Raw genomic sequence first — 72,089 nt, forward strand, 5'->3', positions numbered from 1 at the left:
TTAATCCTTAGCTAAGGTCGACCCGAATTTCTCAAAAAAGAAAGGAAAAGACAAGGTTGTCGACGAATAGCTCGGAGATTTCGGTTTGTGTAACAGCCCAATTTTAACCGTAATCGGAATAGTGGTTTCGAGACCACAAATTTGAATCCGAAAAATATTTTAATATTTTTTCTGTGTTTGTGATATTTGAATTTGATTGTGTGAAAATTTCGTAAATTTATTTGGCCGTTTTTGTGTTTAATTTGATAAAAGTACTAAATTTCATAAAATGTAAAAGTTGATAGTTAAAGTGTAAAGCACCTATTTGGTAATGGCTTTTTAACTTGAAGTCCTTAAAGGGCAATAAACCCATTTAAAATATAGTGGACGGCAAGATGGCTAAAAAGCCATGTATTATATGTTTTAAATATTATTTTACAAATGTTAAAATAGTAAAAGAATAATAATGTATATTATATCATAAATATTATAAAATAAAGTCATTTTCTTCACCTTTTTCCACTGAAAACAAGAGAAAGAAACTTTGTTCTTCAAGCTTTAGCATTCGGCCATCTTAGGGATTTCAATTCAAGGTTAGTTTGATTTTAGTTTTTGATAATTTTTACGTTTTTGTGATCGTTGCTTTGAATACTTCAAAACCCATGTATTAATTTTGTGAATTGATGATGATTTTGTGTTTTGCCATTGATGAGTGCTTGAGCTTTTTGATAGTTGTTGATGAAAAATGAAAGATATGTTAAAGATTAATATGTTTTGTATTGGAGTTTTTGGTGATTTTGAGTAATTAGGGCTAAATTACAAAAATAAATTTTTGAAGGACTAAAATGTGAAATAAATGAAATGTATGGACTTATATGGGTACTAGGAAGATTCAGCCCTTAGGGAGTGTGGCCAAATTTTGTGTATTTTGTGTTTTGTGCAATAAGGACTAAATTGTGAAAATGTGAAATATTAGGGGTAAAAATGTAATTTGCCCATTTATGTGTTCTTAGACTAAATTGAATGAAAATATGTTTAAATGAGATTTATTTGAATATGTTTAGATCAAGAAACCAAGAAATCAAATTTAGATCGGGGGAAATCGAAAGTAGTTGAGTAGCCGATCTATTAGTCGACGACATCCGAGATAAGTTATTAAGCACATATATAATTGTATCGTTTTAAAATCAGCTTAGTATCTGAGTAATTATGCTGAATTGAATGGTATATATATATATATATATATATATATATATATATATATATATATATGCATGTAGTGATAAAATTATTGAAATAAGATGTATTGAGTTGTTGACTTTCGACACTAAGTGTGCGAATTTAATTGTAAAGCACTAAGTGTGCTAGTTAATTGTAAAGCACTAAGTGTGTGAGTTTAATGGTAAAGCACTAAGTGTGTGAGTTTGATTATTAAGCACTAAGTGTGCGAACTTATTAAATATTTTCAAATAACTATTAGTATTGAGTATTTGTCTTATTGAGAAATCATGATTATTAAAATGAGTAAATACTTGGAATTCTTGAGTAATAACCATTATGGTTGTATTTTAAGGTTAAGTTTTGTAGGTATTAAACCTATGTGGTGATTATATTTGGAATCATATATATATATATATATATGATTCTTTATATTACATGATGAGGAAATGCATAATGTATTTGGTCTTGTGATTAAATTTGAAGAAATGTTTATGGTCGTGTAATTATATTGATTTTAGTTAAATCATAATAATAAGTGAATAATTATCTTATGATATGGTAGGCTAAAGGTAAGATGATTTAGTAGTATGAATTGGTTGAATATTATTTGAGATGTCGGTTTAAATAGTAGAGTTTATTTGCTTATAACTTACTAAGCTAAATTAGCTTACAATGTGTTGGATAATTGTTTTGATGTATAGATTTTGGTGATCGCTACGTGTTCGGGGATCGTCAGCTAAGCTCGTCACACTATCGATATTTTCTTTTGGTATTTTGCTAATTTGTTCTCAAATATATGGCACGTATAGTATAGTTAAAATATTGATTTTAGAACCAATGTGTATATGTATTTAAAAGCCATGCGAAAATGGCTTATCTCTTTTGGTTTGAATTCGGTATTAATGCATATGCTTTAACGGTCTAAAATTGGTATTCTAAAATTGGTATATGCATGCTGCCCAATTTTGGTGAATAAATGTTGTCCAATTTTGTATATACATGCTGTCAAATTTTGTGTATAAGTGCTGTCCAAATTGGTATATGTATGCTGCCCAATTTTGGTGAATAAATGTTGTCCAATTTTGTGTATACATGCTGTCAAATTTTGTGTATAAGTGTTGTCCAAATTGGTATATGTATGCTGCCCAATTTTGGTGAATAAATGCTGTCCAATTTTGTATATACATGCTGTCAAATTTTGTGTATAAGTGCTGTCCAAATCGGTATATATATGCTGCCTAATTTTGGTGAATAAATGTTGTCCAATTTTGTATATACATGCTGTCAAATTTTGTGTATAAGTGCTATCCAAATTGGTATATATATACTGCCCAATTTTGGTGAATAAATGCTGTCCAGTTTTGTATATATATATATATGCTTCTCAATTTCTGATGTATAAGAGCTGGCCAAACAGGGTAGATTACCTATGTTTGTAATATGTAGTATAGTTAATAAATTGAAATGAAATAAATGCTTGGATAAATGTTTGATTTATGATATTAAATTTTGATTAGGTAAATGATAATGATATGGATGAATTGTTGAAACATGGTTAGTATTAGACCTGTCCATGGGCCGGGTCGGGCCCGGAAAAATTTTTCGGCCCGCCTCCTAGGCCCGGGCCCGGCCCGACCCAAAATATGAGCCTGAAATTTTACCCAGTTCCGCCCGAAAATATCATAAGCCCGAAACCTGCCTGCCCATTTTTAATAAACATTAAAAATTATTTTAAAAATAAAAATAAAAAATATTTTAAAAGTATTTTAAAATTAAAAATAAAAATAAAAATATATATTTATTATATTTGGTAGGTAGTTGCCCGGCCAAAAAGTGGCTTGAGGCTCGACCCATTTTTAAACGGCCTCGTTTTTTGCCCAAGCCCATATTTTGGCCTATATTTTACCCGAACCCTCCTATATTTGGGCGGACGTGGTGGGCGCAGCCGCCTACCTATGGACAGTCTAGTTAGTATATGAAACTTGATTAAAGATGCATGTTTGATTTTAATTGGTTATGTGATAATATATATATGGAATGAAAATTTCGTGGTTGAGTTAAAAATAATAATTTCTGAGTCGGGTTTTGATCGATAATGCCTCGTAACTCTAATCCGGCGACGGACACGGGTTAGGGTGTTACAGTTTGTGTTTCTATAATTCAAATTACTTCAATTATTGCATTTATGAACTGCTTTGCATGGTAAGATTACAAGGTGAGTTAGTATTGATTAAACGAGATGAGTTGATAAATTAAGATTGATTATTTGTGATTAGGACTAAACCAAATGGTTTTGAAAATATTATGTATTGTTATAAATGTAAAATTGATTATGTAATGGAAATCAATTATGTTGGTACTGGTATGAAATTATGGTGGATTAAGGAAATAATGGAATTAAATTATGAAATTGATGAATAAGTGAAATTGAGAAATTGTACCCTATTAATTGTCCGAGCAGAGTCGGATATAGATGGCATGTCATAGGATAGGAAGAGTTCAGGGTTACTCCGACTACGTGTCAATGAGACACTGGGTGCTAAATCACTTTGGTTATACTGATGAGTGCAGGGCACAACTTATTCTTCGAATTTGTTTGATAAGGCATTAAGTGCCAGACTGGGATGATTGGTTGGATCCGTGTATCTGTTCAAGTGCAAGTCATGTTAATTGGGAGTTATAATGTGAAATGATATATTGAAACCTAAATTGGGTTAAAAGATGTTTGATAGAATCATCAGATTTGTATAATCTAGATTTGGTATGGAAATGTGGTATGAATTGGGTTTTATTCTCATGTTAATGGAATGAATATAGTTGGATCATTAAACTTGATAAAATGGTTATATGTACTTAGATCTTGCATATGGTTGATCAATAAATCATGCATTTATATTACTTATTTTGTGTTATAATGCTTGGATTATAGAAACACCATTGAGTTCATACTCAGTGTTTGGTTTGTTTTCTGTGCGTAGGTTAAGTTTGATCGTGATTACCCTATTGATATTAGCATCCAACTGAAATCCCAAACTCAACAACATTGGTGAAGTTTCTTGTTGTTTTGTTGGCGTGTACCTAAAAGAGTTTTTTATATTCTTACTAAGTAAATGTTAAGTCTTGAAGTGTGAGACACTTGATATGATAAGTATATGTGTGTATGTATGTATTTATATACTTTATACTTGAATCATATAATCTAGTGCATAAGTATGATATATATATAGTGTTGGCATGTAATTAGAGATGGAAAAACTCATGAATGATGGTATAATGATAGTATAATGAAGGATGATTAGGTAGATTATATAACACCCCGCAGACGGACCTGGAAGTTTTGGCCTCTCAAGTGAAGGGTCGCCAGGTTCGCCAAGGTTTAGGTGAACTAGGGGTTTACCAAAAGAGAGTATTAGTAAGGGGGTTCGTCGGTAGCAATGTATGCTTGAAGTTGTGGTAAGGGGTTAGCCAGATCCATTACCAAGATGGGTTCGCCAATTTCTCTACAAGGTAGGTTCGCTAATGTGTTGGCAATCTAGTGTTCACCATTCTTACAGGGAATAGGAGTTCACCAGTTAAGTCGAACTAGGGTTCGCCAATCAAAGATATAGTCAGACTCAAATTAGGAAATAAAGATTCAGGAAATCTAGGAATACTTTACGTACAAGTAACAACTTTCTTAAATCAAGTAAGGTATCCAAATATTATTAGAAGTCTTAGGTCTAGAAATTCGACCCTTAATTCTGTGAATTATTCACTGAATGTTCTGCCGTTAAAGTCTCTGTTCTAAGTTTTGATCGTAGCTATCAGGGTAATTCTCTATCTTATTTGGTGTAATTGTCCAGGTTTGCATTGCATGAACTCTGTATTTTTTTTGTTTAAATAAAATGTGTGTAAGTTGTTTGTTGCGAACTAGCCAGACCGTCTATGTAACACCTCTAACCCATATTCGTCACCGAATTAGGGTTACAAGATATTACTATAAGAAACATAATTCAATACAGTCATAAAAATAAATTTAACATTTATATATAATTCGTTTGAATACAAGTGTAAAACAACTATTTCCAAATCAAAATATATGCATTGTATTCGAAATAAATATATGAATTTAAATATATATATATATTTAAACACACTTAAAATAAGACCGATCATGCAATCTGCAATCTCCAGAATGCCATTTACCACAATGCTTGCACTCTGATCTATTTTGTCGAACATTGCCAACACTAGCAACTGATGTAGCTCGTGAACTCACAGGAGGTCGATCTCAATCCCGTCTAGAAAACCCTACAGTAGCTTTAGATCGGCTGTGATCTTCTCTTAATTTCTTTAAAGTTAACTGAAATGATTTGTTGAATGTTCTTTTACAAGAATCTCTAGCTTCAAAGTCAGCCTTCCTCTTTTTCCCGAGCTCTTCGGCTTTGCAAGCTCGTTCAACAAGTACCACGAACTCTTTTATCTCAAGTATACCAACTAACAGTTTAACGTCTTCATTCAGCCCGTCTTCAAATCTCTTACACATAACAGCTTCAATTGACACACACTCTCGGGCATATCTGCTAAGTCGTACAAATTCCCGCTCATATTCTGTAACAGTCATACGACCCTGTTTAAGTTCAAGAAATTCTTTACGTTTCTGATCTATGAATCTCTGACTGATTTATTTCTTGCAAAACTCCTTTTGAAAGAATTCTTAGGTGACACGATCTTTTGGTACTACAGACACTAGAGTATTCCACCAATGATAAGCAGAGTCACGTAACAAGGATATAGCACATTTCAAACATTCTTCGGGTGTATATGACAGTTCTTCAAATACACGGATAGTGTTATCAAGAAAAAATTCAGCCCGTTCAGCATCATCATTAACTGTGGCCCTAAACTCTTCAGCCCCGTATTTTTTAATTTTATTAACTGGGGGCCTGTTTAACCTCATCGGAACAATCATCGGAGGTATCACAGGTATTGGAAACGGATTATTCTGAGATGGGGGTTGTTGCATAGCCGGATTGGTTCGAATATATTGTGTAAACCAATCATTCATCATTTGATAGAAGGCTTGTTTAGCCTCCCCCTCTTGGCTACTCGAGGTAGGTTGGGAATCAATTGGCACTGCTCCTTGCACGAGAGCAAGTGCTATACTTTCAAAATCATCAGCTACAGCTCGATCGGGATCCATTACTATACGAAAACATATTTTTAGATGTCAGAAGTCATCACACTATCGAAATATAAAGTATGGCATGTATAGCTAGACTCACATGCGCTACGTTAGTCCTAGAACCGACTAAACCGTAGCTCTGGTACCAATAAAATGTAACACCTCTAACCCATATCCGTCACCGAATTCGGGTTACGAGATATTACTATAAGAAACACAACTCAATACTGTCATAAAAATAAATTTAACATTTATATATAATTCGTTTGAATACAAGTTCAAAACAACTATTTCCAAATCAAAATATATGCATTTTATCCGAAATAAATATATGAGTTTAAATATATATATATATATATATAAGTAAATAATTAAAATTTTACTTAAACCATTTAAAATAAAACTTAGTACTTCAATCTAGTTTAACCATAAGGAAATAAGTCATATTCATATGGCTAATAATTATATTTACAATACATCAAGTACGACTTTCAAAATATCATCTAGCTTATACATGCCATAAGTTAAAGTTTAAACATTACAAAGACAAAGACAAGAGATAGAGTGATGATCTTTTCTCCCCGAGTCAGAACTTGATTTTTTTATTATCTATAAAACAGATAAACAAAAAAAAAAAACAAAGTAAGCTTACAAAGCTTAGTAAGTCAATATCTCAACTAAATACATGTAAAAGAATCGTAATTTCTTTAAATAATTATATGTATTTATTTGAATCTCATATACTCATAAACATGTAAACATATACAAATAAAACCTTTATACTCCAACTAAATTCCTTAACATTTGTATATATATATATATATATATATATATATATATATATTTATTTATATACTATTCATAATATAACTAAATTCCATGGTATATATATAAGTATATACCTACATGTAATCGAACTTTAAAGTTTAATTTATTCATACTTCTAATTTTATTCAACCAATATACTAAAGATTATAATTCATTTAAATATAATACATGTACATACTTAGATACTGATTTAACAATATTGAATAGCTATTGAACTTACATTGGACAGTGAAAAATTGAAAACGGACAATTAATCGACAACTTTAGCTTTTCCCCGATCCAACTCCGATTTCTTCGATTCTTGATCTAAATATATTCAAAATGAGCTAGTTTAAATATAATTACATTCAATTTAGTCCAAAAACACATAAATGGGCAATTTACCATTTTTCCCCTGACATTTACACTTTTTGCAATTTAGTCCCTATTGCATAAAACACAAAATACACAAAATTTTCCCACACCACACAATGGCCGGATATTCATAGTACTCATACAAGTCCAAAATTTTCATTTATTTCATATTTTAGTCCCCAAAAAATTAATTTCACAATTTAGCCCGAATTACTCAAATTCACCAAAAATTCAAAGACAAAACATATTAATCTTTCACCTACCTTTCATATTTCATCATCAACTAACAAAAAGCTCAAGTATTCATCAATGGTAAATCTTAAAATCACCATCAAATTCTAAAATTAAAACATGGGCTACATAGAACACGAAGCAACGATCACAAAAACATAAAAATCATCAAAAACCGAGACCAAAATATACCTCAATCAAGCTAAGCAATTGTCGAAACCCTAAAGGCCATGGTTGAGTTCTTCATAGCTTAAATTTCAGCTTGGAGAAGATGAATGAAATAAAATTTTAACGTAATTTTAATTATAAGGCTTAATTTGTTAATTGACCAAATTAACCTTATTATTATTAATTTATAAAACATATATGCTAAGGTTAGAAATGTAATATGCCGCCCACTATCTAGTTTATAAGCTAATTGCTTCTTAACATCTTCAAGTTTAAAAGACAACATCATTTGAATGCTTTTAAAATTAACCCCTAACTTTTTATTTTATGTGATTAAGCCGTTTTTATCAAATTGAGCACTCAAACGATCAAATTTTCTTACGAAATTTTCAGACATAGTAATTCACATATTTTAAATGCCAAAAATAATTTCAAAATTTTTTTTGACTCGGATTTGTGGTCCCAAAATTACTTTGTCCAATTAGGGTTAAAATCGGGCTGTCATAGTCTACCAACAAGGATAAAGGAAAAGATAAAATTGTTTAAGTTTCTCTATTTTCGGTGAGTGGTCTGGAATTACCTAGGGTATGTTAACTGCCATGTTGTTCAATTTATATTGATATGTTTCTTTTAAGAATTATGTTTTCAAAACAAGTTTCAAAGGCAAGTTCTCTAAAAAGATATGTTTTAAAGCTACGAACCTTTGTTTTTAAATACGGTTTGGAAATATGATTTTTAAAGTATAGTTTCGTGCAAGCTCTTATGAGAGCTAATGTTTCAAAGAATGTTTTCAGAAATGGTTTTATAAGATGTGTATCAGTAGGGTGTTCATTCGGTTAACTGACCCGAAATAACATTAACCGAATTAACCGACCTTTCAAAATTTTTAACCGTTAACCTAATGTAAATTTTTCAAAAAGATTAACGAATCAAAATTTTTTGTTAATTCATCGATTAACCAATTAACCGAAAATTATATATTTTTTATTTTTGGTTAAAAATTAACTGAATTAACCGAATTACCCGAATTAACTGAATTAACCGGATTACCCGAATTAACCGAATTACCCGAATTAACTGAATTAACCGAATTGAATCACTACATAATTAAATTATTTTTAGACTTTTAGATTTTAGTTTTAGTTTTAGAATTTTATTTTTATTTATTAAATTATTTGTAATTTTTATGATTGGGTTGGGTTGGGTAATTGGGTTGGGTTGAATACTTGGGTTTGGATTGGGTTTAGGTGAATAGTGGGCCTATTTATATATTATAATTTTATTTATTAATTTTTTTCAGTTAAACCGAAAAAATTCAGTTAACCGACCGGTTTCAAACCGAATTAAACGTTAACTGAAAAATTAAAAAATAATTAACCGACCTTCGACCGAAAAAATTTGGTTAACCGACCGATTAACCAAATTTGGTCGGTTAACCGAATTTTTTCAGTTTTACCCGAATTTTGCACACCCCTATGTATCAGCGAAGCTCCCCCGTGAGCTTAGTGATAAGCTATGTATCAGCGAAGCTCCCTTGTGAACTTAGTAAGAAGCTGTGTATGAACAAAGCTCCCCTGTGAGCTTAGTGATAAGTTGTGTATCAGTGAAACTCCCTATGCAAGCTTAAGTGATTGTTCTCCCCAGTGAGCCCAGCTCTATGCGAGCTAGTGTGATATGTCTCAAAGTGTGTACTCCACTGCGAGTTCAGTTGGATTATATCCAACGTGAAAAAATGATGAGCCAGTCTTGCAACTTAAGGTAGATTCTGCTTGTAAATGTGAATCGGTCTTGCGAGCTAAGGCAGACCTTGTTAAAAGAAATGGTTTTTTCTGAAAAGTACGAGTTGGCTTCGTGATTTTAGAGCAAACCCAAACTTGTTCTTTTTAAAGGTTTTTTATAAATGAAATAGGCATCGCGATTTTAAGGCGAGCCTTGTCAAATATGATTTAAGAAAAGGCTAATGAGTTTTCAAAACTGGTTTCCAAAGTTATGTTTTTTGACAGAATGTGTGAACTAGGTCTCGCAACCTCACCCGCGAACCTAGCACGCGAAACATTTTTAAGACTAAAGTTTCTTTTAAAAACTCTGTTTCTCAATATATCCTAATGTTTCTGATTGTTCACTAAGTTCACAACAAACTCACCCACTCCTCTCTTACTTCTTCTCAGGTAAGCAGGTCGTAGATTAGCATTAGTGAGGTAGATGAAGTGGCGAGGTACACTCTTGAGTAGATGTTGGTGAACCTGGGTTAAAGGCAATGGGATTACTATTATAGGAATTACTGCAATATTTCTGATTTCGTGATTATGATTGTCGAAACCATTTTTTGAAAATAAAAAATATTAGTTATCGACTTATTAAAAAGAAAATGAGAGTCGCCACCGATTTTTTATTAAGGTGTAACCGGTTCACATTGAAAATAATTTTAGGTCTGCGAATTTTGGGAAAAACAGGTTCAGGAGTCGGTTACGCACGAGGAAGGGTTAGCACCCTCGTAACGCCCAAAATTGGTTCCGAATCGATTGTTTAATGTCTTAATGTCGAAATTTTAAAAAAATTTTAAAAAACAATCCTTTTATTTTGAATAAAATGAATTGGAAGATAAATAAATTGTTACACTCAGTAAGTTAGAACGCAACATTTCAAATCCTCAAAATTAAGCTTATCCTTTGATTTTTAAAACCCATGCATTTTGAGAAGGATATCCGATTATTCGGGTCAAATGAGAAAATCAAAACCCAATAAGTTAGGGCTCAATTTCACAAAATTCCTAAATATCGAAGATTGCATTTATTTTCATTTGTTAGAAAAATCCTCGTCTTGAGAAAACAACATGTCATATCCAATGCTTTAGGACACAACGTGTCGAATTCCCGAGAATGAGCTTTTTACCTATGATTTAATTGAAAGGGACATTCTCAATTACTTAGATTCGTCGAGAAAAATTGGAACACAATACGTTAGGGCTCAATTCTTTCAAAGATTCCAAATACCGAACTTTGCGTTATCTTGAAAGTTTTTGAATAAATTGGTTTTGATACTTAAACCATATTAAACACCACTTTTTGAACGAATAAAGTGCGATGGAATAACAATGCACGACGCGAGGCGATAATTCATAAACCATAATATATGTTAATAAATACTAATAATAAATGAATACCAATAAACAAATACCATACGCATAAAGACAATAATTACGCATAAAGACAATAATTTCACATCACATGTAAATATCAACATTAACATTTAAAAGCTAATGAATTGGAAATCAATAATATACATATATATACATATATGAAAGTATACATATAAGGAAAGACAAATACACCTATGTGAGTTTGAAATAAATCAATAAATAGAGTTGAGAAAAAACTTTATAAAATAATTAGTGTCTAAATAAATTTTAAAGAAAATCAACATACATAAAAATACATATATCAGTTTAATATGAATATTACATATGAAATGAAATATTTAATATGAACAACATATATACATATACTAAGAGTAATTCAATATAAAATATATATATATGAAGTAGAATTATGAAATATTATTGTATAAATCTTTAAAATTATATATATATATATATATATATATATCCACATGGGTTTTAAAAAATAAAATCGTAAAATGTATATAAATTATACTAGGCTAACATAAAAATGTATGGAATAAAATATTCGTAAAATCAAGTAATAATATATAAAACATAGAATAATACTACATAATGAAATCAAAGAATGCATATAACGAGGTTTGGTAATTTGATGAATAAAAGAGAATATATATACTAATACTAATAGTAATAAAATAATTAATAAATTAATAAAAAATGTAAAAAAGGAATTAAATTGAAATTAATCCTAAATTAACAGGAAAATAATAGAATTAAAATAAAGTGGAGGACTATACTGCAATGCGCGAATTATATGGGGGGTTGAGTGGGAAATATCCCCTCCTTTCCAAAACGCAGTGTTTCATGCGAGACTAATTTGAAACAAATTAAAAATTCATGCGGGAAATTTATAAAGAAACAAAAATGAAATTAAAAGATGGAGTAAAACTGAGGGATCGAAGGCGCAAATAGACCATCAGACCCAAAACGCGCGGATCCTTCCCTCGGGTCGAGTCACCGCGCGGGTCACAGGCCTTTAAACGGCGTCGTTTCACATCACGCATTTAAGCTAAATTTCTGTTAAAAAACATTTGTATCAGAAAAAATAAAAAAATAAAAGGAAAAGACTTAAACTCTCTGCTAGGGTTTTAACCCCAGCGTTTGCGATGCTCGGAGGCTCCGTCGGTCCTCGCCTCACCGTCCTCGCTCGAACTCCGATCACAACGAAGCGAACGAGGACTTAATCGGCGCCAAGAAGGTAAATCCCTCCCTTTCCCTCTCTTTGTTTATTACTATTAAAAATAATATATATGAAATAGAGATAAAACTGAAGGAAAAAGAACTCAAAAAAATAAATCACCTTTAGAAAACTGATTTTCTATTTCTTTGCAAAAATTTTTTCTCCATACAATATTTGTGCGTGTCCCTCAATACAAAAGGCTCTCTCTTTTTATTATAGCCGAAATCAATCCGAAAATGAAAAATCCCCCCTGAATCCCTTTTTTACATTTTTTATTTTCTCTTATTTTTCTGATTTGCTGTCGATTTGTTGTTTGCTACAGGTATGGTCGTATGAGGGGGGCGAAGGCATCGCATATGGAAGCAGAGGCTGACGTGGAGCGGCTCGGAGGCTGAACCTGCTGGCTGCGGCGCTGAAAGTCTCAGAAACCCTAGGGTTTCTGTTTGTTCTAGTTTGGGCCAAGGGTATTTAGTTGGTTTGGGCTTGTAAGGCAATTGGGCTGGGGTGTATTTGATCTGTCTGATTTTTAATTATATATATTTTATTTGGGTTTTAATATTTGTATCGGGCCGGGCAAATTGGGCCTATTACAGCTGCCTCTCTTTGCTCATTGTCGTGTAACGGGAATGAAGCAAAGACTAAAAAGTGCCAATTTTGCCCGGTCATGCTAGACCTTGGTGTTCTTCTTCTTTGAGTTGACTCATTCCATCCTACTGCATCTTCAGAGGTATAGGAATTGGTGCTTCGATCCACTCCATTGTAATATCAGGGAGATAGGATTTGTAACTCGTAACTTTTGAAAAGTAAGATTCGCCATCGTGGCTTTAATCTTTTCAACTGTAATGTCGGGGAAGCATGATTCACTGTTGTGGCTTTAATCTACTTCGCAACACTGCCTGGGAATGTAAGATTCACTGCTGTAGCTTTAATCTTTTTAACCGCAATGTTAGGGAGGCCAGATTCACCGTTGTGGCTTAAATCTGTTCCACTGCACTGCCTGGGAGGTAAGATTCGCTGCTGTAGCTTTAATCTTTTTAACTGCAATGTTAGGGAGGCAAGATTCACTGTTGTGGCTTTAATCTGTTCCACTGCACTGCCTGTGAGGTAAGATCTGTAATTCTTCGGTCTATTCCACCGTGATCTCAGGGAGATAAAACCTAATGCGATCTACTCTACTGTAACTTCAGAGAGATAAGATCCTCTATTTTAATCCGCTCCACTGTAATCTCAAGGAGATAGGATTACTAGCTTCAATCTGCTTCGCTGTAATCTTAGGGAGATAAAATTTCTGGTTTTAATCTGATGCGATCTACTCTACTGTAACCTCAGAGAGATAAGATCATTTATTTTAATCCGCTCCACTGTAATCTCAGGGAGATAGGATTACTAGCTTCCACCTGCTCCGCTGTAATCTCAGGGAGATAAAATTTCTGGCTTCAATCTGATGCGATCTACTCTACTATAACTTCAGAGAGATAAGATCCTTTATTTTAATCCGCTCCACTGTAATCTCAGGGAGATAGGATTACTAGCTTCAATCTGCTCCGCTGTAATCTCAATGAGATAAGTTTCTGGCTTTAATCTTCTCCACTGTAACATTAGGGAGATAAGATTTGCTTCTCAGTCTGCCCCACTGTGACTTCAGGGGGATAAGACTTGTTTTCTTAGTCTGCTCCGCTGCAACTTCAGGGAGATAAGACCCGATGCGATCTGCTCCACTACTGCTTAAGGAGATAAGATCTATTGTTTTAATCTGCTCCACTGTAACTTCAGGGAGATAAGATTGATTTCTTCTGTCTGCTCCACTACTGCTTAGGGAGATAAGACTTGTAATTTCCAACCTATTCCACTGCTGGTTAGGGACATAGGACTTGTGGCTTAAACCTATTTCCCTACTCCTGGGGATAAGATTTGTCGTCTTCGATCTGCTCCGCTACTGCTTAGGAAGACAAGATCTGTAATTTCCAACCTATTCCACTGCTTGCCAGGGATATAGGACTTGTAATCTTCGATCTGCTTCACTGTCGACATAGGAGGGCAAGATCTGCTATCTTTAACCAACTCCACCGCAACCGATGGAGGCAAGGCTTTGTTTTCGATCTGCTTCGCTGTTAACGCATGAATGCAAGATATGATATCTTTAACCAGCTCCACTACAACCGATGGAGGCAAGGCTTTGTTTTCGATCTTCACTGATCTGTTCTCTGGGGGAACATGACCTGTATAATGAACCTAATTATGCCTAATGATTAGGATGGCATGATCAAAATGAATCAAATGCTCCTAACTAGACATGTGTGAATGGTGTTTGCATGAATGCAAAATTTTATTTTTTTGAGAATGATCCCGCTTAGGTTGTCATTACTCAAAGTTTATTAAGGCTTTATCACTAAAGTGCTATAACACCCTCCTTCTCGACTGGCGTTTTCTGAAGAAACATTTAGTCAGGTTGCCCCCACTGTAAACCTCAAAGTTTAATCCATTGGGGCACAAAATTTGTACCATCATTCTCCCACTATAATCCAATGGTAGGAATATGGCTTTTCCTCAATCCTTCTCTTTACATCGTTCTGGCTCCTTACACCATTCCCAGGGTGTCGTACTCATGTGCAAATAAAGGTTCTCTTCTCTAAGGTAACCTCTTCCTATTGCCTGATAATCATTGCTTGCTTGTTTATGTAAGCTTTGTCATTAACCCGGCATCTTGTCATTTTGTTCAATCAATGCATTTGACAATAAAAGTGCGAAGAGAAAGTCCAAATTTAGACTCTTCCTTCTCAAATTTCCACCCTTTAAATTTGGTGTGCTCTAAACAATAGTCCTGTTTCAGGCTCCTATATTATTTAGAAACTTTTCAGAGTAATATGCAAAACTTCCTTTGTGAAAGTTTTATTAGTCCATTAATCATTATTCCAATGCAACATGTTTGCAAAAAAGGGTCATAACAATGGATAAGAATAAAGTTGGTTCTGAGCATAGCTCGAAAGAACAAATTATCGAAAATAGTAAAGAAGGATGACAAAGAAATTACTTGGGAATGTATATCTTGGAAAAGAAAAAAAGTATTTCAAGAAAAACAAATAATATGAGAATTGGGTGCCCCCGATATCGCAGCTTGACCTTCTCTGTACAAACTTTCTAAAGACCATTTTGAGTTGGACATGTGTTTAGGAGATCTACAGTGCTTTGTCAATGCCCCAAGATAATAAAAAATAAAAAATAATTTTAGTTAAGCTGTCGAAACCATTTTTTGAAAATAAAAAATTTTAGTTATCGACTTATTAAAAAAGAAAATGGGAGTCGCCACCGATCTTTTATTAAGGTGTGACCGGTTCACCTTGAAAATAATTTTAGGTTTGCGAATTTTGGGAAAAACAGGTTTGGGAGTCGATTATGCATGAGGAAGGGTTAACACCCTCGTAACGGCCAAAATTGGTTCCGAATCGATTGTTTAATGTCTTAATGTCGAAATTTTGAAAAGATTTTAAAATACGATCCTTTTATTTTGAATAAAATGAATTGGAAGATAAATAAATTGTTACACTCAGTAAGTTAGAATGCAACATTTCAAATCCTCAAAATTAAGCTTATCCTTTGATTTTTAAAACCCATGCATTTTGAGAAGGATATCCGATTATTCGGGTCAAATGAGAAAATCAAAACCCAATAAGTTAGGGCTCAATTTCACAAAATTCCTAAATATCGAAGATTGCCTTTATTTTCATTTGTTAGAAAAATCCTCGTCTCGAGAAAACAACATGTCATATCCAATGCGTTAGGACACAACGTGTCGAATTCCCGAGAATGAGCTTTTTACCTATGATTTAATTGAAAGGGACATTCTCAATTATTTAGATTCGTCGAGAAAAATTGGAACCCAATACGTTAGGGCTCAATTCTTTCAAAGATTCCAAATACCGAACTTTGCGTTATCTTGAAAGTTTTTGAATAAATTGGTTTTGATACTTAAACCATATTAAACACCACTTTTTGAACGAATAAAGTGCGATGGAATAACAATGCACGACGCAGGCGATAATTCGTAAACCATAATATATGTTAATAAATACTAATAATAAATGAATACCAATAAACAAATACCATGCGCATAAAGACAATAATTTCACATCACATGTAAATATCAACATTAACATTTAAAAGCTAATGAATTAGAAATCAATAATATACATATATATATTCATATATGAAAGTATACATATAAAGAAAGATAAATACACCTATGTGAAAGTTTGAAATAAATCAATAAATAGTGTTGAGAAAAAACTTCATAAAATAATTAGTGTCTAAATAAATTTTAAAGAAAATCAACATACATAAAAATACATATATCAGTTTAATATGAATAATACATATGAAATGAAATATTTAATATGAACAACATATATACATATACTAAGAGTAATTCAATATAAAAATATATATGAAGTAGAATTATGAAATATTATTGTATAAATCTTTAAAATTAAATATATATATATATATATATATATATACATGGGTTTTTAAAAATAAAATCGTAAAATGTATATAAATTATACTAGGCTAGCATAAAAATGTATGGAATAAAATATTCGTAAAATCAAGTAATAATATATAAAACATAGAATAATACTACATAATGAAATCAAAGAATGCATATAACGAGGTTTGGTAATTTGATGAATAAAAGAGAATATATATACTAATAATAATAGTAATAAAATAATTAATAAATTAATAAAAAATGTAAAAAAAGGAATTAAATTGAAATTAATCCTAAATTAACAGGAAAATAATAGAATTAAAATAAAGTGGAGGACTATACTGCAATGCGCGAATTATATGGGGGGTTGAGTGGGAAATATCCCCTCCCTTCCAAAACGCAGCGTTTCATGCGAGACTGATTTGAAACAAATTCAAAATCCATGCGGGAAATTTACAAAGAAACAAAAATGAAATTAAAAGATGGAGTAAAATTGAGGTATCGAAGGCGCAAATAGACCATCAGACCCAAAACGCGCGGATCCTTCCCTCGGGTCGGGTCACCGCGCGGGTTACAGGCCTTTAAACAGCGCCGTTTCACATCACGCATTTAAGTTAAATTTCTGTTAAAAACATTTGTATCAGCAAAAATAAAAAAATAAAAGGAAAAGACTTAAACTCTCTGCTAGGGTTTTAACCTCATTGCTTATGCCTTTCGGAGGTCTGTCGGTCCTCGCCTCACCGTCCTCGCTCGAACTCCTATCACAACGAAGCGAACAAGGACTTAATCGGCGCCAAGAAGGTAAATCCCTCCCTTTCCCTCTCTTTATTTATTACTATTAAAAATAATATATATGAAATAGAGATAAAACTGAAGGAAAAAGAACTCGAAAAAATAAATCACCTTTAGAAAACTGATTTTCTATTTCTTTGCAAAAAAAATTTTCTCCATACAATATTTGTGCGTGTCCCTCAATACAAAAGGCTCTCTCTTTTTCTTATAGCCGAAATCAATCCGAAAATGAAAAATCCCCCCCGAATCCCTTTTTTACATTTTTCATTTTCTCATATTTTTCTGATTTGCTGTCGATTTGTTGTTTGCTGCAGGTACGGTAGTACGAGGGGGCGAAGGCATCGCGTACGGAAGCAGAGGCTGACGTGGAGCGGCTTGGAGGCTAAACCTGCTGGCTGCAGCGTTGAAAGTTTCAGAAACCCTAGGGTTTCTGTTTGTTCCAGTTTGGGCCAAGGGTATTTAGTTGGTTTGGGCTTGTAAGGCAATTGGGCTGGGGTGTATTTGATCTGTATGATTTTTAATTATATATATTTTATTTGGGTTTTAATATTTGTATCGGGCTAGGCAAATTGGGCCTATTACAATGATAACGATAATTAAAGTTAAGATGTTTTGTTATTTTTAAATTCCAGTATATTGATTTGTGAACCATGTTTTAAAGTATCTAATTAGTTCATGAATAAAAATTGATGTTATCCATGCATGAGTATATCGCAATATACTTTATGTGCCATATTTACATGCGTACCCCTATAGTGGTTCTTTTATTACATGCGAACCATTGGTAAAATGCACAAACCCATGTATGTTTGCGAACACATGTTTTTATTAGGGGTGAGTATTCGATTGAGGTGAATCGAATCGAGTCAAAAAAAAATTGAGTTAATCGAGTTGATGAATCATATTTTAGCAACCGAACTCAATTTGAATTTTTTTCAAATCGAATCAAATCGAGTGAAAAAATTTTGATTGAAGTCGAGTCGAGTTAACGAATCATATTATTTATACTCAATGTTGTGTTTACATGGACCGATTATTTAACTAGTAGACGAAGTATAAGATTATTTAACTGCATAAACAATATAATTGTTTTACCTTTTAACTTAATGAGTAAATATTTATCAAAACAACGTAATTTTGCCTTTTAACTTAATAGTTTTGACTTTTAACTTTAGAAAAGGTAAACATTTATCAAAATGATATAGTTTTGACTTTTCTTATTCGAATTTTTGGATAACTCGAATTTTGTAATTCATATTTGAGTTAAACCAAAAAACTTAATTTTTTATTCGAGTTGATCCAAATAACTTGATTAACTTAAATAACTTGAACTATTTAATTCAAAATTTGAATTTTTGATCCAGTTTTTTGAATCAAATCGGATTTCACTCACCCCTAGTTTTTATGCGAACCCTTAGGTTATGTGTTTTCTTGATAAGAGTCTTAAATATGCGAGCCCGTGGTTTACATTGCATTGTATATATTTTTCTTGTCGTGTGAACTATGTTGCTGAATGAAAGTCTAAGTTATGTTGCAAACTCTCAAGTATGATGTTAAGCATGCCTACTTATGTTTGTGAAGCTCGTATGTTTGCTTTTTATTTCTGCTGTTGTGTTTTAAGTTAGCGCAACTTTTGTTAAGACTTAAGTGGTGAGTTAGAGGTTAGGTTGGGAGTCAATGGAGAGCCACTTCGATGGCTAATGTAGCTCGCCAAATTTGGGAAAACTCGACCAAGTTTGGGGTGTTACAGATGACTAGTTTTAAAAGAGTAGGTTTTGATTTGAAAATGTTAGTAAGTACTTATTATTTGATTAATTGATTATTTTGAAGTAATTGGTTGAATGGATGTTTAAATTGCTATGCTTGGTGTTTTAAGGCATGTTGAGTAGGTATGTAGGGTAAAAAGATGATATGGTTGAATGATATGTACTTAAACTTGCTTTGGTATAGTTTGATGATTGTGGATGAATTGAGATGATGTGAACATGTGCTGTTTTAAGTTATTATTCAGGTTGAAAGGCTTGGAGTAGGTTTTTAGCTAGTGATGAATTTTGTAAATTTAAAAAATGAGTATAATAGAAACAGAGAGTAACGTCGTGACATTGTTCAAACTTTTTCATGACGATAAGGTCATGTTGCGACGCCAAGGTTGGTCGTCAGGGTGAGAAATGGCTTGTAAGGTCACAGTGCATAGAAAGACATCACGACGATGATTCCTTATTTTGAAATCTTTTAAATTAGCTCCTATCACTTCCTCGAGTTAGCTTTTAAGCTTACGTAAACTCATGTAAGACCCGTAAATGATTCCATCCCGTATTAAATGCATGTTTTAATTGAATTTAGTTATTAAATTGCTATGAAATGCTTGTACTTTTGAAACTTTTCATTTTAGTCATTTATTGATTTCATTGAAGCTTCAGAGTTTTAGTAAGTCGAATAAAAACCAAGAATAATTACATTTCATGTTGAATGTATATATAATTGTTTGATTTTAGCATTAAATTGCATAATTTAATCAAGAATTGATCGCAGTTGCTTCGGCAATGAATGTGACACATTGTAGCTCGGACCCAGCGATCGAGTCAAGTAACGAAGTGTTACACATATAGCTAAAGCGAAATGAAAGCTTGTTGAAAATGAGCAAACTAGCGAATTCAGCATAAGTGACAACGTGTGTTTATACTTCCGTAAAAAATTGTGTGTGTTGAATGATTCAGGGTTGAAATGAGATATTCTCCATGAAGCTCACAACAGTATCTAGGCGTTGCATCTAGGTGGCAGCAAAATCTCTAATTATTTGAGATCATTCTATTGGTGGCTAGGCATGAAAAGGGAGATAAGCGAATACATGGCCAAGTGTTTAGTATGTCAGCAAGTAAAGACAGAACATCAAGTTCCTTCGGGATTGTTGTAACCTATAATGATTCCTGAATGGAAATAGGAACGAGTCACTTTGGATTTTGTGATAGGATTGTTGTTATCTTCGAAAAAGGACTCAATTTGGGTGATAGTTGAAAAATTGACAAAGTCTACTCATTTTATCTCGGTGAGAGTTGATTTTTCGTTAGAGAAACTAGTTGAATTGTATATCTCTAAATTTGTGAGATTGTATGGAGTACCATTGTCTATCATTTTGAATCTGGATTCGATATTTGCCTTTAGATTTTGGGGTAAATTGCACGAATCTCTAGGCACTAGATTGAATTTTAGTATAACATTTCACCGTCAAATTGATGGTCAATCAGATTGAGTAATTCAAATACTCGACAATATGTTGCGATGTTGTGTAATTGAATTCGATGGAAGATAGGAAAAATTCATACCTTTGGCTGAATTTGCATACAATAATAGCTATCAATCAAGCATCAAAATGGCACCTTACAAAGTTTTATATGGTTGTAAGTGTTGAACTCCTTTGTGTTGGTCGGAGTTGAGTGAAAGAAAAATTATGGGAACAGACTTGGTGCAAGAGACTAAAGAGAAAGTAGGGGCTATTCAAGATTTCTTAAAGGCTATTTCTGATAGACAAAAGTCTTATCCCAGTCTAAAAAGCAAAGACATTAAGCTTGAAGTTGGTGATAAAGTCTTCTTGAAAGTCTCGCCTTGGAAGAAAGTCTTGTGATTCAGTAGAAAAGGGAAGCTCAGTTTGAGGTTTATTGGACCTTACGAAATTCTCGAAAGAATTGGACCTGTAGCATACTGATTAGCTCTACCTCCGAAATTAGACAAAATCCATAATGTTTTTCATGTGTCGATGCTAAGAAGATATAGATCCGATCCCTCTTATGTTTTAACTCCTAGAGAAATCGAGTTACAACCTAACTTGACTTATTGCAAGAAACTAATTAAAATCTAAGCTCGAGAAGTGAAAGAACTGAGAAATAAGCATGTGGAATTAGTAAAAGTATTGTGGCACCATCACAGAGTAGAAGAGGTTACTTGGGAGCCAGAAGAGACTTTGAGATCTTAGTACCCCTATCTTTTCTCAGGTAAATTTCGAGGATGAAATTTCTTAAGGGGGAAGAATTGTAACGACCCGATTTTTAGTGGTATAAAAAAATGTAGTTTTAGAACCCCATTTCTATAAATCGAGTTCGTAAATATAAAATAAGAATATTTACAGAGCTAATATAAAAATATATTGAAGAATGGTGAGGGAATTTAGTCGATTAAATAGTTAATTAAGGCTTATAGACTAAATTGTAAAAGACCAATCACTATAAAATTTTAATTGACAAAAGGCTTGAAGACTTATATGGTAATCAACCAAAGATCTAAAATGGCTATTAAACCATTTTCCATAAGGGCCTAGTGGAGGATGATGACATTCTACATTATATATGTTTAAGAGATAATTATGTTAATTAAACCATGGTTAAATTAATTAAACTAAGTTAATTAGTAACTAATTAAGGTCTAAAAGCATAAGTTAGTGGCATTTCGTCATCGTCCTCATTAAGCCATCGTCCTCCATAACCAAAAATTGAGAAAAACTCCAAAGTTGCTCCTTTATATTCGGCCAACTTTTAAGTATAGAAATTAAGTCATTTTCTTGTAATTTTTATGGATCTGTGTAACACCCATGCCTGACCCGATCACCAGATCCAGGTATGGTATGTCACAACTTAAAACCATTTAAGTTTGATAAAAACACTTGAAATTTTTATAGCTCTAAGGGTCTCAGTGTATACCCCGGAATTGGCGTTAAACCCAGTATAATAATAACGAAACAATCAAACAAACATTACGCCAAGTAAAATAAAACATAGTTTAAACAAACATCTTGCAAAAGCCTTATAAAAGTCGACAGGATTATATAAAATGCCAGGTGAGTTATTTCCCAAACAAAAGTTTCATGTGCATTTTTGGCAGTTAAATATAATTTAAAACAGTTTGGCGTATAGTCTTAAAGATGATCTCATAAAACATATTTCACTAATATTTAACATATGTCTTAGGAGTACGTAGAAATTCTCTTAAAACAATGAGTTGGCGTAAGATGTAAATTATTAGAAAGTTTATTACAAAACAGTTCTACACGCTACCTGCTCAAACGGTCATGCATGATTCAGAAAACAAACAAGTAGCTCACGAGCAACTACAACTTTGGCGTAGTCCTTTTTCTACTCAACTCGTCTGAGAAAGAAAATAACAAAGTAAGTTCAAACGAACTTAGTGAGTTCCAAATGTAATTACAAACAATATACAAAAATTCTGTTGGTAAATAAGCACAAACTCTCATAAGATACTCAACCTTTCAAAAATATTCAGACGTACTAAACATAATACGCCTAATGGCGTTCACAAAACTCAAATGAACTCGTTTCGCCATCTTAACACGACATCATAGAACTTACTAAGCATTTATACGCTTACTCTAGTTGTTTCTCCTACTTGTAGATCGTCAACTTGCGGAACTTGTTGAACCGGATCAGCGCGAAGCACACACTATCATCAAGACGATAGAATTATGTTCATTTTGAGTCTAAATATTGTAGCATGTATATAATGGCATCTTATTATGTAAATGGTCATTTTTAATGGATTGTTATGTAGTAATTGTGGCTATGGTTGGACTTGTATGTTAAGCTTGAAATATGACATATTTGACGCATGGTTTTGGTTATGTTTGATGCTATTAGGAGTGATGATCATAAACTTGCATGGATTTGGTATGTTAAGGGCTGCAAAGTGAAGTAGTTAGGTAAGTTGATGAATGGTTTGAAAATGGTATGTTTGAATGTTAAGCATGAATTATAGTTTAGCTTATGCTTTGTTTGGTTCATGTTAAGGCCATGTAAGTTCTTGATTCTCAAATTGCATAGGTAAAAATGTATTTGTGCTTGAATGAGGTAACTTGGTATGACTAGATGGATAAATGGCTTGGATGAGCTTAAATGATGATCATGTGATGCATGTCATATAAAATGCTTGGTTTCAAATGTTCATATGATTGAATTGGCATAGATTGATATTAAATGATATTGTTTTGGTTGTGGAAAGATGTTATGAAAGTTTATAGATGTTTGATTAAAAACATGTAAGATGTACCAAATTTATTTTGTCAAAGCAGGGGCAACGTCGTGACATAGATTGACAGTGAGTGATGCTGTGACATCGAAATTCTTGAAGTCGCGATGTAACTCACTAAGTAATGATGTCGTGATGTGAAGGTCATGATGTTGTGACGTTAACTCACAGGTTTTGAAACTTTTCAATTAAGTCCTTAACTGACCTTAGGTTAGTAAATGAGCTTTCGTAAGCTCGTATAAGATTCAGAAATGATTTTACATCTGGTTAAAATGTGTTTTATACTTGAAAGCATGTTAAAATGATTAAAATGTATTGAAATTTGATGTAATTTTCTTCGGTAACATCCTATAGCTCAGACCCGACGATCGGGTTAGGCAATGAGTGTTACAGCTCTTACCACTTATAGGAGCATGGTTGGAAGCTTATTGTATTCGACTATAAGTGGACCAAATCTATGTTTCTGTTTTGGAGTATGTATTAGATGCCAATCAAATCCCAAAGAATCTTATGTCAAGATAGGTAGGAGAATTATGAGATTTGTTAATGGAACACTAGATTTCAGAATCTAGCTTTCAAAAGATAACATAATGAGCTTGGTGGGGGTATAGTGATGTTGATTAGGTTGGCAATGTGGATGATAGAAAGAGCACCTCTAGAGGTTGTTTCTACTTGAGATCCGATCTTGTATCATGGTAAAGAAAAAAACAAGAATCAAGATCATTGTCAACAATTAAGGCAAAGTACATTGCAGTAGGTAGTTGTTATGCTTAGCTCCTTTAGATGAAACATGTGATAGAAGATTTTGGAGTGACACTACCAGTTATAATTTCATAGTATAACAATTTAAATTCCATCAATATATCAATGAACCAATGATGCATTATAGGACAGGACATAGATACTTGCTATCATTTCATTCAAGAATTAGTAGAAAATGACACTGTAGAATTAAAATATATGCCTACTGAAAATCAATTAGATGATCTCTTTACAATCGCAGTTGGTTTAGCTATGTTTGAAGCCTTGAGAAGTTATATTGGTGTATATGGAGTTTAAAATTTAGCGGTTGAATGATGGCATCCAAATGTTAATTCTTGATGTTGTTTTAGCAAGTGGTTATTTTTGGTGAGTTATTGGTTTGAAATCTTTTCTTTTTGGTGGGTAAAATATTTTGTAATTTTAAATTTCCAAATTTTAGAGTGTAAGTTAATAAAGACAATGGTTAATGGTTATTTGGGTATTTAATACCCTATTAGAGTTACAATAGGTTTCTATAACTACTTTTCATTTTAATAGAAACTTAGACTCTAAAGAAATCCCCTATGATCTTAAACTATCTTTTGTTCCAAAATCCTTTCTTTCTTGCTTTTAAAAAAATGTTTTTTTTCTACAATGGCTTGTGTTAAAGTTACATCTTAGGAGCAATTCGATTGATTGTCTCGAGAAGGTTTCTATCTACTGAAGTAGGTCAATCAAATGATAGTATTTCTTCCAACGAAGCTCAACAACCATTGGAATCTTCTGTACTCGATGTTCCAAATGCAATCAAGGAATAGTTGCCATTGCAATTGGCATTGTTTTCTAAAGGAAAGGTTCCTATTGCTGAAAGGGCCTCAATAATTATTGGTTCAAATTAGTACTCGAACTTGGCTTTTGGTCCATATTAGTACTTACATTAATTGATTTACTTGAATCCATTTGAACTATGAAGTCAAGTTAATGTACTAATTTGAATCAAAAGGTCAAATTCAATATCTAATTGGATCAGAAACAGTTTAGTTATCAAATTGAACCTCGAGGCCAAGTTTAAGTAACTAATTGGACAAAAAAAAAACCTAATGTACCATTTTGAACCTTAAAATAAAGTTTAAGTACCAAAATATATATTTACCCGGTGATAAAAAAGCCCGAACTTAACCAAAAAAGCCCTTTTGTATCGTCGTCTTCCTCAAGTTAAAAACCCAGGCCCAGTACTCACTGAGACGACTCGCATAGTAACCCCGAAAATCAGCCTAAACGAACAAAACCTACACAGGAAAAAAACCCCGAAAAAATATAAAAATAAATCCATTTTTCTTATTTTGAGTGCCAAAACGAACAAAATTTATATGGACTTTTAATAGTAGGACTCTACAACGTGCCCATGGCTTGCATTTGCAGGGAGGTGTCGTATTTTAGGGTCATTTCATGTCGTTTTGATTGAGGGCAGGACGTTGAGGAAGAGTTCGAAGCTTAAAAAAAGAAAAAACCCTGGACAGAGATAAGGAGAAGAAACGAGAGTATTAAAAATAGCGGAAACGTTTTGCTGTGCCCTATCTCTCAATTGTTTGACTCAGTTTCCTCATTCAGGTTATTTTCGCGCCTAATTTTCTTTTTTCTTTTTCCTTTTGTTTTGGAAACCCTAGAATCTGGTCAGTGTTTGAAATTAGGGCACAATTCCATTGATTCAATGCGTTTAGGGTTTATCTCGTGGTTTATACAGACATTTCAATTGAATGCTTGTGAATTTAAGGGGCAAGTAGTCTTCTTATATGTTTATTAACATTACTTGGAAGTTAAATGCTGGCGAAGTTCTTTAGGCTCTTTGTTGTTTTATTTAGCTACCGATTTTCCACTTCTAGTGGTTGTGTTCACTGGAATTTGAAGAAACTTGCTGGTGCCAAAGCTCTTTGCGGTGTTATTTGGAATGCCAACAAATCCGGTACGAGGAACAGAAATCAGCACACAAATCGCTACTTCCCTAAAATCTAATTTGATATGGTAGTCTTTTCGATCTAGGAACAAAATACAATTAATTGGAACATAAGACATTTTTTACAAAAACATAATTAAATAATAGTATAAATATGTATAAATTATTAATAAAATTAATTAGTTTTAAAAAATTAATGTTAACCAATCATTATAATGTTTACAAATGATGTCAAGGAAAAGAAGAAGCATTTTTTGTTTAATTAAAATCCTATTATTAAATATAATTGGTTAAAATGTGCCACAGGTACATGTATTCTCTGTAAATTTGAATTTAGTCTTTGTACTTTTATTTTCAGGAATTTAGTCCCTCTACTTTTTAAATTTAAAATTCAGGTCCAGTTGTTAACATTGTTAAAATTATTTTGTTAAATTTATTGGTGTGATATTTTGAAATTAAAAAAATAATCGCATGGTAACCTTGTAATTAATTAAAAATGGCTTTGTAATGAATATGAATGTAACAAAATAATTTTAATAGTGTTAACAATTGAACTTAAAATTTTAAATTTGAAATGTAGAGGGGCTAAATTCCTGGAAATTAAAGTACAAGGATTGAATTTTAAATTTACGAAGAGTACAGGGACTTATGACATATTTTAACCTTAATAATTATATTTCAATAATTATTTTTTAAATCTTATAATTTAAGTGAAAAATTTTCAGAAACTCTCTCAGTCTCTCTTACATTAAATCACTTGCAAGGTTAAGAGAAAGCAAGAAACAGGTTTGCTCACCCACCGACTTTTGAACTGTATTGTTTTACTTACAGGTGAAATTAAAAATTACCCGTTTCTATCTTCAAGTTCATGCTTTTCTATTTATTAGCAGGATTGTAGATTTTCACAAATTGGATTGCAAATTGTCCAAGATTTTGAACATGCCATCCAATTCGAAAATCCTAGGGGGATTAGCTTTTTTGGTACATGCTATCATCTGTACCTATGTGTATGCTTATGTATGTATGAAGTGTGATCATCAGGTGGCAGTGATAGCATTGCTAATTTTCTGTAATTTAGCTTTGCTTTTGGCATTCCAATCAATGGCAGACTTTGCATTTCCTTTACGGGGCGTTTTATCTATCCAAAATTTAGTGGCAACCTCTCCCATACAAGTACAAGTTTGTTTTCTGTTTTTTCAATAGATATAAGGTGGTGAGTGAACTTTGATAACCTTTTGAGATAATTTTGTTATGTTTGGTTGCTGTGAAACTACTATGCTGGAGTGGGAAGTTGAAAGTTGAAAGATTTGCAATCAATATTCTTTTGGTGATATATTTATTTAACAACTCATTGCGGAGAAAATTTAAAAAAAAAAGTAGGAAGCACCTTTATTTCCCTGAGAAGTGTTAATTTAGAATAATATTGCCTCAATCTAGTTCAAGTCAGTTTGTTTTGCACTTTGTTCTTTCCCGTGAAAATCTTTGTACAATGATACTTCTTATAGTAGTCAGTGTATAAACTTCATGCATAATTCTTCTCTTTCATCTATTCGTTTTCATTTGTTGGGTGTTCTACTTTTGTTTTTTGCTGGTAGTTTTATACATATCAGTTTGATGACATCAGTTTTATACATGAGAATGTATAAACTTCCTATTTTTTTGATTATGTTGAGTGACTTTGATGATATCAGTTTGTGCATTTTCTAATTGTTTCAAGCTTGAATCTTTTGTTGAGTGAAGAAAATTATTTTTACCATCTTTTGTAGGTATTACCAACACTCTTCTTTTTTTGCATCGATGGGAAGGGCCAGCCTGTAGATATTTAGGTAGGGATGCATGGATGTAATTCAGGACCTGCTCTCTTAGTAATTGCTGAGATTGGTTCCATGGGACGGGTGGTTGATGGTGGAGTTGGGATTGATGTCAAAACTTCTCCGTGCAGAGCAGCTATTGAGAAAGCTCAAGCAGAGCTTAGGTCATATTTATGTTTCACTTTTGTTTACTCATACCCTATTAATTTTACAGAAAAGTGCACTTGGTTCACATCCCTATGTACAGGCACCTTATTTTCTTTCGTTTTTTGCTCTTGTCTATAACAGGCAGGAGTATGATGTTCGAGAGGAAAGGAGAAGGGAGCTAGAGTTTCTTGAGAAAGTATGCGTTTTTACCTTCTGCTGCTTCTGATTTCTTATAGATTAATATTCACCATAAATCATGTTGCTGTCAGGGTGGCAATCCCTTGGATTTCAAATTTGGCAATGCAGCTTCAGTTAGTGTCCAGTCTATTTCTTTCACTGATCAACAAGCAGAACTTCTTACCTGGTATATTCTTTATACTGCTGTGTGCTACAGAACTATGGTTCTAAATTGTATTGTAGTAAATAACTTATGCTTCCTCTATGCATAATTTTTACAGTGAAGCAAAAGGTAGTTTCGCACCAACTATTTCACCTCATGGTGATTCCATAGAGAGTAGTGGTAGACCACGGGTTCCTGCAATTTGTGAACCTAATAGTGCTGATAATCTCTTGCTTTTTGATGGTGAAAATGAGTTACCTGGATGTGAAAGGAAGTCTATGCATCCTTATAAGAGGAATAATGTTGTTCCATCAGAGAAATCTTCTCAGATAAATGGGACTCGAAATGCTAAGGAATCAGAAGATTCGGCTATTTTTCGCCCATATGCTCGAAGGAACAGGTCCAAAAAAAATCGAGATGGAGTTCGATCATGTTCAACAGATATGGTTCAGGGTCAAGGTGGTCATGGTTCTTTATCTGCCCATATAGCATCAAAGGACTTGAAGGCTTCAACATGTGAAAAAAATGACCAGAAGGACAAGAACATACCTTACGCAGATACTCCAAAATCTGCTATTTCGAACCTTGATTTGGCTTCAAGGATGATAAGTCCTGATAATCTGTCGAATATGGAGTGTGGGCTGGCTGTGGAGGAAACTACTGACCAGTCAAAATGTTATCTATCTGAAAGCAAGATTGATGTTACAGCTTCCAAAAGCTTCATAGATGACTTGCCTAATGAACCTGCCCAATTGGTGGCTAATGGATCTACAGTTAAAATGGCTTCTGAGGAACCTGATCTTGTTGGAAGGAAGGAGCAGGTAGTTCCAACTGGTCTTGAATCTTCACCTGGTACTGGTGCAGCTGCAGCAAATGCTGACAATGAAACAAGTTCTAATCAGCTAAATGAGTTTATTGATCCAAATAGAGATATGAAAAACATACCAAATGAAGGAAAAAATTACGATGCAGCTATAGAGACAAAGGGATTAGATTCAGAGTCCTCTTGCACTCAGAACAGCTTAAACACTTACGTAAATAATGATAATGATGTGTGTATTAATCCAGAAAACATTGACTCTAATGGAAAGCCCGTGGAACAAACATCAAGAAAAGAGGAGTCACTAAACTCATCTATTGGTGAATTGGCAAAAGAAACCAATGAGATCAAGGCTGTTGATAATGCAGCTGTTGTTCCTGGTACTATTACTTCTGTGAGTCAAAAGCACACTCTTAGTTTTTCTATTGTCAAAGTAGTGGAAGAAATTAGATCTGAATTGCAAAATGAGCTGACTTGCCCTTCCAACAATGAGGTGCAACGAAGCAGTCATGCTGTATCAGAAGCTGATAGGAAAATTAGTACTGTTCCTGCTGATAATTCTAATTCCAACAAGGAAACTTTTCCTTCTAGTAAGCCTCTGGGCTCAATGGATAATGCTATTTGTGAGGTTCCTGAGGTGACTTTGTCTGAAAGAACCTCAACTCCTATTGCTGAAACTCAATCTTTTTTGGATAATCATGTGAAAGTGGTGGACAAGGCACATGAAGATTCCATCTTGGAAGAGGCACAGATTATACAGGTGTTCTGTTATAGTTGATTAAGCTCTTTTTTTTTGCCCTTCTAATTTAAAGAAGCTTAAAAGGTCTGGAACTATGGTAAACAGGCTAAGCAGAAAAGGATTGCAGAGCTATCTGTTGGTACTTCACCCTGGAAGAATCACCAAAAATCTCACTGGGACTTTGTCCTTGAAGAAATGGCATGGATGGCAAATGATTTTGCTCAGGTATTATTTTAGTATAGAATATAAGTTCGATTTATTTATGCATCCTTCTTGTTCCTTTTTTCTTTTTTATTAAGAGCTTTTTAATTTTATTGCCTTTACTCAATCAATGTACTTGTATTCAGTTGACTAGATAACGTATTGATAAAATTTGCCTCTAATCTTCCCCTTTTTGTTCTTTATGTGCTTATAGGAGCGTCTTTGGAAGATGATGGCTGCTGCTCAAATATCTCGACATGTTGCTTTTACTTCGCGATTGAAATTTGAAGAACAACACCAATATTCGAAACTCAAAAAAGTAGCATTAAGCCTTGCTAATGCCGTCATGGACTTTTGGCATTCAGCAGAGGTGCTTCTAAATAGGAAAGATGCAAGTCTTGGCCCAAAGAAAAGTGGCCATGATTTAGTGCACTTACCAGCCAATGAAGTTCCTAAGAACATGACTGCAAAACTTGATATGGTACCGATTTTAGTGTTGGCTTCAATTGGTCTTTAATTTTAATCAGTTTGTGCATGTCTTTCTTGTGATGATAGTAATGATTATAATTTTTCACATTTAATTTTCTGTAAAGCTTTGTGCTAGTTTCTTTTAAAATCTTCAGTTTCAATAATTGGTTTTTATGATCATTCATATCAGTTGTCTGCTTTTAAGTTATATTCTTCAATACATGGAATCTCTTGATAGGAAGGTAATTTCACTTGATTTTGGGAGGAAGTGACTTATTTTAAATATGGGGGTTGTGGGTTTTACTCTTCTTTTAATTGTAACCTTTATGAACCTTCATTGTGATTTCTAGTAAATACGATCTCCATGGTTTTTTAAGTGTATTGGCTTGCTGAGGTTGGTGGATTATTTGATGATTGAGTTCACAGGCACTAGATGATAAATTAAATTCAAATTCAAATGCGTATAGGCCTTTGAATTCCGGAACTGCAATCCAAGTATATACTTAAATATTTGGAATTGGGTTATATGTCTGAGTTGTTTGGGCTCTTCTCCGTACCTTCGGTTGGTTATCCTGTAAAAATTGCCAAATAGTTCCGTCATATTCATGTTCTATATTGTATCAGATCCTTTAAATATTGTACTTTCTTTCTCATCTTTCGGTGCAACACGTTATGGAGCAGGATATGAATGAGGACCAGCAGCACTTTGGAAAGAACAGTAAACTTGCTATTCAGGCATATGCTCTTAGATTTTTGAAATATAGCAGCTCCTCTGTTTCTTCACCTCAAGCTGAAGCTCCAGCAACTCCTGACAGGATATCTGACTCGGGCATTATAGACATTTCTTGGGATGAAAACCTAACTGAAGTATGGCTTAATTTTTCTTACCTTTTCATGTTTATTTACTCATTATTGTTGCCTTTCAAATATTGCTTTTTGATTTCTCTTTTCATCGGTTGTAAATGTTTAAATCTGCACGCTCAGTTCTGCTGTTCTTATCTTGTGGAAATGTTTTCTTATTTTTACATTCTTTGCTCTTACTTTTTTATGTACTTCATGTTCAGGAAAGCCTCTTCTATGCAGTTCCTTTAGGTGCCATGGAAACCTACCGAAGATCTATTGAATCTTATTTGATACAGACTGAGGTAAATATAGGTCCTTTTAATGAGTTTATACATGTCCTTTGTTTTGTTTCCCCTATATATAATTAAGGGCGCGTACTTCTTGACTGAACTGATGTTGTTCATCTGGAAATACATCAAAGTTATCATGGAACTATACATCTATGCTAATTTACCAGAGAGCAGCTGTTGGAACTTCTGATCCATCTTGCTTACTAACCCTCTTCTTTCTTCTTTCCTTTTTTTTTATCCCTAGAAAACTGGCAGTAGTAAGCAAGAGGAGGTTGAAATATCTGTTTATGATGCTGGGGCTGGTAATAATTTGTATTTTCCCTTTCTTTGTCATTCAATGGTCTCCTGTTCTTACTTCTTCTTTAAATTCAGAGTTTGGATATGACGACTTTGTGTGTGATGAGGAAGAAGGAGAAACAAGTACTTACTATTTGCCTGGAGCCTTTGAAGATAGCAAATCATCGAAATTAAACCAGAAAAAGTGGAAGAAAATAAAATCATATCTTGCAAGACCTTATGAAATGGGTGCTGATTTTCCACATAGACACTGTGCCCAACAGTCCATGTTGATAAGGAAAAGGCCTGCTAGCAGTCTAAATGTCAATCCAATTCCAATGAAACGTGTGCGTACTGGTTCCAGGCAGAGGGTTTTAAGTCCATTTAGCAGTGCACCTGCTGCTGGGGGTTTACAAGGTCCGACAAAAACAGATGCTTCTAGTGGGGATACTAATTCTTTTCAGGATGATCAGAATACTTTGAATGAAGGATTCCAGATCCAGAAAAGCATGGAGGTTGAATCAATTATGGACCTTGAAAGGCAGCTTCCATACGACCATGTGGAAACACCGGTAAAACCTACAAAGAAGAAAAAGGCCAAGAATCTTGTATGTAGTTCTTCTACTTTAACTGACATGGATGGTTTTGTTATTTGCCTTCATAGTTTTTAAAGGTGCCTGAATTTTGTGTCTGGTAGGGTTCTGCATACAATCAGAGTTGGCAACTGGAATCTACTGTTCACAATGAGAAGGTGAATTTTGTTATTTTTATCATGCCAACTTGCCCATCTTGATATAAATAAATTTATTCTCTTTGCTTCATCATTTTGTTTCCATTAAAAGGATTACTATATTCATTTTGTTGTTTAAGAATGTAAAATCTTTTATTTTTCCGTGTCTGGATGTGTTATTACCATGTTAAGGTTTTATTGGATCTTAGCATGAGTCATTTTTCAAAGGTATTGCTGGTTTTTAAGGTCATCTTCAATTTTACATCAGAACAATGGTATGCAGACCAAGTTGACATCCTACTTCCCATGATTGATATGAGGGTGTCATAACTGTTAAATCTTTTTATGCAGCATGGAACTTTATTTGCATGTTCTTCCGCTCTTCCCCTTTGTTCACCAAATTTTTGTCTTATGTGCTCTTTTCTAATTGATAATCACATGTGATGCTGCTCTTTCTTTCGCAGAGGGATTATTCCAAAAAGAGACTAGAGAGTCATCATTTCGATTCTAATGGGACCAGTGGTAAAGCACTTTTTTCTCATATTTGATTTAGTTGTTGGTTACTTGGTGGGATATATCTGCTGGTGTTTTGTTCTACACCCTTAACATTTTCAAATGTCTTTTTATTAGATTTATATGGGCAACATAATGCCAAGAAGCTGAAGATAATGAAGCAACAACCTGATAATGCTTTTGACTTCCCTCCTAGTGGAACCATTCCTTTTCCAGCAGGGTCCCAAAAGACTAATCTGTCAAACCCCAGCAAAATCATTAGATTAATTCATGGTTGTGACAAGGGTAGAAAAGCCAAAACTCACAAGGTATCTTGTCTTCACCCATTTTTTATGGTCTGGTTGATAATTTGCTTCATATTCGTCATAGCTCTGGTCTAATTATTGAAACCATGTAAACTTCTTCCAGATGTCTGTTGATCTGCCTGGTTCTGGTGGTTCATGGTCACTATTTGAAGATCAGGTTAATATTTTTTAAATTTTTTCTTGAAATTATTTTTAAATCACCGTTAGCATTTCAACCACGTCTTTAGTTGTTACTGTATAATATTCAGGCACTTGTTGTCCTTGTACATGACATGGGTCCAAATTGGGAGCTTGTAAGTGATGCCATCAACAGTACCCTTCAATTTAAGGTTAGCGCTTGAGCAAAATGTTTTTACAAATATATTCTGTTACTCCTATGTGTCTGAAATAATTCTAAATTGCATTGCAACCAATGATGTGTCTATTGCTCTAAAAGTGCAACTCGTTCTTTCATTGATCTTTTTGAGCAAAATGATTTGTCTGTTTCTTTCTATATCTAGGGCAACCTTCCTACTTTTATTTTCTTCTTTTTACCCTCACCTTGCTAGTCCCTTCCACTTTCTTCATTCCCCATTGGGCAACAATCTCCTGAACTTCTCAATGCATCCAGTGCATATTCCGCAAGCCTAAAGAATGTAAGGAACGCCACAAGATTTTAATGGATAGGAATGGAGATGGAGCTGACAGTGCTGATGATTCTGGTTCTCTGTCATATACATTGCCTGGCATTCCAAAGGTCCTCTCTCTTTGAAAAGCTAGTAGATTTATATCTTTTGTTAATCTAGTAATAGGGTACATATTCCATGAAGCTAATTTCTTCTATGATGGATTTGTACTTCTGTATTTCTTGCAGGGAAGTGCCAGACAGTTGTTTCAACATTTGCAAGGACCGATGGAAGAGGATATTCTTAAGTCGCATTTTGAAAAAATTATGCTTATTGGCAAGAAACAACAGTACCGGCGGAGTCAGGTACATATTTGAATTTTAGAATGCATTTCTTTAATCTCTAGAGAACCTGGCATGTAGGTAGTTTAAGAACAAATCAATATGATTTAATCAACTAGTTGAAGTTTAGTCTTTATCTTCGGCAATTTCAACCTTGTAGTTTCTTATGGGTTTGATGCAAATTCTGACTATTGGCTTTTCGAAGAATTTTTTGCGATGTTAATTTAATTTCTGAAGGTGTGTGGGCCTTAAAATATACTAGATTTGATCTACTCCTGTTCTTTTGAAACATTCGAATCTATGCTTCAAGGAACTAGGTGAGCTGACAACATTTACATTCTATTTGGGCTACATGATCAACAGCAGTGTGATGTCATCCTTTTTAGTGATAAAATATGTGGATGATGTTGCATATGTTGTAGCCAGGGTTGTCAGTGCTCCAAAACTGAAATGAAAGTGCTGAATTTTCAGTAAGCTATGCAAAAATTATGAAAATAATGATAAGATGATAAAAGCAGACCAGTAGTCTCATTGTCCTCTACCTCTAACTTAAAAAAGTTTCTATTAATGCTCCTTGGAGAAGTGGAAGAGCAATAACAGAAGTGCTCTGTTGGTTAAAGGTGACATCTTCTCTGCTTCCAGTCATAGAATAGAGGTTTAATCAGCATCCATGGTATTTTTTACTACATTGGAGATTATGAATTTTGGATTTAGCTGTCTTTAAACTTGGCATGTTCCCTACTGTATGCTGCATTTTGTTCAACATGGAGGTTTTACTCTTAACAAAATTTCAACCTAAATTTATTGTACCGTAAGAGAAATTTCACATTCTGTTTCAAAATTGTTGTGGCATTCAGTGGTGCGGCTAAACGTATGGAGTTTATCAAAATCTACAAATCTTAATACTTGAAACCAGTCCTAGATTTGTGTTTATCTCACCTTGATTCTTCCTGACTTTCCTGACTTGGCCTTTCTATCTTTTTGTGTATTGTGAAACATGATAACCAGGATCCAAAGCAGATAGTGCCAGTCCACAATTCTCATGTTATTGCTCTTTCAAAAATCTGCCCGAATAAACTAAATGGAGGAGTTCTAATGTAAGCTTTGCTGTCCCATTTTTATTAACTTTTTGGCTTGTTGATTCATTCATCTTGATTAGTTTTGCATTTTAATGTTATTCATTGTTCTTGCTGTTATGCTGGTGCTTTATCATTTTTAATCTTTTTGGTCTGGATAAAGGCCTCTCGAACTTTGTGATGTCATTGCATCAAGCCAAGATGTCGTACCTGTTGGATATCAAGCTTCTCATGCTGGTGGTTTAGCAATATCAAATCAAGGAGTTGTGGGATCAATGCCTCCTGCCTCTGGAGCAAATTCATCACTGCAGGGATCTTCTGGAGTGGTTCATGGCAGTAATATATCATCAGCGTCTGCCCCACTTAATGGATCCATGAGGTACTAAGCTAATGTGTAGCTTGCTTCTCAATGCATGCACTTCACATACAAATGGCATAAATTTTCGATCATATTTACACTTAGGGATGGTAGATATGGTGTGCCTAGAGCATCTTTTCCAGCTGATGAGCAGCTTAATCAAAATTTACCTGGATTCTGGCAGGAATATGCAGCAGTCCAACTTATCTCTACCTGGAGCTGTTTCCGGATCAGATCGTGGGGTTCGCATGGTACCCAATAGAAATGGTGTGGGCATGACTTGTGGGATAAGTAGAAGCATGTCTATGTCAAGGCCAGGCTTACGAGGAATGGCATCATCAACAATGCTGAATTCCAGCTGCATGCTCTCCAATTTGGTGGGAATGCCAAGCCCTGTAAATATGCACTCTGGACCTGGTTCTGGTCATGGAAACTCGATGTTGAGGCCTCATGACACCATGCATATGATGCGAGTAAGTTATTTACTTTTCAAAGAGCAGTATGATTAAGTCTATGCTTCAACATATTATTGCAGTATGTGCTTCTTTTTTTCAAATGGTTAATTGTTACAAACCAATTATCGGCATTGATATTTCCCTAAATGATTATTGTATATTATTTTTAAGTTAGGCCATTTCCATAGTGTGGTGATCTCAATCCTACATGTCTAAATCATATTTGATATTTTGTGTCAATTATGGACGATAGATGTTGATCAAATGCTTTGTGATAGTTTATTAATCTCATTGGTAATTGCAACTTCGAATGACTGAGGATTGCTTGCTGCGAACAATCCCATCATAGTGAGTTCTTTGCAACTATAAACCTAAAATTTACCTTTTTCGAAAGTTCTTTGGCTAACAAGCAGAATGAAAATGAACACTGGGTATCTAAATAATTGCATTGTTCAGATGTAATGATTTCCAGTTCAAGAATTTAAAATAGGCTGGATGGTGTTCTGGCTGATCTCTAAGCAAAATTCATTTTGCAATCAGTTGTTGATATGAATAAAACTTTCTTTAGCATTGATTTTGATAAATTATTATTCTCATATCTTATGCTTTAAAGTATTGGGTACAGAAATGCGTTTGATTTGGGTTTTTTATACATATTTAACTTTACATTGAAATTATGATAAATAATCAACGACATTGTATCCAGGAACAAGGGAACAGCCAGGGAATTCCTGCGTTCAATGGGTTGAGTTCTGCTTACACTAATCAATCAACTGCACCACCTGTTTTTTCATATCCAGTTCAACCCCAGCAGCAGCAGCAAATGCCTCCACAGCAATCCCATGCACTGAACAACTCTCATCATGCTCATCATCAGGGTAACAATCATATTTCTGGGTCACAGCAACAAGCATATGCCATGTGCCTCACTAAAGAAAGGCAAGTGCAGCAGCAGCAGCAGCTTATGCATCAGCAGCAGCCACAGCAACAGTTTGCTGTATCTAGTGCATTGATGCCAAATGTCCAACCTCAGACCCAACTTCCCATATCTTCTCTGCAGAATGGTTCCCAGATTCAATCTCAGGCTTCTACTCAGCCAGGTTCGCTATCCCCTCTAACACCGTCTTCACCAACGACTCCTATGTCATTGCAGCAACAACATAAACACCAATTGGCACCTCATGGGCTTGGTAGGAACCCCCAACCTGGTGCTACTGGGTTGAACAAACAGATAGGCAAGCAACGGCAGCGGCAGCCCCAGCAGCAGCAGCAATTTCAACAATCTGGCAGGCACCACCCTCAGCAACGTCAACAAACACAGTCTCAACAGCAAGCCAAACTTTCGAAGGGAGTGGGAAGAGGGAACATGCTGGTGCATCAGAATCCTTCTGTTGATCCTGCTCATCTTAATAGCCTTGGCGTGGTCCCTGGCAACCAAGCTGCCAAGAACAGAGAGCAGATGATGCACTTGATTCAAGGTAAAGGCTTGTGTTCTAGGTCTGGTTTGAGTCCTGTCCAACAATCTAAAGCTCTCGTTTCTTCCCAATCTTCAAATTGTTCTGAGCCACAGCAAAAGATATTTTCTGGGGCTGCAGCCCCTTCTACAAAGAAACTGCAACAAGTGGCTCCCCATTCTGATAATATTTCTCAAATGGTGCCTTCTGATCATATGCCATCAGCTGTGCATCAATCTGTCCTGCCAGCGGCCATGGGTCCAAACCACCAGCATTCACTGCTGCAATCACAGACACACCAAAAGCAGGTTAATCTAAACAGACCTGCTGTTCATAGGATGCTTCAACGGAGTCAACAAGTAAATTTTGAGCCTCCCAACAAATCTCAAGTTGAGCTAGCCCATGCTGATAAACAGACCTTGAACAGTGCTCCACAGATGGGTACGACCACAACCATGGAAATGCCCCAGGCTGCCATTGATTCAGCTAACAATGCAGTCTCAGTTGTTTCTCCTGCTGGACTTCAGTGGAAATCACCAGAACCAGAGTATGGTCCTGCTATGCCAACTGTGGCCACTGAAGTTGGATCCATAGGGAGCCCTCTTACAGATTCAATGGGTAATGATCCTGTACCTTCTGTCAGCCAAGGGTTAGGGCAGAGACAATTATCGGGTTGCTTACCCCCTGACAAGAATAATGTTGGGGCACAGTGGACGCAACAGCCACAGACACAACGATCTCATATACCACCACCTACTCAACAACACTTCCAATCACAAGAGCAGTCACAACAAGATTAGCGTAATTCTTCCCAACAGCTGCCATCGCAGCGGTAGTCACTAATAACAACAGCAAGCCTGATTCTGCAAGCAGTGCAGGGCAGCCTGTATCACAAGCCTTTTAATTTTAAGATGGAATGAAGCAATCTAGTGATGATGCAGTTCCAACGGCAGTGGGTCTTGCTATGATTGGTATGGAAGCTCTTGTAACCCCTGTGTACAGGTAAATACCGATTTACAGATTTAAGCAGATGCCATATGGTGTTATTATATGTTAGATTGGAATACTTTAGGCAAAAATATGAACATGTAGAATTATCATGTTTTTGTAAATTATAATGATGATAAATGGTAGCCCCTCTTTGCTTAATTGGTTTGTTAAAGCTTTTCTCTGACTATTTCCCTCTCACATGCACTCTCTTGATGGAAGGCCTAAATCTCGAACTTATTTTATGGATGGTTACTTTTTAGTGCCAGCTGTTTCAGTTGTTGCTTCATCCTCTATATCTTTCCGTATGTTTGTTTCTTTGGTATCTAGACTTAACTTGAATAGAGTGTGGACACTAATTGAGCTGGGTTTTTCTTTTTTTGCTTAAATGCAGATGATGTTGGTTATTCCATCCATTTGGGCGTAGCAGTGTCTGAAACCGGAGGTTGCTATTTGCAGCAGGTTAGAAATTCACAGGAAAAGAATGGACCTTTTTGGTTTGTTCCTAGTTTTGTTTTATTTAAATTTTTGGAGGGTGGGGGGGGGGGGGGGTTGGGATTGTGTATATTACAGCTGGTCTAGAACAGAGAGTTAGGAAGATGGAGACAGATAGATAGATGTAGGGGCATTTGTAGATAGGTCTTATCTCCCATTTCTTTCTTCCCCTGTCTTTTCCATGGTCTGTCTGCTGATGTGGCTAGGGGGGCTATTTCTTTTTATGGTTTTTGTTGGCAGTAGATAAAAAAGTGCATGTATTCTATAGGGCTTACAGATGAAACCAGATAGCAATGATTCTTATGGGCAAAAAAGGCTTAGGAAATTTAATTTTGTGAATATTATTAGAATGAGACTGCACTGCCAATGTCCAGGTTAGAGAGCACGCAATGAATTCATTGTAGTAATTATATTTTTACGGTCCTCAGATTTTTCATAAATTCAAACTGATCCCTTTCCATTTCCTGCTGTGTTGATGAATGATTGTTTGATATGTTTCCAAATTAAACTGGGACGGAGAATCCTTTTAAAGCTGTATTTCCAAATCTTTGATCCTTTTGATGAAAAAGAAGGGTAGGAAACTGCCTGGGCAGCTGACTTCCTCAAAAGAACATAAATTTATATGGTGTCGAAGGTGCCAATGTTTCTTGTGCGGATCGTGCAGACAAACAGTGAGAATAAAAGCGCGGAAAACAAAGTTTCATCATTGATGATGTCATATGGGAAACTCTTTTGAATCTTCTAAATCATTTACCACTTAAAATGGCAGTAAATGAAAAGGTAGAGAAGAAATACGAATTTTGATATATGAAGAAAAAGGAAGAAATTCATCCACGGTATGCTGTCAATAAATAAAGAGAAACATGAAATTGGGGGACCAAATGTGGAAAGTTCATAAAATGCTCCATGAGAACCCTTGGTTGGACCCCTGTCCCGTATCGTTGAGAGTTCTTGGTGGGACGCAAGCAATGGTGGTTATAAGAACACGAGGATGTAATAGAAATAGACTTGAAAGAATTGTCTTTTGATCCTAGAAGAAACAAATCACTGAGGGCCAAGGAAATCATACATTTCCATTTTGCTTGTTATTAGCTGAGGGAGAATGAGAAGAAATTTCTGAGGTTATTATTATTACTATTACTATTATTGTTTTGCATTTATATTATGTTTTAATATTTGTTTTTTTGTTAAGTTTCTTTTTGCAATTTTCTTAAACCGAAGGTGAATAAATATAATTTATTGGCAAAAGGGCATCTAAGCCCTTGAACTTTGCCGAAAAATTTAATTAAGTCCCTTTACAAAAATGTATTCAATTAAACTCTCAAACTTTCAAATTGCATTAAGCCTATTAATCAACGTTTTTTTGTTTTGAACTATTATAGCGCTCATTAATGGTGCTAACATCGTGCTCTGTAAAAAAAATAATTATTTTTTAAAATATTTAAAATTTGATTGGAAGAACTTGAACAAATGATTGTTCGAGTGATTTGATTTTATAAAATATAAAGAAAAATATTTTTAAAAATCTATAAATTTGTACACATTATTGAAATTTATAAAATATGAAATAAAATTCAAAAGTTAAAAAAACAAAAATTAATAAAAATCATTTAAAAGTTCATTCTATAATATATCTGGACATATTGTTGTTTAGTATTAAACTAAATTTGGACACTCATATGTTAAATTCATTCAAGAAGATTTTTCTAAATTATATAAAATTTAGAAAACACCAAAAAATATTCTTTGACAATATGAGATGCTTATCAATGTTTTAATTCAATTGGTGCCTTTTAAACTATATAAAATATAAAAAATATTTTAGAAAATAAATAAATATATAAAAATAAATTTTAATTTTATTAATTGTACATGCAAAGTAAAAAAAGTATAAATATGTCCAATTATCTGAACATTTTAGGCTACACATGTAAAAATAATAATTTATACACATTCTTTTAATTGGATATATTCACATTTAAAAAAATTTTACACGTAAAATTTAAAAAAATATTAAGTTTTATTTATACTTATTTATTTTCTGAAATAATTTTTTATTTTTTATATATCCTAAAAGGTACCAATAGAATTAAAATATTGATACACATATCATATTTTTAAAGAAATATAATTTTCAATATTTTTTAAAGGCTTAATGGTATTTTAAGCCCTCAAACTTTTTTAAAACAATTAGGTCCCTCCAAACTTTTTGCACCAAATTGAGCGTTTAAACTAACAAAACTGGCTAAATAGACTCTCTGGCTAACGTTGTTAATATTTAACAACAATGTTGATGTGGCTGTTAATGGTGCCATGTTAGCATCATTTGTTGACATGATTGTGCCACATCAGCCACATCAACAAAAAATAAAAATTTATTTACAAGTTTAGAATTATAAAAACATAGAAAAGTTTATAAAAATTATAAAAAGTCATTAAAATTGATTAAAATTATAATAATTATTATAAATGAATTAAAAATCATAAAATTTATTTAAAATAATTTATTAAAACCAGAAAATTTTAGAAAATAATTTAGAAAATTGTTAGAAATTAATTAAAACCATACAATTTTATAAAAATATTTTTTACAAACACAATTTATATTAATCAAATAATTTAATAAAAATGAGAAAATAATTTTATAAAATTTTGGAAAAAATATTTTATAAAATTTTTGGTTTTAATTAATTTCAAAATTTTTTATAAATTATTTTTTCTAAATTTTATGGTTTTAATTAATTTCTAATAATTATTATAAGTTTTAATAAGTTTTAATGATTTTTTATAATTTTATAATTTTTCTCTGTTTTATAATTCTAGAATTAATCTAGACACTAGGGTGTCTAGATTCATTGTATACTTATTTTAAAATAATTATTTTTTATTTTTTTGCTGACGTATCACTGTCACGTTAGCATCTGATGATGATGTGGCACTACCACGTCAGTAAACGGTACTAAAATGGTGTCTCTTAACACCCATGTCATTGATGCCGTTAAATATAATGGTCAACATTAGGCAAAGGGCCTATTTGACCGATTTTGTTAGTTCAGTGGCTCAATTGGGTGCAAAAAGTTCGGAGGGGCTTAAATTGATATTTTGAAAATTTCGAAGGCTTATAATACTATTAAACCTTTTTTAAGCTTTATATAATTTAGAAAAATCCTCTTGAATGAATATGGACTTATGGTTGTCTCGAACCATATTCCAAATTCATTTTGTACTTAAATTTTAAATGATTTTTATTAATTTTTTAATCTTTTTGAATTTGTTTAGTATTTTTATAAATTTTAATAATATTTTACAAATTTATAAATATTTTAAAAAAATAATTTTTTGTATTTTAGAAATTTTAAGTCCGAAATGAATCTAACTTGGACGACCATTTGTCTAGGTACATCCTAGTCAAAAAGTTTTAAATAACATTTTTTTTTATTTTTAAAAGAAAATAAATTTTGTCGCGTTAGCAATATTAATGACCATATCAGTGTTCTAAAGGTCAAAGACAGAAATTGTTGATTAAAAAACTTAATTGATGCAATTTGAGAGTTTAATGGCTTAATTCAATACATTTTCTTCTTTTTTTTCATAAAGAGGCTTAATTGATTTTTTCCGCCAAAGTTCAGGACTTATATACCTTTCAACCTATTTTATTTTAGTATTTATTTGTTTTCTGATTTTTTTTTTCTCTTTCATTTTATCTTTTATTAGGATATCAAAGTTGAATGTATAGTTTTCTCTTGTGCCTTTGAATCTTACATACATTCATTTATCAAGAATGGGTAACAAAAGGGCATGATTTGCGAAACAAAGATGTGCAAGAAAGAGAATGAAAAGAAGTACATCAAAATTAGATACATGTTGCTCATGTTTCAAAATAATCCAGATATAAAGTTTTATTATTCAAGGCATTATTATTATTTTGTTATAGGAAAATTAAATATTGTACATGATTTTAGCATTTCTTTTTGGTATAGCAAGTATAAAATATTGAGAACAATACAAAATGATAAAAAAATTGGATGTACTTGTAAGTATGGTAATAGATTTTTAGGGTCACGAAGATGTTGGATGATAAATTGATTAAGTTTGTGTTAGAATTTGTGCTTTTAGTGTAGTGGTTTAAATCGTAATTGTTTGTAATTTTTAGATTAGTTGAATACGTTAAATTACCACATGTTCATTTAATTAGTTTTTATATGTTTGTCCTTAATTTAAGAAAATGTATAAACAAATATAAGCTCTTTGATTACTTAAGGCTCAACTAATATGATGATTGTAATGTGAGAAGATATCTTAGTAGGTAATCTAAATTGCCTATAGTCTACATAATCAAATTGAGCAAATGATTCAAATAATGAAGAATCATTATGTTGTCTATAAGTCCAATTGGGAAGATAGCTTATCTTGGCTATCAAAGCAGGATTGTCACAAGATAAAGAGACATAGATGTGATTGTATAGATTAATAAAACATTAGACTAAAACAACTCAAGTTGAATTTATTTTAGACTCGTTTATGGATTTATTCACTTCTGACATTTATGTTGTGATTTACCTTAATTTTGAATAAGGGAATCACTATGCGTGTGACTCATGCTTTTAATATATTGAAAACATATTCTCTTATGGTACTAGGCTGAAAATTAACATGTTGGGTATATAACTTATGTAACAGCCCGGTTTTAGCTAAATCGAACTAGTGGTTTTAGAATCACAAATCTGAGGTCGTAAAATTATTTTAATATTATTTTTGGTGTTTACAACATGTTATTATATATGTGTAAAAGTTTTGTGAAATAATTTTATTGTTTGGATGTTTAATTAGAGAAAAGGACTAAATTGCGTAAAATGTAAAAGTAGCATGCTATAAGTTAAGAGTGTCTATTTGTTATGGTTTATTAAACCAAAGGTTCTTATGATGTTATTATGCCATTGATAAGATTAATGGACATTAATGGCCTTATACTTGATGATTAAATGGTTTAATAACCAAGGGTAAAATGGTAAACTATGTATTAATGTATAATAAATAAAACAAAAACAATTTTTAAGCTTATTTTCTCATCATTCTCACAGAAAATCAAAAGAAGAAAGGCCATTTTTGCTCATTTAGGATTCGGCCATTGTTGTTCTTGATTGAGGTATGTTTTGAGCTCGATTTTTGATAATTTTTACGTTTTTGAGATTGTTGCTTTGTATTCTAGCTAACCCATGCTTTAATTCTTGAATTTGATGGTGATTTTGTGAAATACCATTGATGAATATTCAAGCTTTTTGTTGTTTGATGATGGAAAATAAATATTTGATGTTAGATTATCATGTTTTATTAAGTGATTTTTTGAAAAAAATGCTTATTAAGAATTAAATTGAGAAATGTGTAAATTGAGTGGTTGAAATGTGAAATAAATGCAAGTTTTGGGCTGCTAGGGACCTCTAATAAATTCGGCTAAGCATGGGTGTATTGAAATTTTGTGTAATTTGTGATTTTGTGAAATAGGGACTAAATTGAATAAATGTGAAACGTTAGGGGCTAAAGTGCAAAAATGTCTAAATAGGTATTTTTGAATGAAATTAAATGGATTTGTGATTAAATAAGTTAAATTTGAATTGATTTAGATCAAGAAAGAAAGAAATCGGAGTTAGATCGGGAAAAGTCGAAAGTTATTGAGTAGTCGATCCGACCCGTTCGTTCCGTATCCAAGGTAAGTTCTTCAAAGGAAATTTTGTAAAATTTTTATGTTTAAAATATATTTATTACATGTAAGTAATGTTCGGCTATAAGGACTGTTAAGCAGAGTTTAGTAGTTTAAAATACATGTTATTTTAATCAAAATACTGCAGTTAAGAAGTGAAGAAAAATTTTGATGAATAAATGCATAAGTTGCTGTCGAAATCTGCCGCATGAATGTTTATTGCTTCAGCATGTAATTGTTGTATTGAACGTGCAGTAAATTCTAGTGTAATTGGTCTGCTGCTGTTGTAACTAAGAAAAAATATTAGTTGTTAAATGTTAACCGTGTCTCTATCCAAAAGAGATAATTGCGGTCCGAATGCTGGAAATTTCAGCATTTAATTCCTCTTCTTTAAGTTGATTAAAACATGCTGTAAATGCAACATTTGTATATGTTATTCACACGCTAATTAAATGATAGGGAGCTTAAAATTAAGCTGTCCGAATGTGTTAGATTCACTGATCAAAGCACCATCATTTATGCTGTTTTATTTAGTAAATGTAGCTGTCCGAATGTGTTAAATTCACTGTTCAATGCACTATCATTTATGCTGTTTCATTTAGTAAATGTAGCTGTCCGAATGTGTTAAATTCATTATTCAATGCACTACCATTTATGCTGTTTTATTTAATAAATGTAGCTATCCGAATCTGTTGATTTCACAGTCAAATTTAAATGTTGTTATGCTGCCAATTGGTGTTAATTAAGCTGTCCGTTTTGGGTTAATAACATTGTCTAAATGTGATGCTGTTATGCTGATTTAGTGACTTGCATTGTTGATGATTTTACACTGTCTGAAACAGTATATATATTAAGTATGATTTTACAAATTAAATGACTTGTACAATTGATGAGTTGTCGTTGCCGAATTTAACTGAGTATGGGATGACCTGTTTTGAGCTTGAATTGATTGAATTACGACGTCTAAAAGCCCCGTATGAATCATAGGAATAGTATAGGATACGTATGTCATGACGTTAGGACTTCCGAGTTGTGATTTCATGTAAGACCATGTCTGGGACATTAGCATCAATATGAGATTACGTGTAAGACCATGTCTGGGACATTGGCACCATATATGATTCGTGTAAGACACTGTCTGGGACACATGCATCGATATGTGATAACATGTAATACCATATATGGGATATGACATTGTATGTGATATATGTGTTTCCGAGTATCTTTAACAATTCTGAATGGTTCAACGGGCAATGCTAAAACAAGTCCGAATGTGAAATTAAACTAAATGATTCAGGTAGGTATGAGGTTTATATGTTCATTGAAAAAAAATAAAAATAAAAATAAGGTAAGTGAAGTTACTTAATGTGGTAATTTGGATTATATGAGAAAAATGACTATATATGTGTATGAGATTAGTTAAATTTGGCCTATTTCGAATCTAATTATATATGTGCTTGTGATGAATTATTTGCTTATGACTTACTAAGCTTTCAAAGCTTACTTTGTGCATATTTTTTTTTCTGTTTTATAGATATATAAAGCTAGCTCGAGTTCGGGAATTGCCAAGGAACATCGTCACACTATCGATCGTTATTTCGGTACTTTAAGAATTTGTACTTTTGACGTATGACATGTATAGGCTAGTTTCGATATGGTTCATTTTAATCTGTATATATGTAGCCATACGAAAATGGCTTGATAATGATGTTAATGTTTGTGTATATGTAATTTTGGCATGATGCTTATCATATGAATTTGGTATGTTTGGTTCGGCAATTGAGCTTAGAAATTGCTATTGTCTTATATGCTAATGATTAATATGCCGTGTGATATGGATCGATATGGTTTAATATACGAATTTGACTTGTATAAAAAAATTGTAAAGGAGATTATATTACTTTATGCTTGAATTGTAATGAATAACTGTTCTGAACTGTGTTTTGATCGGTAATGCTTCGTAACCCTAATCCGGCGACGGATTCAGGTTAGTGGTGTTACAACTTATGTATGACATGACTTCACTCACAATAGTATTTTATATGAAACGTGGTCATTAGTCATTTTTTTGGAACGAGAGACTAATCATTAATGTTTCTAAGTAATGATCATTTGGGTCATTTGTCTAGGATGAATGACCAATCATTATTGTGATTTGTAAGTCATAATCTTTTTAATCAGAAGATACAATGGTGATCATTAAATAGAATGTATTTATTAGTGTTTGTATGTAACGTTCATTTTCATCATAAAATATATAATGAATTAGGTGAATGGATTAACTTAAAGGGGTCAAAGATATGGTAACATATGACAAGTAATATAAATAGCTAATATATAATGGAGAAATCATACTCTATTACTAAATAACTTTGTAATTAATAAATGAGTCGAAATTTAATTAAAAATTATTTAAACTTGAATTATATATGTCAGCTAAATATTTTAACTCTGTACTAATAAAATAATAAAATCCGATCAAATGTATGGATAAATTAAATTTATGAATGAAGAAATAACTTGGAGCCAAGAAAGTTAACTGTCAAGCCTAGATAGGCTTAAGTTCATGCTCAAGAGCATCCATGGCGCCAAAAGCAATGCCTTGGTGTTCGGAGTGATAATGACAACAAAGCTTTTCCATCTTGTTATGGTATTAGAGGGAAGTTTTGGCAGTGGTGTCATTGAAGAGGTGAGAGCAAGTGACGATGGTTATCTATTGACTGGCTTTAAGTTGGCCACATCACAGAGAATATCATTTTTCTTGGTAGGCTTGGATTAGGTTGAGGATTTCTTGGTGGGTGCAAGTGTCATGGGGTTGGAACTTTAGTCTAGCAAAATTTTTGTCCTCAAGCAAAAAATTTGCTTCAAATTTTCCTAATTCAACCTTAACTCTTGAAAAGTGAGATCTCAAAGAAATTCTCTAAGGCACCAAAGCTTTAGAAATGCAAGCAAGCAAAACAAGCAACAAATGAAGAAAAAGGCACAAGAAAATATTCACACCAAGTGTTTGAGTAAATACTCTTGATTAAGACCAAGATTGAGTAATTATAACTTTGAGTGAATACTAATGAGGGGGAAGACCTCTATTTATAGTTGAGCTCTACAACACTCAGTTACCATTATTGACCCAAAAATTTGGGAAAGGTAGGATTAAATTGAAAAGATTAGAAAATTTCTAAATCCGGTTGGGACATTCAGAAGTTTTAGGGGTTGGATTACGGTTAGTTGGGCTCTAATTCCATTTTAGTTAGATTGGAACCGATTGGTTCCACAGTAGGAGATAACATGATTAAGAATGGATGATTGGGACGGTCGGTGAAGACTGTGCCTAAGGAGTATTTATATAGATGTGAGTGGTGACAGAATTTTCTCAATTTTGTTTACAAATCTTTTTCCTCTCCATAGCATCATCTTCTTCTGTCATTCTAAAGAAGAAGGGGATGCAACTGAAGGAAACTTTGCATGTCACTACAGTCGCATGAATTTAAGTTTGGTGGGGGAGAAATTGAGAAACTGGTAAGCTTCCTTATATCTTTGTGCCTATGAATTAAAGAAAGGAGTAGAGTAAGACTCCCAAAGCTTCTGTATAATTTAAGGTTCTGAGTTTCTAAGGACTGACCACCATTAGATTAATTGACGAATGGTTATCATGCTTATCTACCAGGACAAAGGAAGCTTAGACGATTTGGACCAGCTAAACTGCTAAAGATAAGGAAGCAAGGTGAGTTTCTGCAACCTACCTTCTAATTGATAAATGTTGTTGTGTGATCTTGTCAGTTATGTGTTGATTATTTAACAGTAGATAAATTGTATTGTACGCATGATTATTGTATACATGGTTTGGGAGGGAATCATCTACAAGATAGATGACGCTAGGAATTGGGAATGGAAATTTCTATTAGATACCTCCATACGGTATTACTGTATATAAACCATGATGTGCAAAGCTTTGGGCCTTGTGGAGGGGACACTGCGATGTTCAAACATCAAGGTTAGGAATGACGAAAAGGAGGAATGGGCCAAGGAATAAGGAAATTGGAATTCCGTTAAGATTTTGCCATCCGAGATTACTGGGAGAAAATTATGATGTGTGAAGCCTTTGGCCTTGCGAAGGGGACATGTTGGTGTTCGAGATCAAGGTAGATACGAGATAAATCAATTTTGACAGTTATAAGGTTCCATAGAGTAACACCGCGACGAGGGTAATGTCCTACAGGGCGACACCTCAAAAGAGGTCTAACGTGTAAGGGCATAGTTCGACTATGGCAACAGAGAAGTCCCCCGGGACTGTAAACACGAGGTACTTTTTCGGAACAGTAAACATGGGGTAGTCTACTGGGATAGTAAACATAGATTAGTTCATCGAGACAGTAAAAACAAGTTAGTTTACTAGGACAGTAAAAATGGGTTAGTCCATCGAGGCAATAGCATGGGAAAACCTTTAAGATGTAAAATATGGGGATCATACATGAAAAGTCTGCGATTCATGAAGGATGTCAAGGGTGACAGTAGAGTTCGTGGTGTGAGTGGAGCGATAAGTCAAAAAAAGAAGTGAGTTTGGTGTGTCGAAGGAATATCGACTACCGAAATAGTGAGTAATGCCAAGGTTTTGTATCAACCCCGGATAGGGTAAAAAGAAAAAAAAAGGCTCATTAGGCATGGAGGTATTCATAGTATACGCATATATTAGTCTGCCAAGAAAGCTGCGGATTCCATACGAATTAAACAGGCATAGTTTAATCTGCATTAGTACGCAGTCATATATTGTAAGTTGATGGAAAGGCCAGTCGAAGGATTTAATAGGCTGATCAGGGTCTTCATGAGAGGAAATACATGTCCAAGGTTGAATGACCAATAATGTCCGTTAGAGGGTAGTGGAAAGTAGAGGTCAGTCATAGCTATGAAGAATGACAGAGATCTTGTTGACCTACCAAAGGTATGAATTATATGTCCTAAGAAGCCTCATTGGGAAATAGATCAACAGAGCAAGTGTAACAGTCTGTTTTCAGTGAAATTGGAATAGTAGTTTTAGGACCACAAATCTGACGCAAAAATATTTATTTTTATTATTTTAGTGTCTTCGGAATATTAGCAAGGTCGTACAAAAATTTCGTTAAGAAATTTTATCTTTTGCATGTTTAATTTGGTGAAAAGGGTTAAATCGTAAAAGATGCAAAACTAGAGTTCTATAAGTTAAAAGTACCAAATGGCTATGAAATTATTTGATTGAGGGATTTATGTGGTAAATAAACCATTATTATTATGAGTTTTCAAATATGGGCATCTTATTAAGTATTTTAAAGGTTATTTACTAAGGTTAATTTTGTAAATTAATAAATAAAGTAAAAATAATGTAAAAGAAGATATCATCTTCTTTGTTGGAATTCACCACTGAAAATACAAGAAAAAACACCATTTTTGGGCTTTGAACATTCGGTCACTTCTCAATGCTTGCATGTAAGTAGTTTTTATCCTGTTTTTAATGATTTTTATGTTTTTGAAGTTGTTGTAGTTTAATCTAGCTAGCGCATGGACCAATTCGTAAAACTGTTATAGGTTGAGAGTTATGCCATGATTGTTCTTGAGTGATTTTTTATGTTTTATGTTTGATAATAAATCCTTGTTGTGGACTAATCAAGTTTTGTAAAGTGTATTTTAATGGAATTTGTATTTAGGGATTGAATTGTAAAAAAATGGAAAATAATGTGTTAAATTTATGAAATAAGGGTTTATTTGAGTTGATATAAGTCCTTGATAAACTTGGTAAGTTTGAATGGAGGATTTGAATGTTTAGATCTCATCTTATAAGCCTAAGGATTAGATTCTGAAAGGTTAAAAATACTAGGGGCAAAATAGTAATTTTCATATTAATGAATTATGAGTTAAATTGATATCTAGAGGCACTTAATTGAATGAGATCATTGTTTTAGATCATGAAAGGGTTGACGATCGATGAAAAGGGAAGATTTCAAAGTAGTTTATGTGTTTCGTAATTTCAACAATTTAGTCCAGTAAGTTCGTTATTTGATTTTTATTAACTGTATTAACTATTTCATAATATTTCATTATTATAAAATCTTTTAATTTCATTGAGCTATCTTTAAAGAAATAGAAGCATATAGTTAATTGGGCTTTGTGCCTAGCAAGCTTTGTGCCGGTGTATCGAAAGTTAACATCAAATTGAACAATTGTGGTTAATAATAAATGAAGCATTTATCGAACTTACTAAGCCTACTGGTGCTTATTAGTTTGATTTTTTACTTTGTGGGACTTTTGGAATCGTTGCTTTGATTGAATCAACTCGGAAGCTCACACACTATCATCATCATCTTGGTAGCCATTTTGGTTCTTGCTAGTTGGTTTAAGTGGCATATATTAGGAAAGGTCTTGGTATTTTGATATTTTCTGGAGATGTAAATTTTGAAAGTTGATATGTTTATGCTTGTTACTAGTGAGTGATATTTGAACTTGTGTGCATAACTAGGTAAGCCTTTTGGACCTCATATAAGTAGATATTGTACAAATCTTTTTAGTGCAAAGTGTTGGTGCTTAAATACTTCAAATATGTGGCGTGCATTGGTTTAGTTTATAATGAGTTATGATGCGTAGTTATGATAAGTTTTTGACATGTTTAGATGACTTTTTGGTTTCATGAAATTGAGGTGCCTTGTGGGCATATTGGTTGGATGAATTTTTGGTCTTTCGAATTGAATATTACATGCATGAATTGGTATGTTTTGAGGTTTCAAATGTGGTAACAAAATGCTTGTAGGTACATATTTGAGTTGGAGATGGAAATGGCTTGAGTTTGGCCAATTTCACGTCCACACGGCCTGAGACACGGGCGTGTGTCTCAGCCGTGTGTGACACATGACCATGTGGCACGAACGTGTGTCCCATGTAGGTTTTAAAGGCATTCAAGTCAGGAAGTTACATGGCCTAATACACGGCCTAGCACACGGGCGTGTGAGTCTATTTTGAGAGTTACACGACTTGGCACATGGACGTGTGGCTTGGCCGTATGACCCAAAGTTAGAGAGTTACGCGGGCTGGGACATGATCGTGTCCCTACTTCGAATGTCCACACGGCCTGAGACACAGATGTGTGTTTCAACCGTGTGAGTTACACGGCCTGGCCACACCGTCATGTGACCCCTGCAGGGTGAATTTTTCCAACTTTTTCCTTAAGGTTTCATACGTTCCCAATTTAGTACCGAATTGTTTTTAAAGTATTTTTAAGGCCTCGAGGGCTCAAATAAGGGACGATATGCATGAGTTTGAATGGATATGCTATGGTTTATCTAATGTTTGGAAATGAATGTTTTAAGTTATGATTTTACGGTAATGCTTCGTAATCCTATTCCGGTGACAGATACGGGTTAGGGGTGCTACATCAAGGGCTAGGATGTTGATTAGTGAGCTCTAGTACACCAAGGCAATGAGAACGTTGAAATCTGGTGAAGACCGTAGACATAGCAATTATTTGGGTAGTTGTCAAGCATCACCTGCCAAAAATAATGAATATGGATATCAAGGAGATTCATTCTAAACTCGACGTCTCACATTGTTTTTTATTCTATATGCCGATCTCACTAAGTTCCCCCAAACTTATTAGATATCTGCTTGAATGAATGTTAGATAAAGATTCAGAAATCGGTAGGGACTAAGCTAGACTTCACTAGGAGCTAGGCGAAACGCGACAACTATGCATATGTATAGAGGGGCACCCATAGAGGCTCCGCCTTAGGATTAAGTGTCATTTTACGTCATAGAGTCTTGTTCCAAAAGTTTGTAATCAACCAATGGAACAAATCTTTAAAGTTTTTAATTCTAGTTTAATTCAAGTTGCTAAAGTATGTAATTAAGCCAGAATAGAAATTTCGTTAAGTCATTTAGGTTAGTGTGGCATTCGATACCCGGATTTGGTGAATGGGTCGGGTAGAATGTAACACCCCTTACCCGTATTCGACGCCGGAATAGGGTACAGAGCATTACTAGAACACATACACTAGTAACGTATTATACCGAGTTGTAAAATTTCATCCAAATTAAAACTTTCAAATTATTATCTTTGAGTTGCTAAATAGGGCTTACGAGGTCCAATACATAATCATTCAACCAAGTCTTATAGCTTTCACCATTTGTTCATCTCATTTAATTCACAATTCTCATGTTCAAAATTCAAGTCAATTTCTCAACCCATTGTACATTTCAGTACCACAATAATTCTTTTAATTCAAATCATTTCATTAGCAAGTTCCATATAATTCACGTACAATTCAATATTAGTAAGTTTAATACTAATATGTATTTACCATTTAACTCAACGTTTATCGATTATACCATTCATTAACACATTTATGAAATTCTCAATTTTGCAATGAAAATATCACTTTAGCTTAAATAACAACATCAATTCAACTCATCATCCCCTTTTTCGTCATTTTTCACTTCAAATATGAACTTACTATTTCATTACCTTTCCACACCCATTTCCTATGCATATCACACAAGACATAAACATATCATTCAACCGTAGTCGCAAGCTAGTGCATTTAAACATAATTCTTTTTGGAACTAACCACATGGTAAACCATTTCACTAGAGATTACATAATTTAAACCTTACCACCCTGTCATGATCACAAGCATATTTCTATTTAGGCACTTACCATTTCAATGCATAACTTATAAGTTTAACGTGGCATAATCCAACCACAACTTGGCCAAAGCCTAAGCATGTACATCAAATATGTTAACCAAATAAACATATAGCATAAGCATTATAATCATGGATGAACACGACATTTATTCATGTATCAAGCTTACCAACATATGTTAATTCATAAACCATTCATGACATTAATTCATGCCAAATCATATTCCAAATATGCCATATACACATACTATGAAACTTTATTTTCCCACATGAGCTTAAACCATGACAAATAATGCGCAAATATAAGCATCATTTCTATTTCATCGTCTATCAATTATAATCGAGCATATGACCAATTATACACAAATCATTCATATATTTCCCAATTTTCCTCCTCCTCCTCTCCATTCCACATCCTTAATGTGTATAACACACTTAAACAACATTAACTATAATTTCACTATTCACTCCATGTATATTCAAAGCTGTTTATCCAAGTCAGAGTCACTAAATTATTTTTATCCGGAGCTACAGAGCTCCAAATTAAGATCTGTTAATTTTCCCTAAAACTAGACTCATATATATTATTACCATAAAATTTTCAGAATTTTTGGTTCAGCCAAATAGTACAGTTTATTCTTTAAAGTTTCCCCTATTTCGCTGTCTGATAATTCCGACCACTCTTTACTAAAAATGTATTATCTCATTGTACAGAATTCAGATGATGTTTCCGTTTGTTTCCTTTAAAAATAAACTCATTAAAGATTCTAAGAATATAAATTATAACTCATAATTATTTTTTTACAATTATTAATTATTTTCCAAAATCAGAACAGGGGATTCCAAAATCAATCCAACCCTGCCTCACTAAAATTCAAATATCTCAAAATATATAACTCTTTTGCTTGCTCTGTTTCTTTTATTAAAAATAGACTCATTAATATTTCATTTCATATCTTATTCACTCTCTAATTCAATTTCTACCATTTTTGGTGATTTTTCAAAATCACACTACTGTTACTATCCAAAACTGTTTGGTTGCTAATTCTACTTTTTCATAATTTCACTTTTTCACTCTTAATCACTATTCAATTGAAAATTCACTTTTCCATTTTCAAGTCAATATTCAATTCAATTCCACACATATATTCATTATTCAATTACACTTAATCGATACATGATCTGATGTATTTTCACTTAGTCAATTTCCCGATGAACGATTAGGAATAGTAACAGATACACGGTGGATCAGCACACAACACCACCCTTATAGTCAATGATACTCGGTGGAATCAACACATAGAAACCACCTTTAAAATCAATGGTACCCGGTGGAATCAGCACATAGCAACCACCTTTATAATCAATGGTACCCAATTTACCCGGTGGAATCAGCACATCGCAACCACCGTTACAATCAATGATACTCGGTACACGTAGTAGCCTGCACATAGTACTACACACATGACCATTACTATCACTTTCACATAGTGGCCGACACACAGTCCGTGCCACACATGTGATCATTACTGTCACTTCATTCGTATCTTTTCTATTCCGGAGGTTCAACCGGGAAATTTCTCACTTTTCTTTTTCACTAATAAAAGTCCATTTCTCATCTTTCTTGACTTATAATAGCACATTTAACTTATTTAACACTCACATTCATCAAAAAAGTCCTTGACTCAAACTTTGGAAAAATTATGATTTTGCCCCTAAACTTTTGCATATTTACACTTTTTCCCCAAAGCTCGGAAATTAAACTTCATCCCTTATTCTTATGTCTTATGAAATGATGAACATTTTTCCCTTCTATGGCAACATCAAATTCCCACTCTAACACTTACTTATGAACATTAGATATTTTTACCGATTATATCGTTTTACTAGTTTTCACTTAAAATCGCTTAGCAAAAGTTGTTTAACATAATTTCTAGCTTCATATTCTACCATAAAACATCAAAATAAACACATTTCACCTATGGGTATTTTTCCAAATATAAACCCTAGGTTAAATTATTGCTAGAATAAGTTAAATCAAGTTACCGGGACTCTAAAAATGTAAAGAACATTAAAAATGGGGATTGGAATCACTTACTATGGAGCTTGGAAGCTTGAAAACCTTAAATATGGCATCTCCCCCTGTAAAATTCGGCCATGGGGTTGAAGATGATGAAATTTTGGCCTATTTTGTCTTTTTAATTCATTTTAATTACCATATTACCAAAATACCCTTAACTTAAAAATATCATATTTCACTTATCTCATGTCCATTTTTGTCCACCAACTTCACCAATGGTCTAATTACCATATAAGGACTTCCAATTTAAAATTTCATAACAATTGGGCACCTCTAACATGTAGAACTCAACTTTTGCACTTTTTACAATTTAGTTCTTTTGACTAAATTGAGTGCCCAAACGTCGAAATTTTCGAACGAAATTTTCACGAAATCATTTTGTGAAATCGTAGACCATAAAAATATAATAAAAATATTTTTTTCTCGTCGAATTTGTGGTCACGAAACCACTGTTCTGACTAGGCCCAAAATCGAGCTATTACATAGAAGGTGTTACAACTCCCTCAAATCCAATAGTACAGTTTGTGTAACACCCCTGGCCCGGCATGGTCATCGAGCCCAAGCTACGAGATGCTACTACTGTTACCGAAGCCATCACATACAATACATAGTTCAAAACTAGTTTAATCACTAATTTCCCATCAAAGATCTACGCATAATACGATATACCATCAAAATTGAATCTCAATCGAGATTACAAAAGCTCTTAAGTAGACTCGAGATCGAAGAAGGATCAATTTTTAAAGTTTAAAAAGTACAGGGTCGATATCACGACAACTCTCTCCACATCGTGATGTTGCCAAATAGTATGTCACGTCACGATGTCAGACCACTTGACATTAGGACATCACAAACTATTGGCCAACATTGCAACGATGGAAGATCGACGTCATGACGAGGAACATGTTTTTGGTAAAATTTGGCCATTAGGTACCAATTTCATGCTAAACCAAAGCTTTTACTCACTTAGTGCGTAATTGCACACCAAAACTTGTATAAGACCAATCAAAAAATGTATCAAAGCATCCATTTAACCTTTCACAAGATCATGCAAGCCATTGCACATCAATTGAACACTTTGCTAAAGCTTAACAACCTATGAAATCATCAACTATTTAAACCTTTGATACCACTCAATTGCATCATCTAACTTAACCATTTCATTCTCAATTCATTTATTCATATACTTCAACTATAGCTAAACATATTACAAATATGCACATTTATATACATAACCTATAACCATTCACATTCAATCATTGTTTCAGGTCTAAAATCAAGTATCATTCAAGGTCCAAACTCATGAACATTCAAAATAAGCACATACACAACATAACTCCTATATACATGCGGATAACCAAGTCCAGATCGTTCAAAAGTCTACCGAATTGAAAGTTTGATGGTGTGAGCTCTAAGGTGATTCAATCAACGCCTTTCGCAAAATGACCACTACAGAAACAAAAAATGAAACAGAGTAAGCATATTGAATGCTTAGTAAGTCCATATGAAATTTACTTAACTTACCTTAGCATTACAATAAATTTTTGCAATTGAAATTCAATGGTATAATACATGACATTCTTTGGCACCTTATGCTTTCATGTAAAAATCAACAATACAACTAATAGGTTAGTTTAATTGCATACCAGAACTTGTTACTTAAATCATATGCATATACAAGCATTGAAACCATGTTCAATTTGCAAAATTAACCAATCAATTCTTGTTCACACAATTCAATCTTTCCATTTACATTTTAATTACCGTTTCCATTTTTGTTTAACACCCAGAGAACCTTGGTATGTTGAAATCGGATACACGAGACTAATTTGCTCTTATGAGCTAACATATTTGGGATGTTAACACTAACTTTAGATCAAAGTTGCTAACATTAGTTTGGTACGATGCTGCTAACACTAGCTTAAGAGAATCCGCAACAAATGTTGGATCTCAAGCCATTGTATTAGTTACTGATCAAACACCCGTTTTCCTTTTTCGTATCATTTCAAACCTTGTAGCCGCATACGCACTTTTCACATTTTGAATAACATTCCATATACATTTTAAATCTTGCATCATCATTATCATATACATACTATCCAATCATATAACAATCTCACATCCATTCAATATCATGTATCTATTCATAGTTGTCGTGTATTTCATACTTTACAATTTAGTCCTTTTATAAGCATAAGTCAGTTCAATTTCATTTTTATTCAAATATCTTTCGATTGATTCAATTTTCGATCTATAATAATTCATTAGAATTTATCAATTCCAATTACCTAATATCGTCCTATTATAAGCATAAGTCAGTTCAATTTCACTTTTGAAAGTTTCCTAAATTTTTGATTGTATTCAATTTAGTCCCTAAGATCGAAATAGTAATATATCTTTCAAATTTAAGCTTCAATTGTCAATATGATTTCAATTTCATCCTTCTATAACCATCTATTATCGTAATACATAAATTTCATGCCAATTTCAAAATATTTACACTTTATCCCTAAGTTCAAAACTATCAATTTTACTTTACAAATTAGTCCTTTTTACTTCTAAACTTACAAACTAAAAGTTTAACGTTAAAAACTTCAAGAATTTATCAATAGCATCATTTATAAATTTTAACCGTTTCAAAAATTTACACATGGGTTATCTAAATCAAGTTTCAGTGATCATAAAATTATAAAATTTACAAAAAAACGGGCTTAATAACCTTAACATGCAAGAGGGCCGAATAATGAAGCTTCAAAAATGGCTTCTTGGATGTTTTTATTTGAACAATCAGTGGAAGAAGGCTAAATGGATTATGATGGCCTTTTTGTTTTATTATTTTATTATTTTTAACATATAATAATAGTTCTAATTAAAATTTTAACATATATTTCTCTTAAATAAAAGCACCTAATCGTCCACCACTATTTAAAATGGCCTTATTGCCACTTTGAACCTTGGTTTAATATTACTTAACCCTTTTATCAAATAAAAATCAATAACGATGAACTTTTATCGCATTTATGATTTATCCCTTGCATTTTAATTAGTCACTAATTCAACAAAATTACCTATCCAAAATTCAATCACATATACAATAACTTCGTAAATATTTTTATTAAATATTTATGAGCTCGATTTACGAAAACAAAGTCTCAATGCCTCATTTTCCAATACCATTGACTTTAGGGTAGAAACACTTGTACGTTAACTAACTATCTAATTAACAAATTCGTTAGACCAAAATTTGATATAACACAATAATTGACTCGTAAATATTAATTAATAATATGTATGGACTCGATAACGGAGAACGGGGTTTTAAAATCACCGTTTTCAGCATCACTGAAAAATGGGCTGTTACAGTTTGAATTACATCGACAACTAAGATTAAAGCCTATCTACAATATGAGAGTTTTAAGGAATTTAAGCACTATACAATATTATCCTTAGGATTACAATATTTACCCTAGTAATTCTAAATTATTGGAGTGTTTCACTAGACCACTAGACTTCAAGTATATGGGCTTCCTCTTATGTTCGATGAAATTATTGCTCCATCCCCCATAAAAACTTGTCCACATCCTTTGCGAACCTGACCCTCTTGAACTCTTTCAACTTAGGGACATCCATCTTGTGCTTGGGTGTCGTAGCCTATACCATTTTACCCACTATATGTAACACCCTATACTCGACCCAGTCGCCAAGTCTGAGCTACGGGATGCCATATTCGTTGTTAGAGTGACTATGATTAATTACAATTCAATACAATCATTAATACATGCTAAAATTTGTCTTTAAATTATATTATACAATCATTTTCGAGTCTTATACGAGCCTACGAAAGCTATTTTGCCAAGCCAAGGTCAAGTTTCGACCAAACTGTAAAGTTTGCAAGTTATCGGGTCGACGTCTCGACTTCGGGGATTCCTCGTCGTAACGTAACTCTTTAACTTGATCTCGTTGTGAAGTTAAGGGCTCGACGTCGCGATTTGACTATCTGTTTGCAAATGGTCCAAATGGTACCTAATCAAAACATTCATTCAATTGAATATGCTTACCAAATCAACCAATTCACCATTCTAACCATTTCCATTTACTAAATTTCATCCTTTTCCATCATAATTACCTATACATTACACATTCAAAAAATGACACTTTCATCATTTCAACCATCTAGCCATTTCAATAACATTTCTATTAAAAACATCCAATTGGCAATTCAACATATGTTCCATTCCTAAATCAGTACCATTCAGCTAATATGCCTAGTTCATCCACAATGACCAACCTTATATACATAATTCAAGTTAACATAACTACTCAAACTTTCCAATTAACCATTTATAATACAAAACAACTCAAAACCTACGTACATGTCAGATATCAAAAAGAAAACGGACTATACAAACATTTTTGAGTCAAGTATTGTTGGCTAGATGCCATATCACATCTCAGGACTTCAAGATCCACCTAAACTTGTGTACGGAATAAACAAATCGTACACTGAGCAATAAACCTTAGTGGTACTTTAATGATTTAAGTAAAAAAAATAGCATACTCACTACAAGAATTTGATCAATATATGCTATAAATCAAACATATCAAATTACATATTCAATACTCAAATGTCATTCTCATACATCATTTCCTTTGATAATCAAATTAACATTTTATGTTATCATTTCTATTAACAAAAATGTAAACATATCTATTTCAATTTCATACATATACATTTATGTACCAATATGAAATTCAAACTCTTTTTCATTCAAGGCTATTCGATCATTATTTTACGATTCAGTTCTCTTTCTCGAGTCTATTGACTTGTTTAGATTTGGTTCGACCCCAGGGCTCGTTTTAACCCGTTCGCATGGTCTTTCACATGTTGTAGTTTTCCACATTTCATATAGAATACAAGTATACCAACTCAATTGCATTCATCTTAATGATCATATAACCAATTCATATTTTTATAACCATATTAACCTGACACAGACTTAGAACGGATACACGAATCTAATACTTTGTCATCTCGGGTTATCCAATAATGATGACTACTGGAACATGTACATAGTACCACATCGGGTTTCCCGGCAACAATGATTTTCACAAACTAATTATTTTGTCATCACGGGTTGCCTGGCAATGATGGTTTCTAATAATTATACTCGACCATATTGCAATCTAACTATATCTAACCCTATTCGAACAACTAATAAGGTAACCAACGTTTCAATTGCATTATATAATTCAATTCACATATCATTATTCTCAATTCATCATCAATTGAAAATTTTCTCATATCATATAACATGTTTCAATCTATTTTCATATCATATATCATGTATCAATTAAATTATGCTACTTTCTATTTTATTCAATTCAGTCTAATATCTCAATTTTCAGTATCAATCACAGTGAATCAATTCATACAACAATTATATGCTCACCTCGATGCTCAATCACGCAATTAATATGAATATGCAAACAAACAAATTTATCTCGAAGTAGAAAAGTACAAACCCAATCCTTGCGTCACTCATTGACGACTCTTGTTTTCCTTTCCCTCTCAACGACCCAATGTTGTCTTTAGCTACGTATGATAATTCAACAAATAAACAATATCAAATTTATTCTGATTCACATTCAAATACAAAGACAAGAATATTTTACATTTTATTTAATTTAGTCCTTATACTCGAGATATGCATATCTTTCTATGTTTAGCTTCGAATAAAAATACAATATCACATTCTTTCATCAGGGACTATACTTTCTATTCATAACATAATTTTATGACATATTTTCAATTTATTCAATTTAGTCCCTAATGTCACAAAGTTAACTATCAAGCTTATTTAGCTTCACAATTCAATCCTTATCATGATCTAAGCTTAATTTTTATCAATTTCAAGTCTAATTCATCAATTTCTCAACAATGAAAATGAAACACCCCTAACCTGTATCTGTCGTCAAAATAAGGTTATGAAGCATTACCGTATAAACGTAAAATAAAAACATGCATTTCATACCTCAATATAAACATGGCATAAATAGTTCATACACATACATATTGTCCTTTAACTGAGCCCTCGAGGCCCTAGAAATACGTTAGAAACAATTTAGGACTAAATTGGAAACATTTGGAACATTTAAGAAAAAGTTGGAAAAATTGAATTGCAAGGTTCACACGGCCGTGTGGCCAAGCCGTGTGACTCACATGGCTGAGACACACGCCCGTGTCTTAGGCCATGTAATAATCGAAATAGGAACATATTGCTGTGTCCCAGCCCGTGTAACTTTCGAAGTTGGGTCACATGGCCAAGAAACACGCCAGGCCGTGTAACTTTCAAAATGGTCTCACGCGCCCGCGTGCTAGGCCGTAACTCTTGAAATGGCCTCACACGCCTGTGTGTCAGGCCGTGTAACTGCCTGACTTGCAAACCTTAAAACCTACGAGGGACACACGGCTCAGGCCATGTGGACATGAAATTGGCCAAAATTAAGCCATTTCTAACACCATTTCAAAGTTGTACCTAAACACCACTTGTGCCCAAATTCAAAGCACCAAAACCTTACCAAAACATGCATAAAATGACCAATTCAATAGACCATTAACATACAACCAATATGCCATACAAGGCACCTCAATTACAATCAACCAAACATACCTAAACATGTACACTTACCATATCTCAACCATACTTATGTAAATCAATACCACTTCCAAACATACCATAGTCATGATCATTAGAACCTCCTTATAAACATACCATTTGGTCACTCAAGCATGCATCAAATCTTAGCCAATTTAACACATACCAATAAGGCATCAAAAGTACCAAAAGTACATCAACCAAAATAACATATACATGCCAAACTTATCATCTAGCATTCAAACACAAGTCCACCTATACATGCCATTATAACTTTGGCCAAAACATTAATAACTACTAATATAATTGCTGGATAGTGTGATAGTTCTCCGACGAACTTCCAACCTGATCAAGCTTTCGATTATCTATAAAACATAGGAAAGAAAACTATGTAAGCATATAATACTCAGTAAATTCGTAAATCATGAACATATCTTACCATTTCAATGTATAACATTAAAATTAAGCATGATACAATCCAACCATAAGATTGACACAAGCCTAAGCATCATCAACAACACATGTTAGTGTATCAATTCATAATTCACTTGAATTAACATAATGTAAGTTATTACACATAAACAACTTCATTTGAAATCATCATTTTCATGAACATAAGTATACTTTCATTGAATATTTCCATTTCAATCCTTTTCATAGATTCATGACATAAGTCATTTGAACACTTATTGTTCCTTTCCTTTTCATATCCGTTGAACCATTTAGAATAACATCGGATATGCGGGAAAGCTTACACAAAGTGTGCTAAACATAATCGTAACCTTGCCTTTTCCTTTACATAGTTGTTCACACGAGCTGCGAAATTGGTCAGCTCACACAAGCTGTAGGTCGGAATGTAAGCTACACAATGCTGCTCACACAAGCTGTAGAGTATGCACAAAAAATACAGGACCTCAGCCATCGATAGGAGATTCAAGACTAGCACTCGAAACACGGAAACCCTAATGATATGTCATTTGTATCTTACGTATTTCTAAGGTTCAAACGGGACTCGATAATCATCGTAACATAGTTGAATTTCCATCATTTAATTTCATGGAAAATAATACATGAATATATAGATCAATATAACATTAAAATGTTATTTAATCATATGAACTTACCTCAACAAACAAAGCGTAAAAATGTAGTCGATCAATCTGAGGTTTTCTCTTTTCCCTATCTAAATCTATACGAGGTCTATTTTGATCTAAATAGATAAATTCAATTCATTTAATATTTTCACTACACAATTTAGTCCATAATTCATATTTTCCAAAATTACAATTTTGTCCTAACATTTTAACTTTTTCACAATTTAGTCCTTAAGCTCGTAAATTGAAATTTAAACATTCTCATCCCTAATTCATGCTAGCTGAAATCACTAAGGACACCTACCAACTCAGAAAAATCACCATTTCATGAATTTAACATAAAATTTTATCATTTTTACAAATAAGTCCCTAAATGACAATTTCATCAAAAATCCCTTTACAAAACTTGTTTATTTAACAACAAGAACTCATAATCTTCCATCAAACATCAAAAATCATGCAAGAGCATTCATGACAAAACCCTAACTCTTTAACAGTTTTGCAAATTAATCATTGGGCTAGCTCGGTTTAGCTACAACGATCCCGGAAACATAAAAATCATTAAAAACGAGACAAAATAACACTTAGATGCAATGGACAATGCTAGTCGAATGTACAAGCTCCTTCAATGGAGTTTTCTTTCTTATTTTTGGTGGCAAAAACAACTAAAGAAGATGATAGTTTTAGTTTATGTTATTTTACTTAACATAATTATTAAATTACAAAATTAACCTTGCTTATTAACCTTTAAATCACTTAATAATGTGTCCATCTTTGTCCACTAATAATAATGGTCTAATTACCATATAAATCCCTTACGTTTAAAATTCATAGCTAATTAATACCTTTAACTACTAGAATTCAACTTTTTCACCTTTTACGATTTAGTCATTTTCACTTAATTAAGCATGCAAACGTCAAAATTTCTTAACAAAATTTTTATACGACCCTACTAACATACCGTAGACATTAAAATAATAATAAAATAATAATTTACTCATTAGATTTGTGATCTCGAAACCACTGTTCTGATTTTACTAAAAAGGGCTGTTACAAACAACTTGCTAAAAATTTAACAATTGAAAAAAATTGATACATGGGCTAGCTAAATCAAGCTCTCGTGATCATAAAATCTATAAAAATTACAAGAAAAATAAATAGTTACCTTAAATAAATTGATGGTGGGATATGATTTGTAAAAATAGAGTTATTCTCCTTTTGTTTCAAATGGTGGATGGTGGAGAAGATGAAGTTCCATCTTTCATCCACTAACTTGGCAATGTATACCTTACTTAAGGTTTAATTAATTAACTAATCATGTCTAATTAACTTAATTAAGACAATTATATGTAATTATAATTTTAACTTAATGGAAATCATCATTATCCAGTAAGCCATGTTAAATAATGGTTAAAAAATTATTTTAGTCCTTTGAATAATTGCTATCTAGGTCTCCATGTAACACCCCTTACCCAAGACTGTTTCCGAAATCGAGCACGAGGCGTTACCTGACTTAACTTACTAATTCGAAACATAAAAATTTCACCTTTAAAATTAATTCTCTCACGTTCATTCAATATGTCCCTAAAAAGGATCCTCGAGACCTTAAAACATGCAATAGAAATGGTTCAGGTCTAAACCGGGAACATTAAAAATTTTTCGATTACTTAAACAAATCAAAATAATTTATTGCACTATTCACAATAAAACTGTCCACCTGCGCAGCAGTTACTAAATTAATTATAACTTGAGGTATGAAACTTGAAATTTAGATCCGTAAATTTTCCCCAAAACTAGACTCATATATATTCTTACCATAAAATTTTCAGAATTTTTGGGTTGGTCAATTAGTAAAGTTTATTAGTTAAAGTCTCCCCTGTTTCACTGTTCGACTGTCCTGACCTCTCTCGTCACTAAAATTCAATTTTCTCATTGTATGATTTTAATATGGTGTTCTCACTTGTTTCTACAGAAAATATACTCATTAAGGAAGCTATACATATAAATTAAAACTCATAAATATTTTTGTATAATTTTTAATTATTTTCTGAAGTCAGAACAGGGGACTCCAAAAACAGTTCTGACCATATCTAATTAAAATCCACATATCTCAGAATATAAAATTTATTTTTCTACACCATTATTTTTCTATGAAAATAGACTCAATAAGATTTAATTCTATATATCATTAACCCTATAATTCATTTTACACTATCCTCGGTGATTTTTCAAAGGCACATCACTGCTGCTGTTTGAAATCTGTTTCATTGCAAATTTTTACTCTTTCATAATTTCTAGGTATAAACTATCACCTAGGCATTCATAATACCAAACATATTCTTACTTAGCCATTTTAATAGCTAAACATTATCACATATTTACACATCATCCTTTAGCAATATCATAAGGATATACATTCAAAATTACTAAGTCCCTATACATGCCATAGCTCAAACATTGATCATCATAAAATACCGAGTTGTTGTTGTTGATAGTGTGAGCGTTCTCCGATGTCTTTAAGATCCCCGAATTAGCTTTGAAATAATATAAAAGAAGGAAAATAAAGGAAGTAAGCATAAAGCTTAGTAAGTTTACAAGCAAATAAATAACAACATTTAACACAAATAAATATACTCAAGTGTCATGATCTCTAATTTTCTCTTTACTTAATCTCTTACTCATTCTCTTGCTTGTTTACTTAGCTAACTCATGATTATAACTTACTCTTCTCTTGTTGAAATGTTGATTCTCAATTGATAACATAATATGTTCTTAAATCTTATAACTCACCTGAATTTGCTATTTATGCTTTTACCTGAACTTTCATGGAACATAATTTGTTTACTAGCACGTTGGGCCACATTGGAATAATAAGGATACTTGGGTCTCTTTTCTGATAATAACATGCTAAAGCCATGTCCCAGACATGGTCTTACATGGGATGTTTCTTGTACTGCCAATGCCATATCCCAGATATGGTCTTACATAGGAGTTCTCATATCGGTGCCCATGCCATGTCCAGACATGGTCTTATGGGAGACCTCTCACCTCGGTGCCAACGCCATGTTCCAGACATGGTCTTACATGGGACCTCTCATAATCTCAATGATACCAATGTCATGTCCTAGACATGGTCTTACATGGGATCTCTTTACCCAAATGTCATGACATTTGTATCCGATACATTCCTAATGTTTCAACAGGACTTTTTAATACTAATTCTCTATTGTCTCATACTTGAGTCAACATTAAATAATTTCATAAAATAAATACATAATTTCTGGAAAATAGCAGCATTAATAATAATTATTGAAATATTACATTTATTTACCGTAAACTTACTTCAGTACAAAATATGATCAAATCTAGCACTTTAGTCTTCAACCTTTTTCTTTCCCCGGTCTAACTCCGGATTTCGTTCTTCTTGATCTATAATAGAAAATTTATCTTATTTAATACTAACATTCATCAAAACAATCCTTGACTCGAAATTTGGAAAAATTATGATTTTGCCCCTAAACTTTTACATAATTACACTTTTGCCCCAAAGCTCGGAAATTAAACTTCATATCTTATTCTTATGTTTTATAACATGCTGAACATTTTTCCCTTCTATGACAACATCAAATTCTTACTCTAACACTTATGAACATTAGGTATTTTACCGATTATGTCAATTTACTCGTTTTCACTTAAAATCGACTAGCAAAAGTTGTTTAACATAATTTCTAGCTTCATATTCTATCATAAAAACATCAAAATAAACATATTTCGCCTATGGTTATTTTTCCAAATATAAACCCTAGGTTAAATTATTGCTAGAATAAGCTAAATCAAGTTACCGAGACTCTAAAAACGTAAAGAACATTAATAACAGGGCTTGGGATCACTTACTATGGAACTTGGAAGTTTGAAAACCCTAACTATGGCTTCCCCTCTTGCTATTTTCGTTCACCATGGAGAAGATGAGCACATTTTGCCATATTTTTCCCTTTTTAGTTATTTTTATTACTAAATTACCAAATTACCCCTAATTTAAAAATTTCCTATTTCACTTATCTCATGTCCATTTTTGTCCATAACTTAAACAATGGTCTAATTACCATATAAGGACCTCCAATTCAAATTTTCATAATAATTGGACACCTCTAACATATAGAACTCAACTTTTGCACTTTTTACAATTTAGTCCTTTTTACTAAATTGAGTGCCCAAACATCGAAATTTTCGAACAAAATTTTCACAAAATCATTCCGTGAAATCATAGACCATAAAAATATAGTAAAAATAAATTTTTCCTTATCGAATTTGTGGTCCCGAAACCACTGTTCCGACTAGGCCCAAAATCGGGATGTTACACTCCAAGCCATTTCTTAATTAAAACTCAATAGCGATTGAACTTTTACAATTTAGTCTTTAAGATTTAATTAACTACTTTTTCGGATAAATTACTTATCGATCTTTATTATATTTTTATATTAACTGTATAAATATTTTTATTTTATATTTTCAGACTCAATTTATGGAAATGGGGTTCCAAAACCACATTTTCCAACACCATTGAAATTCAAGTCGTTACATGACAGCTCTACAAACAATAAACTCTCCCTTAAGCTCTTCAATTTCCTCCTTCAAAGTCGTAACCATGACTTTGAGAGCATTATCCCTCTTAGTTAGTTTATCCTCTGTAGAATTGAGCCACTTGCATCTCCTCTACATTAGCATTGAGAGCATCCAACACATGTTCCTTGAGCTCATCTCTCCTTGAGTCCAATTCTACAATGTGACCCTCAATTATCTCGAGGCTTTCCTTCACATCACCCATAAAATCCTCAAGTTTGACAACCTTGCCTTCTAATGCTGACAGCATATCTCTTGATCTACTCGCCTTCCTAGCTCTCCACGGGTCTCTAGTGGGACATTCTGATCCTTTGCTTCTCTCACCATCTCAAACTCAACAACTTAACAAACCTTGGTCTAATAACAACTGGTACGAGGCTAGAAATTTAGTCTAGAAAACTGCATAGCTTTAGGTAGAAACTTTGCTTCAAATCTACCTCACTCAATCTTAACTCTCAAAAAGTGAAAATCTTAGAAGAAATTCTCTAAGGCACCAATGCTTCACAAAAGCAAGCAAGCGAAACAAGCAACACACGAAAAGAAAAAGGCACAAGAAAGTATGCATACCAAATGTTGGATAAATGCTCTCAATTAACACTAAGATTTAGTGATTACAACTCTGAGTAAATACAAATGAGGGAGAAGACCTCTATTTGTAGTTGAGCTACCCCGGATCTAACGGTACAATTTGAATTACATTAATATATGATATTAAAGTCTAACTACAATATGAGTCCTAAGGAATTTAAGCACTATATAATCTTATATTTAGTATTACAATATTTACCCTAATAAATTTAAATTACTAGAGTATTTTATTGAGCTATCAGATTTTAAGTAGATAAATTTCCCTTTATATTTTACGGATCAAACTAATCCAAATAAGTTAAATAAGCCCAATTTAATTAATTGAATTTTTTAAATGGCTGTGTGCGCTTTAAGCAGGGTTTTTTTGGCCGCTGAACGTGTATATGACATTTACTGTGATAGGGTCTCCCAATTTCGATTGTTGTATGGGTTAAAGGGGTGTGCTGTGGGTGACTTTTTGTGTGCGTTTTCAATTATTTTTATTTTTATTTTTATTTTATGGATTTGGAACAGCAAATCTGGCCCTAGGCCAACCTAATTAAAATGAGCCTTTAGATTAGAGAGCTTGTTTCGATAACAGTGGGAGACCCAATTTGCACGCCCAAATACATGTCTCTATTCATTGACTCAATCCTTTCTAACATTTTAAGAGCTTAGCTTCTATTTTCTTTTTCATTTTGCTTAATAAAAAGTAATGATTCATTTATACAATTATTTTTGAAGATAATTTTAAAACTAATGCCATGATCTCTTTTCTTATTCAACCCTAAATACCTATTGATCGGCTGTTATTTTTATCTTTGTGCCAAAATAATAATAATAATCTCTTTTCTTATCCAAATCCAAGAAACAAAAGGGTTAAATCAACATTAGCATGTGAAGCTCTTCAATTATGATAACCTCCTCTCTGTATACATCTTTTCTGTTATGAATGTATGTGAGCTCAAACATTGTTGTTCTTTTATAACAGCCTGAGAAAACAAAGGGAAAAAGAATTGTGGGGGAAAATCATACTATGTACAGAAACTTCAAATCCATATGCACAACTGGCCACAGCTGCTACTGTGTGGCTGCCAGAAAGAATTTATTTTCATATTCACCTGAAAACTCCGTCACCTCACCTTGACTGCCAATCCCATAAGAAAAACAAAAACAGACATGAATGAGATATAATTATTCAGATTCAAATTGACCTGAGACTAGTAATGTAAAAGAGTTTGACAACCTGCTGCTGCTCCTCAAATCACGCCAGACATTTGCATATCTTGCCATTATAGCATATTGTTGATGTGACAACTGAAATTGAATAATTGGACACCTCACCACAATCCATCAAACAACCGAATTCATCTTCCCGGGTTCAAAGGTTTGTAGTTTCTCCGCCAACACGAGTATGTCCCCTGCTAATGCCATACCCGATACCATCAGCAAATGCACCTTATTCGAACATATCCAAAAGCACTAAATTTCAGGATAAATTCCACATTTTTCAGTAATATACAAAGCATTTGAACCACCCTATTAACCATGAATGCGAATACATATTCTAGACATAATGGTTATACAACCAGAAATGCACTTTAAATTCCTGGAAACTCTGAATAAAAAATCATGAACCTAGAAGAGTTTTGTTAGGGGAGTTCAATAAGCAGGCTTAGTTTTTCTATACCAAAGCACAAGGATATATTGATTCCAAACCATACCTTCAAACTCACCAGCTTTATGACTAGGTTATAATTTATTACAGCCTTTTTGTTGTGAAGCACCTATGCTTATATCCCACATTCTTTCAGATATAACAAATGGATAAATCAAGAAGTTCAATTGTTAAGGCATATGCCAAACCTATTAATATCACATAGATTGATCATAATCTGAGATAGTTTGGTGAAACTTTATTTCCCAACCAATTTATTATTATATGTGGGTCCATAGGTCCATCAGGTAGGTTTTACACCTTGCCATAATGGACTGGCAGCACTTACGCAAGCAACCAAAACAGACTAGTGTCACCAATTTAGTTTCCTGCAATTAACAGTTCAAATCCATTCTTATCTCCCTAATGAAACAATGCCAGTTTTGTATTCTCTTCTCTGAAAAGATAGGAACTTACAGCTAAGCTGGTCTCTTTTAAATGTTCCAATGACTCAGCGAGTTCCACTTGCTTTGATGCAGTTGCAAGCAATGCCTGCAAAAATTAAATCCAGTTTACTGACCAGAACATACAACGATATAAAAACTGGTTGCAATAAACACTAATTATAGAAAGAAGTCTTACTTTCTTTGTTCTCTGTAAATCCTGTTCAATAGATTTAATACGACTTAATGATTCAAGAAGCATGTCTTCTTTTTCAGGAGGAATGTTTATGGGTTTGTTACAAAGGTCAGTTACCAAGCTTTCTAAACTTTGTAGCCTCTGCCAACATGGATGGAGTGACTCCTCTTTTGCTTCTGTCAAGGTACCATTTTCTAGAGACCCTGAACCTGCCATCTCGTGATTAGACAGGTTTCCTACTTGTGGATTTGAATCTTGTGCTTCAGAAAATCTTCCCAGTCCAGGGGCAAAGAAAAATATACATGCCAACAATTTGAGTAAGAAGTAAACCACAAAATCTATTACTTGGTTAACGAACTTCTTTCTTGGATTTCTTGGAGTAACAATGCTAATTACATCATCTGCCAACAGCACCAAATAATGTAAAAGCTTTATTATGAGAGAAAAATTAGCGTAGCCAATAGGAAGTTCTAGTGCTAAGAAAAAGAAGATAAAGTTCATTTGCAATGAGTTAATGACTAGTCAGCTTCTTAAAAGAGTCTAAGAGTCAAAACTTGAAGTTTTGATTGTGAATGGTTCAAACCCAGAATGGCAATAAAATCAGATAGATAACGACAGGCTTCCATATCTTAATCAAGCATGGCTGATTGAGCATAGTCTGTCCTAGAGATGGCAGTAAACACAAGGGCTACTAGTTTTGCTTTAATGCTGCCCTTATTGGACTATAGGATAGTTTACTATGATGTAGGACCAACTACATCTGCTAGAAGAGTAAGAATCCCAATTCAAAATTTGATTGGGCATATAAGTTCAATCCTAGCATGGCCAGAGAACAACACAGAACTACCAACTACCACAAC

At 33.2% G+C, this 72,089-nt stretch overlaps 2 protein-coding genes and 1 long non-coding RNA gene across 11 annotated transcripts in view; 2 read left to right on the forward strand and 1 right to left on the reverse strand.

Moving 5' to 3' along the window:
• The first annotated feature begins 481 nt into the window (after positions 1-481).
• On the forward strand, positions 482-2,196 carry LOC105771214 (uncharacterized). The gene is made up of 2 exons (XR_001126432.2): positions 482-572; positions 1,902-2,196. It is a non-coding gene; the product is annotated as an uncharacterized LOC105771214 (long non-coding RNA).
• Positions 2,197-25,627: 23,431 nt separating this feature from the next.
• Positions 25,628-40,023, forward strand: LOC105799204 (chromatin modification-related protein EAF1 B-like). Its single transcript, XM_052634032.1, has 23 exons — positions 25,628-25,963; positions 28,073-28,281; positions 28,406-28,460; positions 28,534-28,628; positions 28,723-30,184; positions 30,269-30,388; positions 30,579-30,845; positions 31,514-31,699; positions 31,897-31,977; positions 32,210-32,267; positions 32,338-32,849; positions 32,939-32,992; positions 33,436-33,493; positions 33,602-33,792; positions 33,893-33,946; positions 34,038-34,118; positions 34,400-34,525; positions 34,643-34,759; positions 35,744-35,832; positions 35,975-36,190; positions 36,354-36,642; positions 37,331-39,080; positions 39,460-40,023. The coding sequence occupies exons 2-22, from the start codon at positions 28,139-28,141 to the stop codon at positions 38,876-38,878; spliced, it is 5,802 nt and encodes a 1,933-aa protein (XP_052489992.1). The 5' UTR covers positions 25,628-25,963; positions 28,073-28,138; the 3' UTR covers positions 38,879-39,080; positions 39,460-40,023.
• Positions 40,024-69,812: 29,789 nt separating this feature from the next.
• Positions 69,813-72,089, reverse strand: part of LOC105799126 (phosphatidylinositol/phosphatidylcholine transfer protein SFH9) — a 6,665-nt gene continuing 4,388 nt past the window's right edge. For 3 of the 9 annotated variants that reach the window (XM_052633495.1, XM_052633497.1, XM_052633496.1), the window contains exons 13-15: positions 71,233-71,630; positions 71,068-71,142; positions 70,405-70,979 (exon numbers count right to left, since the gene is read on the reverse strand). In XM_052633495.1, coding sequence (XP_052489455.1) covers positions 70,872-70,979; positions 71,068-71,142; positions 71,233-71,630 — 581 coding nt within the window. In that variant the 3' untranslated portion in view covers positions 70,405-70,871. The other 6 variants (XM_052633493.1, XM_052633491.1, XM_052633492.1 and 3 more) reach the window with 4 other exon arrangements.

Source organism: Gossypium raimondii, chromosome 7 (assembly GCF_025698545.1).
Source record: "Gossypium raimondii isolate GPD5lz chromosome 7, ASM2569854v1, whole genome shotgun sequence".
NCBI classification, from domain to species: Eukaryota; Viridiplantae; Streptophyta; class Magnoliopsida; order Malvales; family Malvaceae; genus Gossypium; species Gossypium raimondii.

Excerpts from the sequence above, each read along its gene's own strand:
- LOC105799204 (XM_052634032.1), top strand. The coding sequence starts at position 28,139 with ATGCATGGATGTAATTCAGGACCTGCTCTCTTAGTAATTGCTGAGATT. Across the intron at positions 28,461-28,533 it reads AGCTAGAGTTTCTTGAGAAA|GGTGGCAATCCCTTGGATTT; the intron begins GTATGCGTTTTT and ends TGTTGCTGTCAG. Across the intron at positions 33,494-33,601 it reads CGATTCTAATGGGACCAGTG|ATTTATATGGGCAACATAAT; the intron begins GTAAAGCACTTT and ends TCTTTTTATTAG.